The sequence below is a fragment of the Camellia sinensis genome, chromosome 2 (genome assembly GCF_055761805.1).
Source record: "Camellia sinensis isolate YWXY chromosome 2, ASM5576180v1, whole genome shotgun sequence".
Lineage (NCBI taxonomy): Eukaryota > Viridiplantae > Streptophyta > Magnoliopsida > Ericales > Theaceae > Camellia > Camellia sinensis.
In genome coordinates this window covers 27,932,473-27,984,912 of record NC_138962.1, presented here as the reverse complement: position 1 = coordinate 27,984,912, position 52,440 = coordinate 27,932,473, and the positions used below count along the sequence as shown (strand labels likewise).

Sequence of the window (52,440 nt, the reverse complement as noted above, 5' to 3'; positions counted from 1 at the left end):
TCCCTAATTTGCCTTGGTGTGGTTCTACATCAATATCCTCATTAAGATGCCTTAAACTAGGCCTAAGAATGCCTAAAATGGAATAAGGATGCAAAAATGCACGTTATAAACATTTTCAGAATTTTCAGAAAACAGAGGTCCCGCTCGAGCGGACATGCAAACAAAAGGCTCTACTCGAGCGTAAACTTTAATGCTCGAGCATACTGCAAAAGTACTGGATGTGTGAAAATCACGCTCGATGGGCGCTCGACACCCGCTCAAGCGTGCAAAACCCCGCTCGAGCAGACTGTAAACACAACAAAAGTGCTGGATACCCGAATTTCCCGTTCGAGCGCCACTTACCCCGCTCGAGCGGGAGTCCAAAATCTGGAATTTCCAGATTTGAAGCTCAAAATCAAGTTTTAATGTATCAAATTCGGTCCTCTTGGGCCACTTTTCTAGAAAACACGTGTAAAATCATAATATAACATGATTCAAAGCTCAATTTCCAAAATCAAGGCCCAAAGGTAGATCAATTGAACACAAATTCAAACAAATTCCATGAACATGATGTAAAACATAACATGCATGAATTTAATCAACTCCAAGCTTTCAAAACATGAACAAATGAGCCAATTCTTTCTATAACAAGATGAATTCATGGACTATACTCAAGATATGGACATGCATATGAGGAATTTATGAACTACAACCTCAAAACTTCAAAATGTATACATGCATGCAAGAATTAAGCCTCTATTCAACAATCTACAACCAATTTATGATCTTAAGCTCCTATTTACCATGAACCATGCAACAATTAACTTGAATTCACAAACAAGAAGGTAAATGTCCAACCTTAGGTCTTGAATGCAAGATATGGGAGCTCTATTATGCAAATTATCCTTCAATTTCCTATAATTTCCAAGCAAAACCTCCAAGTTGAACTCAATTTCTCTCACTCTCTCACTCTAGTCGGTTTTAGCTCTCAAAGTGGCTGAGGAAAAGGGTGCTCAAACAATGTAAGGGTGAGAAGAGGAGTGGTCTAGCATAACCCACTAAGTGGCAAAGTTGTAAATAAGGCTAACTCTTGTAATTTATCAAAATAATCTAATTTAATCATACCAAATCTCATTTCAATTAACTATACCATAAAATCATATAAATCTTAATTAGCACAAAACATCAATCAATTTCAGATTCGGTCGCCGATAAGGCCTTCAATTTGTAATTTAAAGCATAAAACATGAACAGATAATTTAACAGTCAACAGATAGAATTGCATTCAAACTAGCACAATTAATCAATCAGTTTAGTAATCCAGTCAGTCAGTCAATTAACATGCTTAATCATAGGTTAGCACTAATCAGTAGTGTTATTAGTAAGTAGTGGTGGGGGTTGTCACAGTCTCCCCTCCTTATAAAGAGTTTGGTTTTCCAAACTCGAATTACCTTCGTTCTGGAAGAAAACAGGATTTAGTGGGAACAATTCAGGATATCTCTTCATCATATCATCTTCCCTCTCCCAAGTGGCATACACGCCACCATGGTTTTGCCAGTCAACTTTCACTAGCGGAATCTCTTTATTCCTCAACTTTTTGATCCGTCTGTTTACAATCTGAATAGGTCGTTCTTCATAGGTGTAGTCATCACTTAGCACTACACGGGTAGGCTCAATCACATGGAAGGGATCCTGAAGGTAATCCCTCAACATTGAAATATGGAACACGTTATGCATATGCTCCATTTCAAGAGGAAGCGCTACTTAATACGCCATCAGATTGATTTTCTCAATGATCTCATACGGTCCAACATATCTCGGCGCTAACTTGCCTTTAACCCCAAAACGGGTCTGGCCCTTCATCGGTGTCACTTTCATAAAAACATGATCACCTACTTCGTACTCTCTGTCTCGCCTTCGGACATCCGCATAACTCTTTTGTCGGCTCTGTGCGGTTTTCAATCTCTGTTGGATCAGTTTCACTTTTTCGGTAGTTTCCTGTACAATCTCGGGCCCAAGCAAAGGCCCATCTCCAACTTCTGCCCAGTAGATAGGAGATCGGTATTTCCAGCCATATAAAGCCTCGAAAGGCGCCATTCCAATACTTGAATGGAAACTGTTGTTGTAGGCAAATTCAGCTAAGGGTAGATGACTTTCCCAATTTTCCTGGAAATCAAGAACACACATCCGCAATAAATTCTCCAGAGTCTAGATGGTTCTCTCTGATTGACCATCTGTCTAAGGATGGTAGGCACTACTCAGTTTCAATTCAGTACCCAATGCAATTTGCAGGCTTTGCCAAAATCTCGATGTAAACTTCGAGTCCCTATCAGAAACAATGGACACAGGCACTCCATGCAATCTAACAATCTCATCAATATAGATTACAACCAATTTGCCCGCATTATAAATTGTTTTGACAGGTATGAAATTAGCAAATTTAGTCAATCTATCAACAATAACCCAAATTGAATCCATACCTTTACTGGAGCGAGGTAAACCGACAATGAAATCCATAGTGATATGTTCTCATTTTGACTCTGGTATCGGTAAGGGTTGCAGTAAACCTGCGGGTCGTTGATGTTCGGCTTTAACTTGTTGGTAATGAAAACATTTTAACACAAAATCAGCAATCTCTTTCTTCATTCCCGGTTACCAGAAATTCAATTTCAAGTCTTGATACATTTTCGTATTTCCTGGATGGATAGAGAATTTTGAATTGTGGCTCTCTTGCAGAATTCTTTTTTTCAGTTCAGGATCATTCGGTACACACAATCTTCCCTGATATTTCAACACATTATTCTCAAATTTGAAATTTGGCCTCAGATTAGATTCCCGTTCTTCGATGATCTTCTTCAAGAAGTCATCCTGTTGCTGTTTCTCTTTAATCTCTTTAATCAATGCCGGTTGAGCAGAAATAGCAGCTAAGGTTCTACCTTGTTCACGCAATTCAAAAATTATTACGGGAATTTAATTCCAAATTTGAATTTGAAATTCAAATTTTTTGTCCAATTTTGTGCCTTTTCCACATTCTGCTACAGTTGCAAATTTCGAACAGGTTTTCTTTTTTTAAAACTACCGGACAGATTCAAAACTGTCCAAATAGTTTTTCAATCTGTCGGACAGATTCAAATTTCATAAACTGCCCAAACAGTTATAGATTCAAAACAATAACTGTATATGTTAATTACAGGTTCAAATCTGTCCAATTTTTAATTTGCATCTGTCCGAAACAGTGCACCAGTTCCAATTTGAAATTTACACATGTTCAAGTCTATAAAGCCAAATCTGTTCCAGCAGATTTTAGATTCGAAAATTGACAGAAAAAATTCCTTTTGTTTTCCTATTTCTCTCATTTGCATTGTTTTATTCTTCATTCTAGTTTTAGGAAAAAAAAAATATTAAAGAGAGTATAGAACTCAAGTTCTAGTTCGCCGGACAAATTTGTTTGAAGTGCTACTACAAATTTGTGGATATCATTGTATCCTAGGAGATAGACGCCACATCACTATAAGCACCGTAGCGGAGGGAATTTGTCTTAAGGACAGAGTGTCACACACTCGACTTGGTCTTTTATTTTTCATTCGGTTCGATAAAATAAATTATGTAAGTTATTTATTTCATTTTGTTTGATTTAGTTTAAATTTATTTTATTTACACAGAAGATTGTTCCAACAACCTTAAGACAAATTCGAATTATTCTGTTTACAGAAATTTTCGTTTATTTCCTTTCTTCTTTCTGCTTCTTACAGAAATTATTTTCTGTGATTTTACAAAATAATATTCTGGTTGGAAAACAAATAGTAGTAATATACTGTTTGACAGATAGTAGTAATATACTGTCTATTTTCTTTGACAGCTAGTAGTAATATACTGGTGTCATAAACAATCAGAATATTTATTTGTGAAGTTTGTCAGAAATTAATTTTGGTTTTCTTAAATAATTTATGAGTGTTCATTAATTAAAATAAATTAGTTTTTTAATTATTAAAGTGTTACAAAAATTTAATTTTCTCTGTGAAATTAATTTAGTTAAATAAAATTTTATTTTATTTCCAAATTAATTGAAAAATAAAAGTTATATTCTTATTTCTTTTATTTTTACAGAATTTAATTCTGTGAATTTGGATTAATTTTTTGTGTAGTATAAATTCTAATTATAATTTTGTTTTATAATTTAGAATTTATGGCTACTGAAACTAATGCCCAAACAAGTACTAGTGTGGTGGCTGCAATTGCGCCAACCCCCTCTCCTGTTGTGACAATACCGGTAATCACGGTGAGAAGCCAGAGAAGTTCTCTGGAACTGATTTTAAAAGATGGCAACAGAAAATGTTGTTATATCTCACAACTCTGAACCTGACTCGTTTTCTTCGTGAGGATGCTCCTATTTTGAAAGAGGATGAAACCGACCGGCAAGTGGTTGCTGCGGTTGATGCCTAGAAACATGCTGATTTCCTTTGCCGGAACTACATCTTAAACGGACTTGACAACACATTATACAACGTCTACAGTTCTATCAAGACAGCAAAGGAACTTTGGGAGTCTTTGGAGAAAAAATACAAAACAGAAGATGCCGGCTCAAAGAAATTTGTAGTTGGCAAATTCCTGGACTTTGTAATGGTTGATTCTAAAATTGTGATCAGCCAAGTTCAAGATCTCCAACTCATTCTGCATGACATTCACACAGAAGGCATGTCTCTCCGTGAATCCTTCCAAGTTGTAGCCTTAATTGAGAAATTACCACAAGGCTGGAAGGATTTCAAGAACTACTTCAAACACAAGCACAAAGAAATGTTTTTCGCAGAGTTAATTGTGCATTTGAGGAATGAGGAGGACAACCGCAATTCTGAAAAGCGAGCTAGTAAGCATCCTATGAAGTCTAAGGTAAATGTGGTGGAACATGCTTCAATAACCAAGAAACGGGAGTCTTCTGGAGAAAGTTCATCACAAGGCTCTAAAGGGAGGGAAAATAAAAAGTACAAGTTTAATGGCAAATGTTACATCTGTGACAAAGAGGGACATCGGGCCAAAGATTGCCGTAGCAAAGGCAAAAGCAAAAGAAGAACAAGCAAGAAGCCTGCTCAAGCCCATATGACCAAAGTGGACAATATTTCCAATGACGTGGATGACATCAATCTTTCTGCAGTTGTTTCCGAGGCAAACCTTGTCAGAAATCCTAAAGAATGGTGAGTGGACACTGGTGCTACTTGTCATATCTATGCCGACAAAAAGATGTTCACATCTTATTTTACAGTGGACAATGGTGAACAACTTTTTATGGGCAATTCCTTAACTTCCAAAGTTAAAAGACAAGGAAAGATTGTACTTAAGATGACATCTGGAAAAGAACTCACTCTCAACAATGTGCTGCATGTACCGGACATTCGCAAGAATCTTGTTTCCAGATCTTTGTTAAGTAAGAATGGGTTAAGGCTAGTGTTTGAGAGTGATAAATTTGTACTTACTAAGAATGGGATGTATGTAGGAAAATGTTACATGTCTGATGGCCTTTTCAAGATGAATGTAATGACCGTTGTACCCTCAGTTATTAATAAAAATACATCTTCTTCTTACTTGCTTGAGTCTTCAAATTTATGGCATGGTAGACTTGGACATGTTAATTATGGATCTTTGCGTAGGTTAATTAATATGGAATGTTTACCTAAATTTGACAATGATTCAAATCATAAATGTGAAATTTGCGTTGAGGCAAAATTATCCAAAACTTCTTTTCATTCGATTGAAAGAAGTACGGAACCACTTGAATTAATTCATAGTGACATTTGTGATTTTAAATCAATTCAAACTAGAGGTGAGAAAAAATATTTTATCACTGTTATAGATGCCTATACTAGATATAGTTATGTTTATTTAATTCAAACCAAGGATGAAGTTTTGAAAACTTTCATTCAATATAAGAATGAAGTTGAAAATCAACTTAGTAAGAAAATCAAGAAACTTAGAAGTGATAGATGTGGTGAATATGAATCACCTTTTGGTGAATTTTATAAAGAATATGGAATAATTCATCAAACCACCGCTCCTTACTCACCTCAACAAAATGGAATTGCTGAAGGGAAAAATAGGACTTTAAAAGAAATGATGAATGTCATGTTAATAAGTTCTGGATTACCTCAGAACTTGTGGGAGGAAACAATACTTTCTGCAAATTATATTTTAAATAAAGCACCCCGAAAAAAAGTTAATCAAATACCTTATAAATTGTGGCATGAGAGAGTACCATCCTACAAATACTTAAAAGTGTGAGGGTGTTTGGCTAAAGTGGCTATTCCTAATTCTAAAAAGACTAAGATAGGTCCTAAGACCATTGATTGCATTTTCATTGGTTATGCCAAGAATAGTAGTGCATATCAATTTTTGATTTATAAATCAGAACATACCGAAATGCATGTAAATATTATTATTGAGTCTCGGAATGCATCATTCTTTAAACATGCATTTCCAAATAAGACTGGACAAGAGACAAGTACTAATAAAAGATCTTTTGATGCTATTACTAGTAATGATCAAGAACATGATCAAGAGGAAGAGTTAGATCAAAATGAGGAAGATGAACCTAGGCGTAGTAAACGTGTTAGAACCTCAAAATCTTTTGGTCCAGATTTTCTAACATATTTGTTAGAAAATAAGCCTTTAACTTTTAAAGAGGCTATGTCCAGTCCTGAAGCTCCTTTATAGAAAAAAGCTGTCAATAGTGAAGTTGAATCCATCTTGCAAAATCACACTTGCGAATTGGTGGATTTGCCACCAGGTTGTAAACCTCTTGGGTACAAGTGGATTTTCAAAAGAAAAATGAAAGTGGATGGGTTAATTGACAACTATAAGGCAAGACTTGTGGTCAAAGGGTTTAGACAAAAAGAAGGTCTCGATTACTTTGACACATACTTACCGGTTACTAAAATAACATCCATTAGAATGCTAATTGCCATTGCATCTTTATAAAATCTAGAAATTCATCAAATGGATACAAAAACTGCTTTCTTAAATGGTGAGTTAGATGAAGAAATTTACATGGAACAACCAGAAGGAAAAGAAAGAAAGTGTGTAAATTAGTTAAATCATTATATGGTTTAAAACAAGCGCCAAAGTAATGGCATGAGAAATTTGACAAAGCAATGATGTCAAATGGATTTAAAATTAATGAGTGTGACAAATGTGTTTATATTAAAAACACAGACAAAGGTTATGTCATTGTATGTCTTTATGTGGATAATATACTCATCATAGGTAGTAATAATGAAATGATTAAAACTACCAAGAAAATGTTGAATAAACATTTTGACATGAAAGACATGGGCATTGCAGATGTAATTCTTAGTATAAAAATTACCAAAACATCAGAAGGTTATGCTTTGTCACAATCTCATTATATTGAGAAAATACTTGACAAATTTAGCAAAGATGATGATCATCTTGCTAGAACACCTGTGAATGTTAATTTGTTTCTTTCTAAGAATGTACAGGAAAGTATTTCTCAATTAGAGTATGCTCAAATTATTGGAAGCTTAATGTACTTGATGAACTGCACTCGCCCGGATATAGCGTGTGCAGTAAGTAAATTAAGTAGATATACAAGTAATCCAGGAGTAGAACACTGGAAAGTAATTATAAGGGTTCTAAGATATCTCCGATTTACTCGTAACATTAGGCTAAATTATACTAGATATCCAGTAGTACTTGAAGGATACTGTGATGCAAACTAGATATCAGATACTAGAGACTCAAAATTCACAAGTGGGTATGTTTTTACACTTGGTGGGGCAACTGTATCTTGGAAATCTTCCAAACAAACTTGCATAGCTAGGTCTACTATGGAATTAGAATTCTTGGCTTTAGATAAAATTGGGGAAGAAACAGAATGGCTTCGTCACTTCCTTGAAGATATTCTAATATGGCCAAAACCGGTGCTTGCTATATGCCTACATTGTGATAGTCAATCAGCAATAGGTAGAGCACAGAGTCATATATATAACAGTAAGTCACGACACATTCGTCGTCGACATAATACTGTGAGACAACTACTCTCTAATGGAATTATTTCCATTGAATATGTGAAGTCTAAAGACAACATAGCGAATCCACTAACCAAAGGGTTAGTAAGAGATTTAGTTGAGAATTCATCGAGGGGAATGGAACTTAAGCCTATTAAATAAGAGTTACCACAATGGTAACCCAACCTAGTTGACTGGAGATCCCAAGATCTACGTTCAAAGGGATAACCGAGTTGTGAATGACTCAGAAGGATCACTGGAGAATCCAACTCCTACCCATTTCTAGGATGAAATAGTGATGTCTGCAGCGTTTTAGGTTAAGTAAAATTTTAGTGGTTCTTATATTTAGGTAAACCTAGTGGAGTATAGCAGGATATTCTTCATAAGAATCACCTATGTGAATGTGAACTGGGCTGGTTCTATGAGATTTGTGAAGGGCTACAATTCTCTAGAGCACTCATGAAAGACCAGGTTGTTGAGGGCCAAAATGAACACAATAGTGAGAACTAAACTGTGTCTGGGGATATACTGTATGAATTCTATTGTCTTGGTTTACACAAACGGCTGAACAGTTCAAGACATCATGTTCACTGGTTAGCTAGTAAATCCGATAGTGTCTCACAAGGGAAGGTTCAAAGCCAAAAGCTACCTATCATTTGCAGAATATTTCCAATTTCTGTACTCTCTATAATTAGATCATGTTGTTACATTTTCTCTTCGTCAAATTCTATTCATGTGGGGGATTATTGAAAAATTTGGTTTATAAGGCTTATTTTGGGCCAACTTTGAGTCCAAAATTGAATGGGTCCCAAACGTCTTTTGGGGTGGGTCCGAAAAAGTGACGTGTTTCTTGCTTCATGGTAAGTCACACGGTGAAGACGGTTCGTCAAAACTATTTATGAATGAATGAGAACTTGACGTCATTTTCGGGTTCGTGGAATGGACATTTAAATAATTAAATGTAGGTTTCCTTAAAATAGGTTATCTCACATTGAAACTTTAAGAGAACTTTTTTGTGTATATAAGCTCTAGACTACAACACTTGGGTTAGGCCCCAAGGGGCATCCCAAGTTTGTAGAAGGGAGGAACTATGGACAAAGTGAATCTTAGCCCAAACCACCACACAAGCCCATGCGCGCCGTCGCTGTCCATCTGGCCGGGTCGGACCGAGCCGAGCCGAGCCGGGCGCAGGTGTGGGTATGGGTCAGTCCTTGTATTAATTTTTTGGACAAAATTCATTTGAATTTTTTCAAAAATTATTGCGGAAATTTAATTCCAAATTTGAGTTTGAAATTCAAATTTTTTGTCCAATTTTGTGCCTTTTCCATATTCCACTACAGTTGCAAATTTCGGACAGGTTTTTTTTTTTTAAACTACCGAACAGATTCAAAACTGTCCAAACAGTTTTTCAATCAGTCAGACAGATTCAAATTTCATAAACTGCCCAGACAGTTACAGATTCAAAACAGTAACTGTATCTGTTAGTTACAGGTTCAAATCTGTCCAATTTTTAATTTGCATCTATCCGAAACAGTACGTCAGTTCCAGTTTGAAATTTACACCTGTTCAAGTCTATAAAACCAAATCTGTTCCAGCAGATTTCAGACCCGAAAATGGACAGAAAAAATTCCTTTTGCTTTCCTATTTCTCTCATTTGCATTGTTTTATTCTTCATTCTAGTTTTAGGAAAAAAAAATATTAAAGAGAGTATAGAACTTAAGGTTCTAGTTCGCCGGACAAATTTGTTTGGAGTGCTACTACAAATTTGTGAAGATCATTGTATCTTGGGAGATGGACGCCACATAACCGTAAGCATCGTAGCGGGGCGAATCTGTCTTAAGGACAGAGTGTCACACACTCGACTTGGTCTTTTATTTTCATTCGGTTCGATAAAATAAATTATGTAAGTTATTTATTTCATTTTGTTTGGTTTAATTTCAATTTATTTTATTTACACAGAAGATTGTTCCAACAACTTCTGGCTCCGTTTGGAATATTTGGGCATGAAACGCCTACTCCATTTGTTGCCAAGTTTGGATAGAGCCAAGTGTAAGGTTAATATACCATACAAAAGTTGCCTCAGTTAGAGAATTTGGGAACAGTCTTAACTTCATGTCATCATTATTGGTAAATTCACCACATTGGGCAACAAACCTAGCAATATGCTCTACCGATGACTGGTTTCAATTCCCATAAAAAAGAGCAAAGTCTGGTATTCTAAACCGTCTTGGGTATTCATGTACTTTATCTACCCATTCTGGGTATGGTTTTCTGTACACAGGAGTTTGAACCCCCCAGGTTATCGGTCTACACATCTCTCTAACAATGTCAGCAATTTGGTTCCTAAGAACCATATTTTGTGCTTGTTGAACAACTACTGGAGGAACAAACACAGGATTTGATGGACAACCTTGTGCTTGAGGTCCTCTTGGTCCATAGGGAGGTATATTTGGGACTGGTTGTCCCTGTGGTGTTGGCTGTTGTTGAGGGTATGGGTGACGCCTCTGAGCCTGTCCTGCGAAAGGACCTGTGAATGGTGTTAGAACAGGTGTTGTGTCTCTTTCAGTCGCAGGAAACCTTTCCAACCCCTCGGGTACAAATTCGAACAAAGGATTCGTGAACCCCCTTGTGCCAGGTATGGGTTCGAACATTGGATTTGGAAGCATCCTAATGCCATTTTCTTGTATTGGCCTGAATCCACCAATTTGCATGGTTTCGTTGTTAAGTAATGAAGCATTTTGATTTGTCACAGGCCTTGAAAGAGGCTCATACCAAGACTGAGGTGATGGTCTTTCATAGTTTTGATTACTAGTTTGACCATTAGTATGTCCATTACTCAGCATAGGCTGTTTATCTCTAGCCAATCTTTGCTGAGGGATATTTGAAATTTCCTCTATGTGCCTTGCGTTAGTTGGTTGATGGGTATTCATTCGATCCATAAAGGATATTGCTCATCTTTCTATTGTGTTCATTAACTACTGTCCCATGGCATCTACTAGGCCTCCCCATGGATTCATTGGCTGAGTAGATGGAACAGTGGATGGTCCAATTCCATGGCCTCGTCCAATATTTTGAACATGTGGTACTTGCTCCGAAGTGGTGGTTTGTTCGACCATAGGTTCTAATAAAACAGGTGCTTCCACAGGATGTGTTATTACATTATCCTCTAGATTAGGTATTTTTACCTCTCCTTCCATGCCTTTTTCCAAGCGTTCATTTTCTCCTTGTCTCCTACGTCTAGCCATTTCAATTATTCCCACTGGGCGTGCCAAAAATATATGTTGACTTTTTTGGCTTTCGAAGGTTATTATTGTAATTTTAAGCATGCCAGCAAGGATCAATCAGTACTTACAGAAGATTAATTGCCAACCAGTTATCAGACGATTATGTTTTAGTTCTTTTAGCCTCAACGAAGATGACTTTTATTGGTGGCTTTGTTTAGGAGAATTAAGCAAACAACGATTTAAATGAAGAACAATTGTAGCATTTCATTAAGTAAAAATGAAAGACTTACAATAATCCAATTCAGCCTCGTAAAAGTTTACAATAACAAGCTACTTGAAACTACTCTTATGAACGAAGTGCAGTGCAGGAATTTGAAGTACATAAACGTAAAGAAATGTAAAAACTGGAAGGAAAATAAAGTAGATAAAAACTGGTTTTTGAATCTGAGTCTGGGGGCTTCTTTTCGGGCCTTCTCTGTTATTTATACTTCTCAATGATAACCGTCAAAATGAGTTTCTAACCGTCGAATCATCCCTCCATGATCGCTGACCATGTTTCCTCACAGTTAGCTCCACTACGCCATGTCTGCAGTTAGGCTTCCCTCATAATTTTGAATTTAAATATATGAGTACCTGTTAAAGCCGCGTCATCTTGCATCTCTTTGCTGATTCAGTGCTATGCAGATCCACAATAACCAATACTAACTGCCACGTGTGTGATTACGATTTAGGATTTGAATTGTCTTCCGTATTGCCCTCATCCTGCCACATGTTAAATTGTGATTGGCCTGTACAAAATATGTAGCCAACAATATATATATACACAAACAAGAGCATCAACAACTAAATCTACAACAGTAGTTAGGTCCAAAAAGCACTAAACTCATCAAAATTGGCAGCGAATAGAGGTTGGAAGAAAAGGAAGAAGAAGAAGAAGAAGAATGGCAGAAGAAGCTACAACGATGATAAAGAGAACAACCGCACAGCGCCGTTGTCAACAGTGGTGTTAAACTACGTAAAGCGGTGGTTCCAAGAGGCCAAAAGCGGCGACTTCTCTGGTGAGTTTGTTAGAGGAATCATCAACGCCATCGATGTGGGATATGTAGATATGGCCTGGGTGGACAACACCGATTCCATCAACAGTGCAGCTCAAGAATCAGATTGAAATTTTTTTAGATTGTGTGAATTTTCTCTAGATGTGGAAACTGTATGAATTTTCTCTAGTTGTATGAATTTTCTCTGGCTGTATGAATTCTCTTTGGACTGTATGAATTTTCTCTAGCTGTGTGAATTTTATCTGGTTGTGATCACTATGTGAATTTTTTCTGATTTGTGGTCACTATTTGTAATTTTGTAAATTTTCTCTAACTGTGGTCACTGTATAAATTTTATTTGGCTGTGGTTATCGTGTGAATTTTATTAAATACTATGGCATTGTGATGTGTCTAGAGAAAAAATGTCCAGAGAAATTCTAAACATGAACACACAAACACACTCAAAGAAATTCTAAGGGGATTCTGATGTGTCTAGAGAAATTCCAAACATAAACACACAAACACACTTAGCCAAATATCTTTGATTTGAATTTTCTCTAGATGTGGGAACTGTGAGAATTTTCTTTGGCAATATGAATTTTCTCTAGCTGTGATTACTATGTGAATTTTTTCTGGTTGTAGTCACTGTTTGTAATTTTGTAAATTTTCTCTAGTGGTGGTCACTGTACGAATTTTCTCTAGCTATGGTCACTATGTGAATTTTCTCAAATATTATGGGATTGTGATGTGTTTAGAGAAATTTCAGTGAAAATAGATATGAACACACAAACACACTCAGAAAAATTCTAAGGAGATTCTGATGTGTCCAGAGAAATTCCAAATATGAACACACAAACACACTCAGCGAAATTTATCTAGTTTGAATTTTCTCTGGTTGTATGAATTTTCTCTGGATGTGGAAACTATGTGAATTTTTTTTGGCTGTATGAATTTTCTCTGGTCGTGATCACTAGGTGAATTTTCTCTAGTTGTGGTAATTGTATAAATTTTCTCTAGTTATGGTCACTGTGTGAATTTTCTCAAGCACTATGGGATTGTGATGCATTTAGTGAAAAGCCCAGAGAAATTCTAAACATGAACACACAAACACACTCAGAGAAATTCTAAGAGGATTTTGATGTGTCTAGAGAAATTCCAAACATGAACACACAAACACACTCAGTGAAATTTCTTTGGGTTTGAAATTTCTCTAGTTTCAAAATTTCTCTGAATCAAAATTTCTCTGGAAAAATGTTGAGGGATCCCAACTACTATGAAAATATTGCATTTCTTTATCCTATAAAATCTTAATACCAGGGATCTTAAAATAGAAAAAATTGGTTTAGCATCCCTCTCCAACTTTTAATAAACACACAAACATACAAACATACTCAGAGAAATTCTACAGGGATTCTGATGTGTCCAGAGAAATTCCAAACATGAACACCCAAACACACTCAGTGAAATTTATCTAGTAAAATGTTGAGAGACCCTAATTATTATGAAAATATTGAATGTTCTTTATCCTATAAAATCTTAATAATAGGGATCTTAAAAAAAAAATTCTTTAAATTTTTTTATCTCATATTTTAATCAAAAAAATAAAAAATTATTAAAATAACCTATTCCCAATTGAGACCTTAATGGATTTATTAAACATGGTATATTATGTCTCTATAGGTCCTTAACGAATTTCTTAAATGGGGTACATATGAACAATAATTTGGGGTGCATATCTAGGTACCACTTTTACCTAAATGTTGCTTCTATTTTGTTCAGCATCGTAAATTTGAAGTTGGACAAGTAATTTGGTAATTCCTGGTGCATTGGCTCAACTCGACTGAATGTTACATCATCATATAATTGCATGACTGCTAATATTAATATAATGTTTGTGGATTACTAAATAATTATTTCTAGAAATTGGAATTCATAGTTTGTTTTAGTATAAATGAATTTTCACAAACGTGAGTAAAAAAGGCTTTGTCGCACATGTATGTTTGATTTTGTGATTTTTTTTTTTTTTTGTACTCTCAAATTGATTATTTTACAAAAATAGAGATAAAATGAGTAAAAAAGGCTTTGTCGCACATGTATGTTTGATTTTGTGATTTTTTTTTTTTTTTTTGTACTCTCAAATTGATTATTTTACAAAAATAGAGATAAAATGAGAAAGAAATGAAGAGAAATTCATGTGCAAGTGATTTTTTTTTTTTTTCTTTTCTTCTTTTTTGAAGCAACTACATAGCCTGTTGTTGTTTAGTACCTGTGCATCATCTCCAAAATGAAAGAGCAGTTGTACCCAAAAAAAACACAAAAAAAAAAAAAACACAAAAAATGATATTTATTATTTAAATTTAATTTTGATATAATATGGGACCACATCTAAGAAAATTCTGAGTTACACATTTTTTTAATGTATTTTTCTTTAAATATTTTTACACCTTTGTAACATTGTTGAAACGAAAAGAGAAGAAGAAAAAAAGTCATTGGATGACAATAATTTGAGTAACTATTCATAGGTTGGCTAAATTTTTACATGGCCTCATTTAGAAATAAGCTAATTTAGTTATTTTTTGATTATTTAGCTAAAATATGAGATAAAAAAATTAATATATTTGGGATGATTTTTTGACTTTTTACGAAAAGATGTGTAAAAAATAGAGAGAAAATAGAATTTTTGACTTTTGGGTATGAATTGCTGACTTTTTGACTAATTTAATAATTTTTTAATTTTTTGACTAAAATGAAGGATTCCCAAACAAAGCATAATCTAAAAAAATAAAATAGTAGTAAACAAGTAATAAAATATCATTAGACAGACGCTTCGTAAACTGTTTTAAACTCGGCCCAAGACCTACGACCCAAGCCCAGCGAGCATTGCATAGCATATATATATATATAAAGAGAGAGAGAGAGAGAGAGAGAGAGAAGATCTAGGGTTTGAGCAAGAGCAAGGATGTTTCCATCAATGTTCGCGAGGAAACCAGACAAAGAGATGGCTCTGAAGCAGCTGAGGACACACGTTGCCATGTTCGGAGCTTGGGTCGCCGTGGTTCGGATCACCCCTTACATCCTATACTACTTCTCTGACCACAAAGAAGAACTCAAGCTCGACTTCTAATCCTCTATCAGGTAAACCCTAAATACATGTTTGTTGTTGGTGTGTATTGGATTGATGCTGATCAATTTGGTGTTTTGTGAATTTTGTATTTGATTTGTGTCCTTGTGTTGTGTGTCAATCCTGATCTGAGATATCAAAAAATACCCTGATATTGTAAAACTTAAAAATTACCTAAGTTTGTGTTTGATTGGGAGATTTGTGAAGGGATTTGGAAAGAAAAATAGAAAAGGTAGGTAAAATGAGCATAAAATATTCCTACATCTCACCTAATTTCAAGCACCTTCTCCTTTTTCATTTCCAAATCTCTTCCCAAATCTCCCAATCAAACATAGCATAAATAAAGTGAAGTAAGAAGAATGGAGGATGAGGAATAGAGAGAATATATGGATTCTGTTTTTCTTATTTTGTAATAATGTGAGTATGGGATATACAGATATCATGTTAGAAAAATAAACTCATCTTATAAATTCTAAAACTTTTATATGACAAATAGGCTCAATAACCTTGTAAGTACTTAATAATAAAAAAATGGATATAATTTCTCCTCCTATTTCGTAAATTCTAGTGGCCTCTATTATTTCTTGCTTAAAAGAAAGCCACCAATCACTTTTATCCAGAATCCATGAAGTCCAGTGAATTTAGTGTTGAAAACCAAAAACAAAAACAGAAATGGATACCAGTTTTTGGGAGGACATCAATCACTCTAGAAAACCTAATAACAACTAATATGTTTTTGTGAAGAGATCTAATTGACTTGAGGGGGGAGGGCGAGAGGAGTCCCAATTTTGGGGAAGAGGGAGGTGTTTGATGATAAGAGTTCGAGTGAAGAGTAATTTACATTTTTGTTGCTTTGCTTCTAAACATTTACAAGAAAATGGGTAAGCCTAAGTTAACAGGAACGTCAACTAAATAGCATCTTTTATTTGGTAGACTAAAATCTGTAGCTTGCTGCCACTAAACGACCTCAGAAGTGTTGGTGGTCTAGTCGAAACTATTGGCCTGATCAATTTGGACAACCTTGCTTACCTTGAGGTTAAGCCATTGGGGTGATGGTTGAGCATAGTGAAGAGGAGGACAGCATACAGGCATAAATATGGAATTTCTCATCAATTATCCGTTTCTTTATCGCTCAACAAAATATTAAAACTCATTAATATTGGAGAAATCTGGTAACCTATTTGTTAAAATTCGCAGTGTGGAGTGTTATTTTTGGAAATTTATTGACCTCATCACAATATTTTGTATGCCTAATTTTCCTTCTCAAACTTTTTTTAATACATCGCATTATACTCAAATTGTTTATTTGTGTGGATAGGCATTGGTAAATTATATTAAAAATACTGTTATGTAGTGCACTTAATCTGCTTGAGTGAATGGTTGTGCAACACATATAATTCAACAAGCAAGTCTTAACCATATTGTATTCATATATGATATTGATATTTGAATACTTGTGGATATGTGTTTATCATGTATCCAGAACTTAAATTACTTTCTTATAATTTTTGAAAAGCATTTGGCACATTGAGATCCCTAAAACATGATCCCTAATAATGTGTCAGGGGCATTGGTTTGTAAGTAGTTGATTTTTAAACCAATCAATAACTGACATTGAGTAGTTTACATCATTGTGGTGGGTAAATTTGGAGTCTATGTTTTAGGAGTCACCTGCTTTTTTCATAAAACACAATCGTTATTTTTATTATTTTAATCCTAATGGCATTAGTGCATAATTGAATATTCAATTTGTAAAGAAAATATTGGTTGTGTATGTTAGGACAAAACCTAACTTTTTAATTTATTTTCGTAACTCATGTAAATACATACATATATGTGTATATATATTTGTGTCCTTGGAAAGAGAAAGGAAAATGTTAGGGAATAGAGGAAAAAATTAACTTTTGTTTCATTTACATTTCCCTCCACAAACCTTTACCCAACTCCTAGGTTGAAACACAACCTTGCCTTGTGTTGTGTTTGTTTGGATTGTGAATTTAGATAGGAATTTGGAAAGGGAAAAAAACTTTATATCTCAGTCATATTTTCGTCGCATTTTTTTTATTCTTTTCTAAATCTCTACTCAAGTCCATTATCCAAACACAATCTTGATGTATTTGTTGACATTAGACACGAAGCATATCAAAGATTGGTCTATTTTGAACACAAAGCATATCTAATTAAAGTAATTCATTATGTGGTTGAATGGGCAAGCAGCAAGGACACTGGGTCACTTGTGATGTTTGATTTTAAATCATATTCATGTACAGCTGTTTTAGCATTTTCTTCTTTGCATTGTTGTAATTTTCAGACCTTCACTATTTTAGCATAAGTCAATTTTTTTATTTTTATATTTATATTTGTTTATTAATTTTCTCTGCTTCTTCTTCTTCTTCTTCTTCTTCTTCTTCTTCTTCTTCTTCTTCTTCTTCTTCTTCGCTTTATTAACACGAGAAATTTCTTTCTCCGTGTTTGACATTATTTTATCTAAGTTGTTTTTAGTTTTTCCTTTCTTATGGTGTGTTCTTTTTGTGCAGTTGGCTTGGTTGCCGGGTAGTGAAGGAATGCTGGGACTGGGAGATGATCATTAGCTTAATATATCTTCCTCTCTTTTTTTTTTTCTTTGTTTTTTTCTTTTTTTCCTTTTCTTTTAAATCTTACTCTAAATCTCATGCCAGTGAAAGATTGAATTCTGTTTCATCTTAAGTTTGCCTTTTCCAAATCATTTTTATTTTCATGTTTGGTACGGGACACAATGTACTCATTTTTTATTATGTTTGGTACAAAGACTGAACATGTGGTTAATCAGTAGTCCTACGCATGAAATTCAAATTCAGGCTCTGTATGCCTCAGAACATTGTAAGGTGCTTATCATTATTGACATTTATGAAGCTAGAAACCCACAATCTTACCATCAACAATTCCTCCCCATCAAAAGAAAAAGAACAAAAAAAGAAAATCCTCAATTGACTTTACCAGACTGAAAAGGACACACTTGACATGGCAATTTCAATCTGTTCAATCCGTCTTGGAATTAAGAGGAGAAATACATGGGTATTGAATTAGTTGTATGATGATGGTGCTAGACAGATCAGGAATCCCTAACGAGTATACTCTCTTCTATTTAATCTAAGCTCTGTTTTTAACCAAAAATGACATCTATGGGATTATTTTTATTTTGGTTTTACATGTTTTTAGTAACAACAATAATAATAATAATTTAAAACATCTATTTTATTCATATAGTCATCATTTTGGTATGATAAATTCTCTGGAAATTTGAAATTTAATTCTTTTGGTGTTTCGAAGTAACAGTTTTTAGAAAGAAAAAGAAATGAAAATAATTATCAAAAATAGTTTGTCAAGCGTTATATTATGTTTTTGAAAAATGAAAACAAAACCAAACAAGCCTAGATTTGCCTCAAAATGTATCATTTGGGGAGCCTTGTCACTTGCCCAGGGAGCCTTTTGTCATTTTCTATTGAGTTACAACATTACAACAAAAAATTATGGGAAAATATATTCAGTAACTCTTTTTACTTTTTCCAATAATAACTGATAACCCATGTTAAAGACATGAGATCTTGCATTGCCAAAAATGAAAAATAAAAAAAAGAAAAAGATTGGCTAGGATTACCCTTCTGATTCTTCACAGATCTAATTGTTACAAGTCAATTTGGTAGTTAACCGACTGACTGACAACGCGAGGGAGAGGGAGAGGGAGAGGGAGAGGGAGAGAGAGAGCAGGAAAAGGTATGAATTCCTCCTCGTCATAATAATATGGTATTATTACTTCCAATCTCCTCCTTCTATAACCAACCAACAGCAAGAAGCTTCACCCAAAAATTGACATTTCCCCGAAAACAGCTGGCCATGGAAACCAAATATATGAATATCATCAGTAAAGACAGAACATCTATCAATCAAACTATAACAAAGAGGACCACCAGGAGAAGTAATTGGTTGGTCTAAGTGTAGCGTCACGTGGCACTCCACATATATTGTGATGGGTGAAAGAAGTGAGACTCACGATTTTATGTTAGGCAATTGAAAAACATGAATGGACATAATGAGTTGTGATTGGTGAAGAATACCGACATGTAACACCCCAGGACCAATCAATAATTTTTCAACCATGGTCCAGCAGTTCTTTGCCCTACCTCCAAGCAAGATGTCTAGATTCAATACTAAGGGGCTGCAACTTTTTTCGGAGTACAACAAAAGATTACGCTGTACTCCTGTCGCAAAACCTAAGGCCTCATTTACTTTCAAAGATAGAATAGAGGGAATTTATAGTGAGAAAATTAATAGTGAAGAGATTATTAGTAAGCGAATTGATAGTGAGGAAATTAAGTAAAATTATGTTTATTTTGATAATAGTTGTTAGTGTAGGAATTTTTAATTTTTTTTATATAAAATAATAAAACAAATAAAACAAATAAAAAACATTAAACATTAATGTTTTACAAAAAATGCCCAACATGTAAAAAAAATTAAAAAATAAAATAAAAAATTTCCAAAAAAAATAATGATTTTTACTTAACAAAAAATACAAAAAATTAAACATTAACGTCAAAAAAAAAAAATACCCAACATGCAAAAAATAAAATAAAAATAAATAAAAAATAAAAAATTTCTAGTTCGGCGGACTATTTTTCTAATACCAAGTCTTGGAGGCCCATCCGAATCTCCTCTCTAAGGGGACTCATAATCCGGAGCTCACTATCAATTTCCTCATCATCTCTCAAAACAAACACAATGTTAGTGGATCCCACATCACTACCAATCTCAATTCCTCCTCTAAATCTCCAAACAAACGGGGCCTAAGACCCTTGTTGTAGAGTGGGTGTGGAGGCCACTTTTACTCTAGTGAGGGCTCCCTTCCTATGGATTGGGTTAAATCTGTCAAAAGAGGAAAAAATTATAACAGTATTAATCTTATTTATGAGATTTCTCTCTCAAAACCTCTTCTAAATTTTGGACATATGATCATAAAAGCACCTAAAGTCAATATATATGTTTCAAAATGTCAAAAACGATTTTTCCAATAATGGTATGAACATTTCCTCAGGGACTGTTGAACAAATTGATATAGAATGTTTCATGGCTGAGTAGAACAATAACATATAGTGATGTTCATAGGAATGCAGTTCAAATCAACTAGTGAAGTAGCAAAAGTAGGCTAAATTTGAAGTACCTGTTCAAAACTTCAATTTAAGGTAGTTATGTCTTCTCTTAAGAGAACTCACAAAAAATCTACCTGTATATATACAGAAAGAAAGTTACATTCTCAGCTTGTATAAGAGGAATGAGTAGGCAATGAAATCAAAGACATGGAATGACAAAGCATTTTTTACCTTTGAGTGGAAGGTTGACTTGGTTCACAATGAGGATTTCAAAACAAGTAATCAACTGTTAAATCTGCCCTTAAAGGATTAAACAAATTCGATCAATTTACTAAAATGTAAGCCAATTTTGATCAAGTGTTCAGAATTCCTAGATAAACTATACATGTCATTATGCAAATGGGATGGATTACTTAGTAGGAAACAAAAAAATAAAAATTGCATACAAACTTTCATTTCAGAAGGGAAAGCCCTAAAGTTGAATTTTGCATCTTTCACCAGATTTTGTATTTACTTACCTAGGAGCAAAATCCAACTTACAGTAGTTGCGCCTGCTCCCAAAATAATTCTCACCATACAGCAAGCTGTATGTCAAGAAAGATGTGTTCCCGCCTCTCTGCAAAAGGAATGATTAGGCAAGGGCTCAAATTTCTACCATGTACAAAGGCAAGAAAACAAACTTTCAGAATGCACACCAATTCATGTTACATAAAATGAAATCATACATTTAGGATTGTAGCAATCTGAACCCAAAACAAAGGTACCTCACAATGCTGAGGGACAAAATCAGCTATTCTTGTTTCTTGGGCATTTGAGTTTCTGCCATTTCCTTCTTCAACATCCCTGCTAGTTCATCATTCCCTTGTTTTGTATTTGCATCAATGAATGCGCTATAAATCTCTGAATTCGGCTCAAAACCTTTCCCTACCATCTCTGCCTGAAGCTTCAATGCTTCTTCCGTCCTTCCCTCTTGACATAATCCCTTTATTAGAAACTCGTAACTCTTCCTTTTCGGTGCAATCTCATGATTTTTCATTGCAACTCCCAAAAACTCCAAAGCCTCAGAAACCCTCTTCTCCCCACAAAGTCCTCTAATAACAACATCAACTGTCAAACCCTCTGGCCTCAAACCCTTCCTGCACATATCCTTATACAACAGTAATGCCGAATCGACATCCCCAATCTGACAATACCCACTAATGAGATGCTCAAAAGTGACACAAGAACTCTCCACACCACTCAACCCCATTTCTCTGAAAAACTCTTCTGCCTTTCCAACCTTTCCAATTCTACAAAACCCACCAATCATGGTGTTGTATGCCACAGCATCATGTTTCAAACCCTTGATTACCAATTCTTCCCACAACTTCACAGCCTCCCCCATCTTCCCATCATCGCAATACGCGGCCATGAAAATGCTATAACTATACGAATTCGGTTCACACCCCAATTTGCTCAATTCACCCCAAACCTCTCCCACTTTATCCATCAAACCATCTTGATAAAAAGCAAGCATAATCACATTAAAAGTATGCACATTGGGAACAATCTTAACACCACCAATCCTACTCTTAACCTCAGAATCAAACCCAAAAACCTGTTTATACAAATCATACCCTGCAAAACACCCACGAAACTTCGAAACCGACCTAATCAACGAATTACAGGTACTAACATTAGGGAAAATACCTCTAGACCGTAGCATTCGAGCAATTTCAATGGCCTGATCGAATCTTCTCGATCTCAAACAAGCTTTGATCAACAGATCGAAAACAAATGGTGCGGAGTCACACTGTCGGTAAGTCTTGACGAGGGTTTCGAAGATTTTGGGGGTTTTGTTGGTATCGGGGAAGTGGATGAGGGAGGATTGGATTAGGGTTAGGGTTTGAGGTTTGAGGCGGGAGCGAGAGAGGGTGTGGATGAGGATGGAGTAGGAATGGAGGGAGTGGTTGCAGAGAGAGTGGCGGAGAGTGAAGAAGAAGAAGCGGAGAGAGAGGTGGGGGGTGTTGCGAAGGAGGAGAGTGATTTGGGAGAATTCGGAGGGAGTGAAACCGGTGGGGAAGAGAGAGAGGATTTCGTTCCAGCGGGACTTGGAGCGGTGGTGCTTCAGGATTGAGACGACGGTGGAGACTAGGGTTTGGGCCGCCGCCGGCGAAGGTGGTGGTGGTGGTGGAGGAGGAGAGAGGGAGGATAGATAGCGTTTGATGATAGAGGAGGACGCCATTGAAGCACTTCTCTCTCTCTCTCTGAGGTTTTGGTCTCTCCGGCTACCAATAGTCAGTCGGCGATCGTGTTAGACATCTCCCACGTTTTTTTTTATTTTTTTATTTTTTTTTATTTTTTTTTTTTAATTTGAGTAAAAGTTTCATACGTTTCAATTCAACCGAGCGTTTTGAATTTTTTATCAAATCATCAGTCGGTTTGGAGGACAGTCGGATTTATTCAGTTGTTCAATCGACTAGTATAATTTTTTTATAAATTTTTATAAAGAGATAGTCATTTTGGAGATAACTGACCGGATGTCTCGTCAGTCTTTGAGAGACAGTTGACTGAATGTTTGGCCAGTCGTCCAGTATTTGATACTTCAACAATTATACGCAGTGAATAGATAAAAGTCACAAGTTATTTTTAATTTGATAAAAAATTTAAGATATCTTAGATTTGATGCTTGTTTAGTGAAAGGGTTAAAGCAGCAAAATATTTGGCTGTGTTTGGTACAGTTTTCCAATTACAACTTCACCTCTTCACGTGAACAAAGTGTTTGGATAGGATTTTCTAAAATTAATTCCACCACACGTTTCAAAATACATTTATGTTTCACGTTTGGCAGAGCTCATTCCAAAACAAACTTCCAACGCAAAACTCTCACATTTTCATGCAGTTTTTTAAATTTTTTGAGTCTATGGGACATCTCCCGGATGTTCGGCCGGTTGAGCGCTATAATTTTTTTTTTTTTTTTTTAGGGTAGCTCTTTCATACATACATACATGTGTTTGTGTTATTGTAAACTAATTTTTTGTTGAAAGTGAATAAAAAAATTTGAATAAAATTGAATTGTGTTGTAAACTATGGGGGTGTTTGGGAATGATTTTTTTTGTTTTTTTTTACTAAAAGATAAATTGGTTACAAAATTTAAAAAAATAAATCCAAACAAAATATCACATCAAACCCTATAATTATTTCATTTTTTTTCTCACAAACATCACATCTAACCAAAAAAAAACTAGGGCTGAGTAAAGAATCTGTGAAATCCGTAATCCGATCTAATCCAGTCCAATCCAGTAGGTTTGGATTGATTTTTTGAATTCGTGGTTCGGTTCCAAATTGAAAAATTAAAAATTCATAGTTCACGGATTGGTTCCGAATTGAACCCCATGTTCCGGATTAGAACCGATCCAATATACACTCTCATGCATAATATCTTCTCTTATTTCATATAAAACTTAAATCAAAACATAAACTTGCATAGTATCTTCTTTTATTACTTTTGTTTGCTAGTTTTTAGTGTTAATTTGTAATGGTCTAAATACTTATGGTAGAACTAGTTTCCTTGTGGTTGGTTAAATTCCAGAACAGTTTGTCGCTATTATGAAAAGACATGTTGCTATTGTAAAACTAATTTGGTGGTATATTTATATTTTTATAAAATTAAAGTGTTATATATATTTTTTTGTTATTTAATTATGTAAATCCGTGGTCCTAAACCGATCTAATCCGTGTTTAAATGGATTGATTTGGATTGGTTCCACGATTTAAACGGATTGAATTGATTCCAATTTTTCAGGAACCGTAGATAACGGATTGGTCCTAGTTTTATTCCAATCCGGACCATGCTCACCCCTAAAAAAAATCAACTATCTTCTCAAGCACAAAAAAAAAATTTCTCTAATAATATCCTACAACTAAAAAAACCTACAAAAATATCCACTTCCCAAACACCCACTGTGTAGATGCTAACAAAATAATATTTTAATTTTTGTTTGATTCCCACATAGATAATGCCTGATAATTTTTTTGGCCATTTATTTGAAAATAACAATACAATAAATAGAAAATAATTTGTGATAGTAATTATTAAAAATATAAAAATATTTTAACTGAAAAATATTTTAAAAAAATTCGAACCAAATATACAATCAAAAGTTATTTTAAATCAGTAATTGAATATTTATTTTGAAAAAAAAATTATTGCCTTTGTAATACTTTCAGTTAAAAAAATTGATTAATGTTATTTTCGGTTAATAATTAATTTTTTTATTTGAATTTTAAAAAAAGTTTGCTTATTGTGGGGATACATTTTCAGAGTACCAACACGTGGCCAAGGTGACAGCGACGTGTCAGCCGAGGTGCCACATGTCCTGATCATAACGCCGAGGTGATCTCGGCTAGGCCGAGGTTATCTCCGAAGATATCGGAATCCGAGATAAGCGGATAAGGGACAAGAGTCCTAGAATGAAGAGGGACTCAACCTGGATAAAGATAAAGCTTTTAGGGAGTTTATCTTTATCTCTTGAAGAGTCCAGGATAAGCACTGAGCAGAAGTCTATTGAAACTAGGCTTCTATAGGGGCTAGGATTGAATTAACTATAAAAGAGAGGCAACCCCAATGGGTCTAAGGTACTCAGAACAGTGAGTTTAGCAATTGGTGATCTTTGAGAGATATTATAATGACTTAATCGTCGGAGTGCCCCCGGGTAGACGAGCCACCGCCGGAATCTTCTCTTTCTGTTGCAGGTCAGCCAGGTGTCATCTATTCTGCCAGTACTCTCCAGTTGAATACTAAGTTGGCAGTGTGGTCAGAAAATCACTCACATAATTTGGCGCCGTCTGTGGGAAAAAAAAGAGAATAGATGGCTAGTGACGAACAAAAAGATAAGGTTGGGGACGAAATCTCTGCTGGGAGTGGTAAACACGTTGACCCAAACGTGGAGGAAGATAGCCGCAACGAAGAGACTTAGAACCAGAATCACGACAAAAAAGACGTTGGCCAGGATGGCGACGTGCCAAAGAAACCAGATCGGAGCAGATACTACAACGAGGACGACTTCCAGGTATGGAATGATAGATGCATGTGGAGGGACGAAGAGGTGAGAGAGATGGCAAACAAATTGAAAGACCTGCAATCAGTCGTCAATTTTATGATGCAAAATAACGTCATGCAGCCACCATTCCCGCTGCAGGACACGCCAATTCCAGCGGCCAATGCCTAGAAGGGAGGGCAGAAACCAATCCCAATAGCCCCTCAGCACACCAGAAGCGAGAAACACTCTCACTGGCCTTCCAGGGAGGTCGGACGAGGAGAGTCGATGAGAGAAGAGTCACGAAGGACACATCGCACTAAAGAAGCAGACCCAAGAGAACATCAGCACGTTCAAAGGAGGAGCTGTGCTTCGACACAACTCATGGAGAAAGGTCAAAAAGGGCCCACAACGAAGCTGAGAGTAGTATGCTGAAAAGACTGAAGTCGGGAGATAGCCGAGCTCCTGGGCAGACAAAGGAGGACTTGAGAGATTACCTCAAGGGGAAGCAACAGAATGCCGATGCCGAGGTAACCTCCCCTGATAAGTTGAGAACACCATTCTCATTGGAATTGGACAAATTTGAGGCGCTAAAGAGATTCAGTATGCCGAAGTTCCAAATATACGATGGTAAGTCAGACCCCAACTTCCACGTTGGATTATACTTGAACTCAATGGCATTGTATAGTGGGAACGAGTCGTTGCTCTGCAAAGTGTTCCCCTCATCCTTCGGGGAGATAGCATCAGATTGGTTTCACAAACTACCAAAGGGTAGTGTGAAGACCTAGGAAGGCCTGACCGAGATGTTTGTGGCTAGGTTCATGACAAACAAGCTGCAGCCATTAAGGGTGGACGCATTGATGGCTCTAAAGATCAGTAAGGATGAAGGCCTTAGGGCCTATGCAAAAAGGTACTTTGAAGTGTTCAACCGAATACCAGAGTGTAATCAAGAGGTGGCGGTCGTATTTTTCAAGAATGGCCTAAAATACGACTATCCACTACGAAAATCTTTGGCAAAGACATTGCCAAAAAGCATGGAAGAGCTCATGGCGAGAATCGAGAAGTATGCCAGAGCCGAGGAAGATACATCGGGGACTAAGGAGGCAAAACAAGAAAAAGGAAATGGCTCGCCGAAGCGAGACCGAGGTAACAATGTATCCAGCAAGCAAGAGATAGGACTGAGGGCTACACAAGCAGTTACGACTGTGTTCCGAATTCCAATTCACAAAGTTCTGGATAAAATTCGGAACCAACCCTATTTCAGAACGCCAGTAAGAGCACCAGGAGAGTTTATGGGAAGAAACCTTGGCAAACATTGTGCTTACCACAATTAAGATGGGTACATGACTCAGGGTTGTAGAGCCCTGAAAACACACTTAGAGGACCTGGTGAGACAAGGCCATCTGAGAGACCTTGTCGCTGAGGCCAGGACAAGGGAAGAACAGGCAAGACTACCTCAGGCACCAGCAGCCCCGCCTCCCCTAGCACAGCAACCTCAGACAGGAGGACCTCGGGTAATTAATGTAATTCACTCAAAGGTCAACGAGAACGAAATTACGGGGGAGACTCAGAAGGTAAAGCACTTGCAGCATGTCTACCAAGTCGGGGAGAAGAGACATCGGGCAGAGGAGTGCCAAGGACCAGTAGTGTCCTTTACTGAAGCCGACCTTGAGATGGTGTATCATCCATATAACGATGCCTTGGTAGTATCCCTCCAGGTTGGGAAATGCCAAGTGAAGCGCATCTTAATAGACCAAGGCAGCTCTTGTGACATCATGTACGTCAGATGTTACAAGGAGCTTGGCCTTCACCCAGACGATATGGAACAATCCGATAGCCCAATGGTTGGGTTCAATGGAACGCCGACATGGCCACTGGGAACGACAAGCTTGAAAGTGCAGGCTGGCACCAAGAAGATAAAGATAGAGTTCACCGTAATCGACACACCCTCCCCTTACAATATCATCTTGGGAAGGCCGTGGTTGCATGCGATGGGGGCTGTTCCCTCAACATTGCATCAACTATTGCGGTTCCCAACAGAACATGGGATAGAGGAGATCAGCTGCAGGCAAAGAATTGCTCCATGGCAGCAATGAAATCCACCTGCAGCGTATGAGAACCAGAGAAGGCAAAGATCAAAGGCGAGGACGTGGAGGTCTTAGAGGATGTCGGCAAAGAGCCAGCCGAGAAAAGTGAAGAAGCACTGAAGAAAATCCTCGTCCAAGAGGGGGATGAAGAACGCTTATTTCTTCTTGGCTCGGGCTTAGCTGAAGAAGAGGAAAAAGAGTTTGAAGCTTTTTTGAGAGCAAATATTGAGGTGTTTGCTTGGACGCCTTACGAAATGCTTGGCATTGACCCCGAGGTCACTTGCCATAAACTGAACGTTGATAGGTCGGCAAAACCCGTAATCCAACGAGCAAGAAGACTGACGTTGATACATGTCGAAGCCGTGAAAGAGGAAGTAGACAGACTTCTGGAGGCCAGGGCCATTCGAGAGGTAAATTACCTGACATGGCTATCAAACACAGTGGTGGTGAAGAAAAAAAATGGTAAATGGAGGGTCTGCGTGGACTTTACCAGCCTGAACAAGGCCTGTCCCAAAGACAGTTTTCCTCTACCCAAGATTGACCAGCTGGTAGATGCCACTTCGGGATATGGAAGGATGAGCTTCCTGGATGCCTACAAGGGATACCATTAGATAGCCATGCATCCCCCAGATGAGGAGAAGACTGCGTTTATCACCCCAAAAGGGCTATACTGCTACAAAGTGATGCATTTTGGGTTGAAAAACGCAGGAGCAACTTACCAAAGACGATAACCAAGATGTTCAAACACCTGATTGGCGGAATGGTGGAAGTTTACATTGACGACATGGTCGTGAAGACCAAGGGACCTAAAGGTCATTTGGCCGACCTGAAAGCAGTCTTTGACATCCTTAAAAAATATCAGCTCCGACTCAATGCAGCGAAGTGTGCATTTGGAGTGGGATTGTAACAACCCTCGCTACTGTTTACCGATAAACTACTGATTACCGTTAAAATGAACTGATTATGACTGATAAGTAAACTGAATAATTCTTGCATGATTTACAGCAAATTGAAGCCTTGAGCCAAGTTATGGCTCTTACTTGTTGAATTTTAGCTTAATTCATGCATGCATGCCTATACTATTGAATTTTGAGTTGATTCCAAGAGAATTGTCACATGCATGCTCATAGTTATGTTAAGTCCATGTTTTCATCTTGTTTTTGGAACAATTGGCTCCTTAGAGCATCAAAATGAAGCTCTGAAATGATTTAAATCCATGCATGTCATGTTTCTTGCATGTTCATGAAAATTGGTTTCGAATTGGATTTATTTGAAACACCCTTGGGCTTTGATTTTACAAATTGAGCTTTGAATCATGTTAAACTATGAGTTTTGATGTGTTTTCTGGAAAATTGGCCCAAGAGGATCGAAATTTATGGTTTAAAACTTGGTTTTGAGCTTGAGGTTCAAATCTGGAATTTCCAGAATTTGGACTCACGCTCGAGCGGGGTGACTGGCGCTCGAGCGTGGAAATCATCCTCACAGCATTTTTGTTCTGTTTTGAAGTCCGCTCGAGCGGATTAATTGACGCTCGAGCGGGACATTGTGTCTCATGCTCGAGCGGGTGTCGAGCGCCCAATTGAGCGTGATTTTCGCCTATCCAGCACTTTTGTTCTGTTTTGCAGAACGCTCGAGCGAGTAAGCCTACGCTCGAGCGGAAACCTTTGTCTGCATGTCCGCTCGAGCGAAGTAACCTACGCTCGAGCGTGACCCCTGTTTTTCGAAAAGTCTGAAAATGCTTTTAAAAAGTGCATCTTTACATCCTCATCTCATTCTAGGCATCCTTAGGCCTAGTTTAAGACATCTTAAGGAGTAAGGAGGATATAGAAGTAGAAACACACCGAGGCATTAGGGATTAAGCTGTTATCTTTCCCAACTGTGTAGCTTAGTGTGTGTTAATCTGTAACTGTGTAGGGTTGGCGACTGGGGACGCGCTCTAGCTTTACTGTAGCCCAGAACTCTGTGAGTAACATCTGTGTAAGATATGTTCAAAATGATTATCTTCTGAACAATTGAGCTGTACTGCTTTCTGAACTGATTACTGTTAACTGAATGAATGTATGTCCTATATTCTGAACTGTATTGTGGCATCCTTAGCAACTACTGGTTACTGATACTGTTACAGAGATCTCTGTCGATTCCCTTGTTGGAACCACTACTGTTACTGACTGATGGCCATCATTTACTGCTCGGTCTTTTTAGACCTACTGTTTACTGTACTGTTATGCTAATGGATGTACCACATATGACTGCACTGACTAAACGATTGAAACACTGATTTAATGAATTATTTTCATTACTGTAAGGACATTCATTCTTAACCCCTTTACGCATTGTGTTATTCACTGGGCTTTAGCTCACTGCTCATATATATATGTAGGTGTACAGGCACCAGACCGCAGCTAGAAGCGTCGGGGTAAACTCCAGTTTTGTCGAGCCAACCTATGTGCCTCAATGCGAGGTTCCGAGCCTGTCAAGTTACGGCTTAGGGGTGTTTTTAATTTCCCCGTCTGTCTCTGTATCTATTTTGCATAACTGTATAGACTGTTACTGTACTGTTTAATAGGGATTAGGTCCCTGACTGAATGATTATATATATGTACATACTGTTTTGTCTGACTGTGTATATATTTGAGTGAAAAGCCTTTTTGCATGCAGATTATCACAGCTCATTGGACATTGTTTATTTACTGTATTGGCTTCCGCCAGCCCCTGTACTCTGTATTACTGTATTACTGTTAAGCAGGCCTTCGGTAATCTCGGATTACTGGCCGGTTACGGTGCTAAACTCATATTGGCGGGTTTGGGTCGTGACAGGGATCTAGTAAGTTTTTAGGATACTTGGTGACTAGAAGGGGCATTGAGGCCAGCCCAGATCAAATTAAGGCCATCTTGGAATTAAAGAGCTCGACGCCGGCAAAACAGGTACAAATGTTGACTGGAAGGGCCGCAGCCCTGAATAGGTTCATAAGCAGAAGCTCAGACAAATGCAAACCTTTCTTCAACTTAGTGAAGAAAGCCACAGCTTTTTTATGGACAGAAGAATGCGAGGTCACCCTGGCCGACTTGAAGAAGTATTTGACCACAGCTCCAGTTCTTTCAAATCCAGAACCTGGGAAGGAGTTGTTTTTGTACTTAGCGGTTTTAAAACATGCAGTAAGCGCAATGGTAATCCGAGAAGAAAAAAGGGAACAAAGGGTTGTTTACTATGTAAGCAAAACCCTGGCCGATGCAGAAATAAGGTATCTACCCTTAGAAAAATTGGCACTGGCTTTAGTAATGGCTTCAAAGAAACTGAACCATTATTTCCAGGCCTATAAAATTGTAGTGCTAACTGAACACCCCTTAAAGTCCTTGCTACAACAAGGAGACCTGACAGGAAGAATAGTCAGATAAGCGGTGGCCTTGGGACAGTATGACTTGGAGTACAGACCCAGAATAGCAATCAAAGGCCAAGTTTTGGCCGACTTCGTGACCGAGTTCACACCAGAATCCATCGTACATCGGGCTCCGTTGAGCCGAGGTGAACGATGTCCAAGCAAGTAGGGAGAAGCTCAGCTAAATACAACAGAACAAAGGAAAAAGGAAAAACTCAGACCCTGCAGCATTTACATCGGCGACTCCTTTCGACTGTTTGTCGATGGAGCTCAAACCAACAAGGAGCGGGGGCAGGAGTAGTACTGGTATCTCCAGATGGAGAGATATTGGAACAGTTCATTTGATTGGAGTTCAACGCCTCAAACAATGAAGCAGAGTATGAAGCATTGATTGCAGGAGTAAAGATGGCAGTAGCAGCAGATGCAGATGAAGTGATAGTCTTCTGTGACTCCTAGCTCATAGTCAACCAGACAACTGACGAGTTTGCAGCCCGAAATGAAAGGATGTCATCCTACGTAAAGGAAGTCAACAGGTTAGTCACCTTGTTTCAGAATTGTCGACTATATCAGGTTAGCCGAGATGATAACAGTCGCACCGATGCACTGGCCAATCTAGCTAGTGCAATACAACCTGGAAAAGCAAGGACGATAATGGTCGAATACCTGTCGAGCCTGAGTATTGAACCACCGATCGCAGAGCATGAAGCAATGTGTGTGGATATGAGACCAAGCTGGATGGATGCAATTGTAGCATTCTTAAAGGAAGGGAAGCTGCCAGATGACCACAAAGAGGCACACAAGATCAGATTGAAGTCGGCAAGATTCAGTCTGACAGCAGAAGGACATCTCTACAGAAGATCCTTCACTGGACCCCCTTTGAGGTGCGTACGTTCTTCACAAGTTGAAGATTTTTTATATGAAATACATGAAGGAATTTGTGGAAGCTGTGCTGAGGGCAGATCACTAGCTCATAGGGCCATCACCCAAGGATATTGGTGGCCCTATATGCAGAAGGACGCAGAGGCTTATGTCAAGAAGTGTGAAAAATGCCAAAGGTTTGCACCACTGATACACCAACCAGCAGCAGACCTGAACCCAGTATCCAGCCCTTGGCCGTTTGCCCAATGGGGCATGGATCTCGTTGAAAAACTGCCCCAAGCAACTGGACAAAAAAAGTACTTGCTGGTAGCAACAGATTACTTCACCAAATAGATAGAAGCTGAGCCCCTGGCCAAGATCCGAGATGTGGATGTGAAGAACTTCATATGGAGAAATATTATTACCAGATTTGGGATTCCAAGAGCAATAGTTTTTGACAATGGAACACAATTTGACAGCAAGCTAATCAAAAGCTTTTGTGCAAAATTCAAGATCAAGAATTGTTTTTCAACCCCAAGCTTTCCTCAAAGCAATGGACAAGCAGAAGCATCCAACAAAGTTATCCTGGATGGGATAAAAAAAAGACTATAAGCAGCGAAAGGAAAATGGGTGGATGAACTGCCAAGTGTACTCTGGGCATATCGGACTATGCCGAGAAGATCAACAGGGAAATCCCCCTTTGCCATGGCTTATGGCACAGAAGTTGTCATTCCGCTAGAAGTCGGCATCCCAGGGATCAAAACCTAGGGAGTAGAGAATGGGAAATGTACTCTTAGCCCGAGATCTGGATTTTTTAGAAGAAAGAATGGAGAAAGCTGCAATTCAGCTCGCAACATACCAGCAGCAGTTTGCCAGGGCTTATAATAAGAAGGTCAACCCAAAGGAATTTCAAATCGGCGACCTGGTCTTGAGAAAAGTCGTCGACAACAAAAAGAATCCCAGAGAGGGTAAGCTTGGCCCAAATTGGGAGGGACCCTACAGAATCACTTCGGTATTGGGCAATGGGGCATATCGGCTTGAAGATAATGAGGGCAAATAGTTGTCAAGACCCTGGAACACTTGTAATCTGAAATTTTTCTATCATTAGATTTTTCTTGTTTTTTGCCGAAGTAATGAATAAAATTTTAGCAGAATTCTTCTACATTTATGACTGATAAGATACTTGCCGATGTTTCTATAATACATGTGTAATGAGAACTCAAGTGGAACTTAAGTTCACATTAGGGGGCAGAGAGTTAGAAAACGGTTTTATCACTTGTTGAAACTTAAAAAGTTTACAAGTTGAAGTTAAACCGAGATTATGTTTAACACTTGTTGAAACTTGAGAAAAGTTTACAAGTTGAAGTTAAACCGAGATCATGTTTAACACTTATTGAAACTTGAGAAAAGTTTACAAGTTGAAGTTAAACCGAGATCATGTTTAACACTTGTTGAAACTGAAAAAGTTTACAAGTTGAAGTTAAACAGAGATTATGTTTAACACTTGTTGAAACTTGAGAAAAGTTTACAAGTTGATGTTAAACCGAGATCATGTTTAACACTTGTTGAAACTTGAGAAAAGTTTACAAGATAAAGTTAAACCGAGATTATGTTTAACACTTGTTGAAACTTAAAAAATTTACAAGTTGAAGTTAGACTAAGGTTAAACACTTGTTGAAACTTGAGAAAAGTTTACAAGATGAAGTTAAATTGAGAATATGTTTAACACTTGTTGAAACTTAAAAAGTTTACAAGTCGAAGTTAGACTAAGGTTAAACACTTGTTGAAATTTTATGAAAAAATTTACAAGTTGAAACCAAGGTCGCGCCAAGAAAGGTACTTCGGTACTTGCCGAGGTAAATCATCAGTTTGTATAACTGAGGTATGTCACCCCGAGAAGGTTACACAAGATTGAAGTGTACATTAAAGATGTGCAAAATATTCTAAGTATGGAATCATACAAGAGTAGTAAAGAGAAGGCTAACATACAAACGTTCAAAACAAAGAAGTTATATTTATAAGAAGGCACTTCGGCAATATATATGAAGAGCTTACACTGTTTCAAAAGAAAAATGAAAGTACAGAACACAGAAGAAAGAGAAAAACATGAAATTAAGATTCTTCAGCATCATTAGCAGGCTGGGTTTAGACCTCGGAGGATTGCTGAGAAGACATCTCGGGGGCCTTCTCAGCCGCAAGCTCAGCGTCAATTTCTTGAAGGGTTAGATCGAGGCTCTTATCGGCAAGAGGCACGTCCGATGACAGCCTCTCAGGAGTGGCATCCTTAGGGACTTCCTCACCCTCCTCATCTTGAGTCAAGTTCAGGACTTGCTCATTCAGAGAAGGGGACTTGGTCCTAGCAGCCTCCTTTGATTTCCTCACCAAGGTCTCTTCCTCGGACTCAGATTCGTCGTCGAATTGAGTTGGAATAGGAGGGAATGGAAGAGGAATGACGTCGGCGTTCCTGAGGGGCGAGTCCTCGTGGACTTCAAGCTTTTTTAGCAAAGTCATCCAACCAAGGGTAAAACCTTTGTTGCATGCTTGCTTTACTTGCCTTTCATCGTCTGCCGTGACATCTGCCACCCCCTCGTTGTACCCCTTCTGGTCGGCCTCCTTCAGCTCAGCGTCTTTGGTGGCCAAGGCATCCTGAAGTTCTTTTTGGGCTTGGGCCATCTTTTCCTTAGACTCTTTCCTCTGGGCCTCAAGAACCTTGTTAATGGCCTCAACAGCTCCTGTTTTTTCATTGGCATCGTCCTTAGCTTTGATGGCAACCTCGGCTTGGTCTTCCAACTTCTTCATTTTTTATTGTAAGCTTTTGTTGACCTTTTGCAAACTGGCAACTTCTCTCTTCTTATCGGCCAGTTCTTTCCGGTTCTCAAAGGATTGTTTTGAGAAGGAATAAGAATGCTGGATGGCCTGAAAGTGAACAAGACAAAAGTTATTAGAAAATTTTCTAAGTACAAGAAAGAAAGAAAAATGACCAAATAAAGACACTTACTTGGACTGAGCACTGGAGCATCAGAGCATAGTTTTCATATTCACTCAACTCGACGTTTCGGTCGAGATCGCCGAGAAGAAGCAGAGCAGTACTAAGGGCAACGCTGACATTAATGTCATCAGCGTTGTTGCTAGCCCTAACTAGCTTATCCTCCAATGTGATTTGGGGGGCCCAGGGGAAATCCTGTTTTCGAGACCCCGATGTGGTTGTAGTGGATGACCTCGGCTTCTTTGATTTTGGGGATTCAGATGGTTGGGCCTCGGCTGGCCTCTTCTCAGCAGCAGATGTAGTTCTCTCGCTCGAAGCTAATTTCGAGATTGGCAATGTATCTTCAGTGTCAATTTGAGTCACCTTCGCCTTTGGCTGAGCCTTCTTGATCCTTTTTGTCTTCGGCTTTGGCTGGGTTAGTGCTGATTGGGCATCAACTGAATCAGGAATATTGGCCAAAAGATCCTTAGCAACTGCTTTTTGGCGGCCCATTTCAGTAGCAAAAATTGTTCGGCGTCGTCGACGGCGCTGGGATATCGGGATCAAATATGGAGCCGAGGTGGACGGCTGCTCAGTTGGATCAGAGGTCGATCCTTGATCTAGCTGAGATGAAGAGGTAGCTTGAGGAGTTGTGGCAGAAGGCGGAGACAGACTCTTCTTCTTCTTTGGAACGTTGAGAAGAACCGACTTGTAAGAGGGAATAAAATTGAGCACTAGAGGGACTCTCCGTTTGAGGACTGGCAAATCCAACAGTTTCCTCAAGTCTTTGCTGGGAATGAAAGACTGACGGAAGCCCTTTGGTGGCTGAGGAAGAGCTACAAGAAAAGCAGACATTAGAAATAAATAAAGTATTGAAGACTTTAAAAGTTAATATGGACACAGGGCTCTTACCATTGCCCTCTACAAAAACTGTTCGAGGAAGAGGGTAAAGATGGAGGTCCTCATCTGGAGCGAACTCCCAGTTCCCCGAGGTAATGAAGTAATCGTTTCCAGCTCCCTTGTTGGAGTCTGGGAGGTCAGCTACGATTTTGTATTCTCTGGATCTCGGCTTGAGGTAGTAAATGTAGCCCGTGTCTTTTTTGAGGCCATACATGGTGTAACAATACTGAATATCGGCTAAGGTAACCCTAACGTTTTCTTGTTTGGCTAAGGCTATAATGCCATTAATGACTCGGTAGAAGTTGATGGCAAGCTGCATTGGATGATCTCACGAAAAAGGATATTAAGTGGGAGCCGAAGTCCGCACTCGATGAAAGCTACAACAAGAAGGGGCATGGAATCAGTTGTGGGCATGATAGAGTCATCCTCCCCAGCCAACCTCAGATGAACATCGGCCGAGATGTCAAACTCCTACCTAAAGTGCTCTAATTTGCTCGGGGTATCTACCCTATGCTTCTACATACCCATAACGACGGCCTGAATTAGAAGAGCTGGAGTTCAGAAAAATGGAGCTTTAAAGAAAGGGTTATTAGGACTTCGGCAAAAACCTAAGTATGTGCTGGGTAAGAATTTGTGGAAATAGTTTTAGTTTTTCCTAAAAATCGTGGATTCTACAAACAAATCCCCAAACCTAGATCTATGGAAATGAAGATCAAAGGCACGAATCTGGAAAAGTCACAAGAAAACAGAAACAGGTAATGCGATTTAGAGTCAAGAACAGTGAAGGATCACCAAGAAACACAAGACAGGTGTAACAGGCCAAAAACAGTGGCAACAGTCAACAAATGTGCGAACAATATGTATTTGGGAATGAATGAGGCAAAAACAGAATCACAGAACGAACATGTGCTGGAAAACAAGATGCGAGATGAAACATCAAAGTTATGAACAAGATTGCAAAGGCAGAACAGTAGAGTTCAATAAAGCAAAAAAAAAAAAAAAAAAACTGAAAATCAAGAAGGAACAGTGACTTACCAGCAGAAAGAAGTCGGTGTCGAGTTCGCCGAGATCAGGCGACGGCGGCGAACGGGGAATATCAGCAAGAGCCTCGTCGAAAAAGGTGAACAGCGGTAACAGAGCTTGAAGAATATAGAGCAATGGTGGATTTTGAAGAAAAGAACTAGAGAGAGGAAAAACTAGGGGCTTGAACAAAGGTGAAAAAGTGAAAAGACGAATTGTTTTTTGTTAAAACGCAGAAACGGCGACAAAAAGGTCATTAATGTACCTAAAAAAGCGTATACGTCAGATGGTGCACACAGGCGCGAGATGACTTACAGGCGCGTATCGAGTACGGTCCAATGAGGAGAAAACACGTGACGAAAACGGCTGAGTTGTTGTGCATAACAACTCATACGCGTAAAGAAGTTCGTAAAGGTCTTACTCTCAAAAAGATATGTCGGCCTTAATAATGATCTCGGCTAAAATACTTTAAGCCAACGTACTGGAAAGAATGATATAGGCTCCATCACCTCAGAATGCCGAGGTAATAAAACCTAGGGGGCAGTTGTGGGGATACATTTTTAGAGTACCAACACGTGGCCAAGGTGACGCCGACCTGTCAGCCGAGGTGCCACATGTCCTGATCATAACGCCGAGGTGATCTCGGGTAGGCCAAGGTTATCTCTGAAGATATCGGAATCCGAGATAAGCGGATAAGGGACAAGAGTCCTACAATGACGAGGGACTCAGCCTAGATAAGGATAAAGCTTTTAGGGAGTTTATCTTTATCTCTTGAAGAGTCTAAGGTACGCAATTTATACTCGAAACAGTGAGTTTAGCAATTGGTGATTTTTGAAAGATATTATATTGACTTGATCGTCGGAGTGCCCCCAGGTGGGGGAACCATCGCTGGAATTTTCTCTTTCTATTGCAGGTCAGCCAGGTGTCATCTATTCTGCCAGTACTCTCCAGCTGAATACTAAGTTGGCAGTGTAGTCAGAAAATCACTCTCACACTTATTGATCAGAATTTTCGATAGAGTTTTAAGTAGTGTTTTTGGTTATGAGTTATAACAATTTAAATTAAGTTTTGTTGTCCTAGATAGGCAACCCAAGAGGGGGGTAAATTGGGTTATTAAAAATTTCACAATATTAAAATTAACACAATATTTAGAATTTTAATAAATAAAAAAAACAGAATAATAATTATCAATATAAAAGTAAGAGAGATAGGGAGAGAAAATCAAACACTACGATTTATAGTGATTCGACACGCCAGACCTACGTCCACTCCCCAAAGAACTTCCTTGAGAATTTCTTTACTATCAATTGAATAAATACACCACCAAACTTGTGGATTTGGTACAGGACTTACTCTTATCTATTGAGCCTCACTCAACAATAAAAGCCTTACTCTTACAAAATCTCTCACAAAAATAAGAACTAAGAATAAGTGGTACTTAAACCCTCTTTTACAATAATTCTCTCACAATGAGTAGATATGAAAGTGTAAGAACAAAGGCTAGACTTAGATCTAAAATTGAAAGAGCAGAATACAATTTGGAGCTCACAGTAAAATTTTCTCTTTAAGTTCTTGATTTTTCTCCACACACAACACTTCTATTTATACACAAAAATATACCCGTTAGACGCTCTTTACTGACGTCATGGCTTACATAAGCACGCTCCTTGATGGCGTCATGGATGACACTAGTTTGGAAGAAAATCACGTGTAAAAAAATTTGCACTCTTGCAAATTTGAACATCTTTAGGTATTAGTCAAAAGTATACAAAAAGCAAAAGAAAAATTAATTTGAATTATATCTTGTATGACTTTCCACATGCTAATAATTAATGTGTTCATATGCTAATATTCAATATTTCCTCAAACAAATATATATGATACAATCAATGTTGTGTAAAAAAAATATATTTGCTCCGTGATGTATACTATTTGTATTATATGCATTATATATATAAAGTTATATATATATATATATATATATATATATAATGTTCTAATCAAATATTTGCATACACAGAAAAATCTTTTTAAATAATATTTATGATGGATCTGAAAATATATGCCCTCTTTAAAATATTGTATATGTTGTAGAGATTTTAAACTAAATATATTCTACCACTCCATATTAATTTTGTCAAAACAAGACAACCTATCAATATCAAATTTGTCAAAATAATACAACCAATCCATCACTTTTGTCAGAATAATATAATTAATCAATTTTTAATTTTGTCCCAAAGTGAATAGTGATTAGTCTCAATTTTCAAAAAGTGAATAGTAAAGTTTTCAAAAATATTTTTATTTAACTAATATTTAACAAATATATATATTTTAAAAAGATAATATTTTGTGTCAAATAAATATGTACATTAAAAAAATCTAAATTGTTCCAAATAATATTTTAGACATCATCAAAAGTAAATAATACAAATAATATTTTAGACATCATCAAAATTAAATAATATGATTAACAATCTCCTCCTTTTTGATGATGGCAATATTTGTATGGATTTGACACAAAATATTTGATAACCCTGCAAAGCAAAAATCATATTTTTTTACCATATCCCTCTTTGACATCATCAAAATAAAAGATGAAGGGATGAAACAAACACATTTGATAAAATAATCTGAGCGGCCAAAAATAAAATAATTGGCCTTCTGTCTTGTCAGAATCATTGTGGCGATTTTGGAGCATCTCGAGCGCAAAAAATATTGACAAACAAAAGATTTGAGCAGATATGCATCGAGTAATGAATCGATGGAGTGTATAAAAAGTGATACAGATCATAGGCAAAGATACGAAATCATCAAGTGTTGGAGAGAAAAATTTGTTTCAGCTTCTTGTGTAATCATGTCATTCCTTACCTTGCCTATCAATGAGTCGAATCTGCATGAGGTGCCTGTAATGCAGGCAAATGAGAGAGTACCAGTGACGCAGGTACATGCTATGCCTGTAAATGAGGGTTCTAGTGTTATTGGTAATCGAAATGATGTCGATACTATTAATAACACTATGACTCTTAGTACACAGGCCATGACTGCAGTTTCCAATATGGCGCGACGATTACAAGCAAGAGTACAAGAAAATCAGCAATGGAGAGATGAGGTGTGCTTGTTAAAATAACAAGTAGTTAATATGTGTAAGGAGAAGAAAGAGTTAAAAAGGAAAAATGCACAGTTGGAGAATGCAGTGCATTATTATGCAACGGTGATAATGCCAAGACTCACAGAAATCGAAAATAGAGAGAGGCATGTAAAAAAGGCTCATGAAAAATTGTTGAAAGAAGTGAAAAAGAAAAAATCTGTGAAACCTTCTGAAAATTTACATGTAATCGAGTAATATTTTCTTTTTCTGAAATAAAATTGCGAGCATTTATTTATTTATTTATTTATTTATGCTATTTTTTATTATTATTATTATTTTTTTAAATTCTGTCGTTGCACAAAAAAAATTTGTTTGTTGGTGCAGATAAGGACTATGTCAGATAAGAAGTAAAAAAATATGTGTATATACTCCCCTTAAAACTATGCATAGAATCTACACATGTCCTTTTTTTATAGTTTTATAATGAAAATATATAAGTCTCCCCCTGAATTAATGCACTAAAAATTACATAAATTTGAAGAGACAAATTACCAATTTATAATACCAAGGGCTATTAAGATCCGGCCATAAACAATTACACCAAGTGCACTAGCATAAAAGGAGAAAATAAAAATAAAGACAATTTCTTCAGACAAGGTAGAAGCAACCATTACTAAATCCAAGAGAATTTGGAGCACATACAACAAGTAAAAAAATGTAACACAGTGCAACAAGAATTTTAACATGTTAATCGGTGATGACCTTGATGAACGAAAGAAATTGAGACGATTGGGTAGATCGGTGACAAATTTGTGTAGATCGGCAATGGATTTTGATGGATCAGTCACGAATCTTGATGGATCAGTGATGGAACTTAATGAATTGGTAAAGATGGTGATGCAGATTTCGGGTAGAGAAGTGATAGAGTTCGGTGGATTGGTGAGGGATTTGGGTGGATGACGGTAGAGATGAATGTGATGGATGATTTTGTGGATGGTGAAGATGGTTGTAGACGATGGTGAGCATGGAGATGGAGTCGACTAAGGATGTGAGGAAGAAGGGGAAAGCGAGAGACCAAGAGAAAGAGAAAATGAGAGAGTAAGGGAAAGAGTGGGTGAGAGATAGAGACAGAACGTGAGAGAGAGAGAGCAAATTATATATATAAATATATGTATATTATTATTATTGTTATTATTTTTTATAATAATTATTATTATTATAATATTTATTTTATTTAATTATTTAAAAAAATCATTTTTTAATATAAACATTATATTGGAGTATTCATCATACAAAGTTCTGTTCTAATATAACAAAATTGTTCTTCATTTAGAGGTTTGGTAAATATGTCAGCTAATTGACAATTTGTAGGCACAAATTCGAGTTCAATGTCACCTTTGAGTACATGATCTCTTAGAAAATGATGCCTTATCTCAATGTGTTTAGTACGTGAGTGCTGAATAGGATTTTTTGAAAGGTTAATGGCACTTGTGTTGTCACATTTTATAGGAATATGATCATAGTGAAGTCCAAAATCTTGAAGTTGTTGTTTTATCCAAAGCAATTGTGCACAACACCCAGCGACGGCAATGTATTCTGCTTCAGCAGTTGACAGAGCCACTGAGTTTTGTTTTTTGCAAAACCAAAAAGTGAGTGAGTGTCCAAGAAAATGACAAGTGCCACTAGTACTTTTTCGGTCAAGTCTACATCCCGCAAAGTTGGCATCTAAGTAACCAAAAAGTTCAAAGGTGGTTCCCTTAGGATACCATAATCCCAAATTTGGAGTGCCAACAAGATATCTGAAAATGCGTTTGACTGCGGTGATGTGTGACTCTTTCGGTGCAGATTGAAATCATGCACACATACAAACACTAAACATTATGTCGGGCCTACTTGCAGTAAGATAGAGTAAAGAACCAATCATACTTCGATATTTCTTTTCATCTACAGGTTTACCTTGCTCATCTTTGTCGACTTTTATCGATGTGCTCATTGGAGTTGCTGCTAGCTTTGATGATTCCATTTCAAACCTTTTGAGTAAATCTTTGATATATTTCGTTTGATTTAAATGGATTCCATCATTAGTTTGTTTAATTTGTAGACTAAGAAAGTAATTTAATTCCCCCATCATACTCATTTCAAACTCACCCTGTATGTCTTTAGCAAACTCTTTGCACAAATTTTCATTAGTAGCACCAAAAATAATATCATCAACATAAATTTGAACAATTAGCATATCTTCTTTTTTGATTTTTATAAAAAGTGTTTTATCAATTTTTCCTCTACAAAAATCTTTGTTAAGTAGAAAATTACTCAATCTTTCATACCATGCTCTAGGAGCTTGTTTCAAGCCGTATAAAGCTTTTGAAAGTTTGAAAACATGACCCGGGTATTTATGATTTTCAAAACCGGGAGGTTGTTCAACATAGACTTCCTCTGAAATATACCCATTCAAAAAAGCACTTTTAACATTCATTTGATATAATTTAAAATCTTTAAAACACGCAAAAGCAAGTAACATTCTAATAGTTTCAAGTCTAGCAACTGTTGCAAAAGTTTCATCAAAATCAATTTCCTCTTCTTGATTATAGCTTTGAGCTACTAATCTAACTTTATTTCTAATAACAACTCCAGATTCGTCCATTTATTTCGAAAAACCCATTTTGTACCAATAACGGGATGATCCTTAGGTCAAGGGGTCAAAAACCAAATTTCATTTCTTTCAAATTGATTTAATTATTCTTGCATTGCTAAAATTCAGTTTTCATCATTTTCAGCTTCTAAAAATGATTTTGGTTCAATTTGTGAAACAAATGCTAAGTTACCATAAATATTTCTAACAGAGGAACGAGTTTTTATACCCTCCGCCGTATCACCTATGATGAGGTCTTTGGGGTGGCCATGAGCATACTTCCATTCTTTTGGTAGATTTGAGTCATTTTCTGAAAGAGCATATGTTTCTTGAAGTTTCTCCATTGTCATTTCTTCGTCATGTTTGCGTAATGGATTTTTTTCATTTTCCTTTTTGTAAATGCTCTCCATGTTTAGTTGATTTTCTACAATATCATTACTTACAAGATTTTTGGAAATAATATCGTTAGATTCATCAAAAACAACATGCACAAATTCTTCAACAAGTAGAGTTCTTTTATTGAATACTCTATAAGCTTTACTAGACATAGAATAACCAAGAAATATAGCTTCATTCGATTTAGCATCAAATTTTCCTAAATTATCTTTATTGTTATTTAATACAAAGCATTTATAACCAAAAGCACGCAAGTGACTAATATTATGTTTCTACCTTTCCAAAGTTCGTAAGGAGTTTTCTTAAGAATAGGTCTAATCATGGCACGGTTTATAACATAGCATGCAGTGTTTACAGCTTCCGCCCAAAAATATTGAGGCAAATTATTTTCAAAAAGCATAGTACGAGCCATTTCTTCAGGAGTTCTATTTTTTCTTTCAACCACACCGTTTTGTTGAGGAGTCCTAGGGACTGAGAAATTATGATCTATTCCTAAGTTATCACAAAACTTAATAAAATCATCATTTTCAAATTCTCGACCATGGTCACTTCTAATACTACAAATATTAAGATTTTTCTCATTTTGAATTCTTTTACAAAGTTTTGAAAAATTATAAAAAGTTTCATTTTTGCGTGCTAAAAATAGTATCCATATATATCTAGTATAATCATCAACACAAACATGGGCATAAGATTTTCCTCCTAAACTTAATGTTCTAGATGTTCCGAATAGATCAATATGTAAGAGTTGAAGCGGTCTAGTAATTAAAACGATATTTTTGGATTTAAAAGAAATTCTAGTTTGTTTTTCAAATTGACATGCATCACAAAGTTTATCCTTTTCAAAATAATTTTTGGTAAACCTATGACTAACTCATTTTTTGAAAGTTTGGAAATTAAATCAAAATGAGCATGTCCTAATCTTCTATGCCAAAGCCAACCATTATCATTTATAGCAGATAAACATTTAATATTAAAATGAGAAGATAAATCATGCAAATCAAACACATATACATTCTCATGTCTATAACCTATAAATAAAGTTTTGTTTTCTAGGATGTTTTCAATAGTGCAATGAGTTTTCTCAAAAATAACTCTATAACCTTTATCACATAATTGACTAATACTAAGAAAGTTATGTTTTAAACCTTCAACAAATAAAACATTTTCAATAATAGGAGAGGGGTTTTTACCAATACTTCCTACACCAATGATTTTACTTTTGCTATTGTCGCCAAAAGTCACATATCCACCATCACTTTGGTTGGAATGTGGCGAACATACCTTTATTTCCAGTCATGTGCCTCGAACATGCAGTGTCGAGATACCATCTATCGTTACTGGATTTTGTCTTGAAACATACCTACAAAAATTTAATTTCTCTATTGGTACCCATTTCTTCTTGGGTCCATAAAAGTTAGAATTTGGCACTCTTGAGATGTCCTTAAGGACCCACATCTTTTTTATTTTAGCAAAAGGATTTCTTTTAATAGGACATGAAAGTGAAATATGACCTTTTGTTCCACAAAAATGACATGTGAGATGAGAGTGATTAGAAGATGCATACACAAAGTCATTTTTGACATTTTTTACTTTTGAGAACGGTTTATATCCAATTCCGGCTCTACCAAAAGTACGGTTTTGATTTTTAAGGGTTTTATCTAAAATCTCTCTATCTTGGGTGAATTTTGAAAGAGTAGTTTTCAAGTCTTCAATATGTTCTTTTAAAATAATTTGCTCATTTTTTAAAGACTCGTTTTCTTTTTGCAATACAACTAAATGTTTTTCAGAAATTGAAGACTCTTTTCGAGTTAAAATCTTATTTTCCTTTTTCGTAGCTTCATTTTCTAAAACATTTATCTTGGAAGTCAATGATTTATTTTCTTTTGATAAAGTTGAAATTACTTTCTTTTGACAATTATTTTTCAAACTAAGTTTCTTAAATTCAGCATGTAATTCATCAAAAGCTAATTGTAATTCATCAAATGTAAATGATTCGTTATTTACCTCATTTTCGTTTTCAAGTGCCATTAAGCATAAATTAGCAACCTCATTTTTGCAAACTTCGGCTTCTGTGTCGCTTTCATCACTATCTTCTCCCCATGCTGCAGCCATAGCTTTCTTCTTGTCCTTCTTGAATTTTTTCTTAAGTTCTGGACATTTTGATTTGTAGTGTCCAGGTTTGTTGCATTCATAGCAGGTTACTTTAGATTTTTGTGATTTTCTCTTCTTTGAAAATCCCTGTTGTAGAAGTCTTTTCTAAAAAAATTTCGTACGCCTTGTTTCTTTTTCACAAACGTTTGGAACTTTCTAGTGATGAATGTCATTTCCTCATCCTCATCTGAAACATCTTCCTTATCCTCTTGATGTTTCGAGGTGGATTTGAAGGCTATTCCTTTCTTCTTCTTCTTGTCCTCCTCTTCCTTTCCCTCTTGCATTATGAGCTCATGAGTTAAGAGAGAGATCCCATTAACTCATCTAGACTAAGCTTTGATAAATCCTTGGCTTCGGTAATGGCAATGACTTTTGTCTCCAAACTTTTTGGCAATGACCTAAGCACTTTTCTTACAATTTCAGCATTAGTATATATTTTGCCAAGAGAAGTTAAACCATTAATAATATCAGTAAAACGAGTAAACATTTGAGGAATAGTTTCGTCAGGTTTCATTTTAAAGAGTTCATAATTATGGACTAGCAAACTGACTCTGGATTCTTTAACTTGTTCGGTTCCCTCATGAGTCACTATAAACTTGTTCCAAATTTCTTTTGCGGTTTTACATGTGACAATTCTGTTGAACTCGTTGGCATCTAAGGCGCAGTACAACATGTTTGTAGCTTTGATATTAATTTGAGCCATTCTAGTATCTGATTCATCCCACTCATCTTCAAGTTTTGGTACCCTAAGTCCATCTACAGTTTTGGTAGGAATTTTTGGACCATTGTAAATAATTTTCCAACATTCATAATCATTAGATTGAATATGTATGGTCATCCTAGTTTTCCAATAACTAAAATTTGTGCCGCTAAATAGAGGTGGCCTACTAGATGCTTGTCCTTTGGGTAAGGAATAATTAGGGGTTGTCATGATCTACTCTAAGACGGTTAAGTCACAGAAACTAGAGTCTAGACTTTGATACCAATTGTTGTCCCAGATAGACAATTGAAGAGGAGGGTGAATTGGGTTATTAAAAATTTCATAATATTAAAATTAACACAATATTCAGAATTTTAATAAATAAAAAAAATAAAATAATAATTATCAATATAAAAGTAAGAGAGATATGGAGAGAAAATCAAACACTGCGATTTATAGTGGTTCGGCACGCCAGGCCTACGTCCACTCCCCAAGGAACCTCTTTGAGAATTTCTTTACTATCAATTGAATAAATACACCACCAAACTTGTGAATTTGGTACAGGACTTACTCTTATCTATTGAACCTCACTCAACAATAAAAGCCTTACCCTTACAAAATCTCTCACAAAAAGAAGGAATAAGAATAAGTGGTACTTAAACCCTCTTTTACAATAATTCTCTCACAAAAAGTAGATATGAAAGTGTAAGAACAAATGTTAAACTTAGATCTGAAAGTGAAAGAGCAGAATACAATTTGAAGTTCACAGAAAATTTTCTCTTCAAGTTCTTGATTTTTCTCCACACACAACACTTCTATTTATACACAAAAATATACCTGTTAGACCCTCCTTGCTGACGTCATGGCTTACATAAGCACGCTCCTTGCTGACGTCATGGATGACACTAGTTTGGAAGAAAATCACGTGTAAAAAAATTTGCACTCTTGCAAATTTGAACATCTTTAGGTATTAGTCAAAAGTATACAAAAAGCAAAAGAAAAATTAATTTGAATTATATCTTGTATGACTTTCCACATGCTAATAATTAATGTGTTCATATGCTAATATTCAATGTTTCCACACACTAATATATATATGATACAATCAATGTTGTGTAAAAAAAATATAATTGCTCCGTGATGTATACTATTTGTATTATATGCATTATATATATAACTTTATATATATATATATATATATATAATGTTCTAATCAAATATTTGCATATACAGAAAAATCTCTTTAAATAATATTTATGATGGATCTGAAAATATATGCCCTCTTTAAAATATTGTATATGTTGTAGAGATTTTAAACTAAATATATTCTACCACTCCATATTAATTTTGTCAAAACAATATAACCTATCAATATCAAATTTGTCAAAATAATACAACCAATCCATCATTTTTGTTAAAATAATATAATTAATCAATTTTTAATTTGGTCAAAAAGTGAATAGTGATTAGCCTCAATTTTCAAAAAGTGAATAGTAAAGTTTTCAAAAATATTTTTATTTAACTAATATTTAACAAATATATATATTTTAAAAAGATAATATTTTGTATCAAATAAATATGTACATTAAAAAATCTAAATTGTTACAAATAATATTTTAGACATCATCAAAAGTAAATAATACAAATAATATTTTAGACATCATCAAAATTAAATAATATAATTAACAAGTTTTGAAAACTCTTTTAAAAACTCATAACTAAATAAATTTTCTTATTTCACATGTCACATCAAACATTAAAAACTCAATTCAACATTCAACTCAAAATTCAATTCAAAACTCTTTTCAAAATTCATAATCAAACAAATTTTCTACACTCAAATCATAATTTCAAAACTCACAAACTCAAAATACAACTCTATTCTCAAATCATATTTAAAAAATTCTACCAAACGCGATCTTTGTTTTTTAATCAAATTTAAATTTAATAAAGCAATAATATGTAGTATTGGAGATGATCTTTGCGTGGCATCAGGGTGATTTTGGGACGGTTGGATTGTCATTTGTCTTGACGTAGCAGCTTGTGGGCTATTCGATCAGTGGCCTAAGATGAACCCCGTATAAACATTTTTTAAACAAGGGTAAATTAGATTAACACCTTAAAGTTTGGTTTAGTTATATCTCATCTCTACATATTTTGAAAATTATATTTTTATTCGTATAGTTAATAATCTCATTTTACAAATAACTTATTTATATAAAATGTAACAACTTTTAGTAAGAAAATAGAAGAAATTATATTAAAACAAAAACAAAAGAAAAGAAAAAACAGAGGAAGTAAAGCAAAATAAAAAAAAAGAGAAAGTGCATAAGTTCAATGTCTTCATTCGGTCTAAATAATTACAATGACAAGGAGTTAGTATAATTTCTCAAACGTTAAGGGGTGATATGTATTAAATTTAACTCTCAGGAGTGTAAGTATAATTTATCCTTTAAACAAAGTTGGTTGTTTTTTTTACCTTTTTTAACAAAAAATTCTTAAGACATTTAGGTTGCATTTGGTAGAGTTTTGTAAATATGATTTGAGAGTATGAATTGTATTTTGAATTTGTGAGTTGTGGAATTATGATTTGAGTGTAGAAAATTTGTTTGGTTATGATTTTTGAATAAAGTATTGAATTGAGTTTTGAATTGTATGTGGAATTGAGTTTTGAAAGTTTGAAGTGACATGTGAAATAAGAAAATTTGTTTGGTGATGAGTTTTCAAAATAGTTTTCAAAATTTAATTCAACCTATAATTGATAATCAAATACACAACTCATAACTTGATATCCGTATTTTTGATCAACAGTCAAAACTATTTTTAAAATACTCAAATAAAAAAAATATTTTTTTTTTCAATTAATTGTTTTTAAGTAATTTTTTTGAATAATTTTTTTTTCAAATAACTTCTATGTCAATTATTTTATGTCAATTAATTTTTCTATCAATTCATTTTTTAGGCATGTATAAATATTAAAAATATTAAAAATAGTTTAAAATTATTCAGAAAATTAAAATATTAAAAATATTTCAAAAAATAAAATATTAAAAATATTCCAAAAATTAAAATATTAAGAATATTAAAAATATTCCGAAAATCAAAATATTTACAATTAAAATATCAAAATATTAAAATTAAATATTAAAATATTTTTATGAAAATTAAAATATTAAAAATATTCCTATAAAATAAAACAAAATATTTAAAGTAAAAAAATAAAAAATATTTAAAATAAAAATTAAGTTGTTTTTTAGTTTTAAAAAGAGTTTTGAATTGTGTGTTTGGTTGTGAGTTTTGAGAAGTAATGATTATAGTTTAAAATGAGTTTTGAGAAATAGGTGTAGAATTATGATTTGAAAATTGCAGCCAAATACCACACTCAAATCAGTTGTGGAACTATGTTTTGAATCTAAACCAAACAGAGAGGTTTTGTTTGTGAACAAGTTATTTTAGCCTCCGTTTGGGAAGTGGGTTGGCTTTTTGACTTTTTGGCTTTTTTGGTTATTTTAGCCTAGGCTAAAAAGCTTGATTTGGGAAGAGCTTTTTGACTTTTTGGCTTTTTTGATTTTTTTTGTGAGAGAATAGTGTAATGATTATGGGTTGGATGTGATGTTTTGTTTGTTGTGGCTAAAATAGCCTATTTTGTCTTTTGTGGCTATTTTAGCCCCAACCTTGCTTGCCAAACGGACTCTAAGTAACTTTGTAACTTTTTATGAAAAGATATGCAGAAAAGTAGAAAGAGTGATGTGACAACTTGTAGTGACTTTTTAGTTAAAATATATAGTTGACAAACGAGACCTTAATTTATCATATTTAAAAATAATCTATAATATTGTGTCTAACAAGTGTCAAATTTTAATTTGTCAAATATTTTATCATGTGGAATCTAATCTCAATACTATATCATTAGGGATCATTTAGAGATAATAAATAATAGGATGTAACATTGATTTTTTTTAATGGTGTAAAAATCATGTAAAAAAATAGCAAGAATAATTAATTTTTTATAGTAATATTTTAAAATTTTAATTAGAAAAATATATATATGTTGTCAAAGTAGGCTTAAATAACTAGTTAATCTACTTTGTTACCAAACCAACAAAATCTTGTGTAAGGTTAGAGCTCAGACTAAAGTCTCGTTCGGGTAAATCAATTAATGAATTTAATGTTTCACAAAATATCATAAAAAAAAATTTCTTGACATCTCTTAGAAAAAGAATATAAACATGCAAAAAAATTTTTAAAATTTCATTTTTTTTATTATACATAATCATTAATAAGAATTTGGTTTTTTTTTTTGCGATTTTGATATTGATAAATCCACGAGTCTGTCTAGAGATTCATTCGGAACAATTGAATTTCCTTGGACTTTTTCTTTTTAAAAACCAAAAAAATTTATGTCAAAAAAATAGTTGTTAAGAAGAATAAAAAGCATTGAATACGTAATATTATCAAAGAATTTAGTCTGCTTTTTTTTTCTTCTTTCTTTCTTTTTGAATATTGACTTGTTCCGAGTAAAAACCCACTGAATTGAACGGGCTAAAGGAGAATTACAAGCCTTGAGCCAAAGGATGACCCTTATGCAGTGACGTAATGTGTCCCTTGGAAGCCCTATTTGTCCCACTTTGTTTTTGGAACGAAAGAATTTTACGGTTACATAGACCTTCCCTAACATGAAGAATCAAAACTGTGAAAACATAAATAAAGTAAAAAGAACCCAAAAGGAAAAAAAAAAAAGAAGCACAAGAACAGGGAAAGATATTGAGTGCAGAAGAAGCAGAACAAAAGAATCAAATTCAAGTTTTTTTTTTTTTTTTTTCTGCTCCTTTTTACTGTTGTTGTTCTTGCAAGTACAAATCTGCAAATGAGTATAGAGATGTGGACATTCAAGCACATATGATATTTAACCCTTACGCTTCTAATTCAAAAATACTCCATTTGTTTCTTTTCTTTCTTTGTACCAAAAGAAACAAAAAGATAAAGCAAAATTAAAAAGAAAAAGAAAAACACAAAACAAAAGAACTTCCCTGATTTTGCTGCTTATGCCAACTTATATTTGATGCTTCTTCCACCAACATTCAACACCCTTGACTCTTAAGGATAAGAATCACCATAATTGCCTTTTGAACAACTGCCCAACTACTTTTTGTTTTTTTGTTTTTGGTTTTTGTTTTTGTGAGGAGGAACCTCTCTATGATAAGGTCACATTGGATATGTCCTTACAGAGTAAATTCTAAATATTTGTAATCAACCGCAAACCACGTATATTAATTAACAATCGTGAAACTTAGGACGTTCAAATTTACAATTCATTCTAAACCAAAGATCCTTTACTATTGGATTACCCGAATGAATTCTCACCCAATTTCGCTATCAACTTGTGACACTTCAATGGCATGTAATCATGCATGAAATTGTTCTAATTATGTATGGAGTACTAATGGAGCAACTAAGCATCTCTTAGCCTTAAGCTTCATTTATCAACTATATATTTTAGTCGAAAGTTATTATAAGTTGTTACATTACTTTCTCTAATTTTTTATACATCTTTTCATAAAAAGTTAAAAAATTACAAAAATAGCATATTCTTAAATGAGGCCTTAGTGTAGTTCGAACTTTTTTAGTAAGAGAGAAAATAAGTTGATTTCTCTCGAACTAAAAAAGTCTTAAACTAAACAAGGCCTCAATGATTTTACTATTGCGTTTTAACATCTCAAAGGTGAAAAAGCATTTGAATTAGCTTTATATTCATTTGTAAACAACTTTATCTAATTCTCTATGCTTAGATTAAGCAACAATTATTCCATAATCAAGAATCAATTCCATAGAGTACATGTACCTCACATGACACATCACTTGAAATTTAAAGCTACATGACATATATATGCTTAGTGATATAAAGTTTATATAGAGGCATACTAGTGGAAGATGCAAATGGATATGGATGCTACTTAAGCTAAGCATGTTCTTTCATATGAATATAATTAATGGGCTGCAATAATTCATATAAATAGCACTAGAGAATTTGTTCCTTATCCATCCTTCATAAACACCAATGAATTTAGAGAGGAAGTTATTCCCTCTATCCTGCTGTACCATTTCTAACAATTTTCCTCCAATAATCAAGCATTGACATCCCAAAATGCATGTTTTTAGTATTTTAAACTCTGCTTAAATCTTAAACCTGATTCCTTAAACGACTAATTCTTATTATGCAACAAAATCCCTAGATTTTGAGTGAAGATTAGGATTACTTTAATTACAAACTTATTCCCTTATTCCTTTACTATTTACTTGAAATCCCAAAGCGCTTACGTAATCTGAATTATAGAACATAATTCTTAGAAAGGTGAAATATTTTCATTGCAAAAGAAGCTACACAATTAGAAATATGTAGGCACAAATAACCAATCTTCCTACCCTAACATTGTCTTATTAACAGAACTAACCGTTGGATAAGACATTTTCCAAAATCATCTTCTCTTTATTTTGTATCATGAAGTATGAGAATAGTGATTTAGCATCTGATTGATCTGCTATATGGGATTTATTTGATCATTTTGGACCATTAAGCACATATATGTTAATTTTGTATGGTACATGCCATGGTCATAAACAATTTCCACATGACCATTTTGTGGCATGTTAGTACCTAGCTAGATTGTGATCTCACATAAAGTGAAAATTCGTATTCTCTTTGTGGGACATGGACTCATGAACCAATATGCCTTGTGTCTCTT

The 52,440-nt window shown here is 35.5% G+C and overlaps 1 protein-coding gene and 1 non-coding gene across 14 annotated transcripts; one reads left to right on the top strand and one right to left on the bottom strand.

The window, feature by feature from the left end:
• Positions 1-11,462: 11,462 nt before the first annotated feature.
• LOC114324112 (Tetratricopeptide repeat (TPR)-like superfamily protein) lies at positions 11,463-22,910 on the bottom strand. 13 transcript variants are annotated; one of them, XM_082913999.1, is made up of 5 exons: positions 21,225-22,899; positions 21,018-21,115; positions 20,731-20,799; positions 20,571-20,633; positions 11,463-11,980 (listed from the first exon to the last, which is right to left on the bottom strand). In XM_082913999.1, exon 1 carries the CDS (start codon positions 22,721-22,723, stop codon positions 21,290-21,292), a length of 1,434 nt encoding a protein of 477 aa, XP_082770125.1. In that variant the 5' UTR covers positions 22,724-22,899; the 3' UTR covers positions 11,463-11,980; positions 20,571-20,633; positions 20,731-20,799; positions 21,018-21,115; positions 21,225-21,289. The 13 variants fall into 13 exon arrangements, with proteins under 13 accessions (XP_082770125.1, XP_082770118.1, XP_082770119.1 ...); XM_082913992.1 differs by lacking the exon at positions 11,463-11,980 and adding an exon at positions 18,868-19,240 and having other exon boundaries at positions 20,731-20,794; positions 21,264-22,910; XM_082913993.1 differs by lacking the exon at positions 11,463-11,980 and adding an exon at positions 18,868-19,240.
• Positions 15,089-18,291, top strand: LOC114324120 (uncharacterized). The gene is made up of 2 exons (XR_014360733.1): positions 15,089-15,387; positions 17,911-18,291. It is a non-coding gene; the product is annotated as an uncharacterized LOC114324120 (transcript).
• Positions 22,911-52,440: the final 29,530 nt, after the last annotated feature.

What these genes read in the sequence shown, in the direction of transcription:
- LOC114324112 (XM_028271847.2), bottom strand. Translation starts at nt 22,723, where the DNA reads ATGGCGTCCTCCTCTATCATCAAACGCTATCTATCCTCCCTCTCTCCT.